We start from the raw sequence: 64,036 nt of genomic DNA on the forward strand, positions 1-64,036 counted from the left end.
TCCGGCAATCTTGATTCCAGCTTGTGATTCTTCCAGTCCAGCGTCTCTCATGATGTACTCTGCATATAAGTTAAATAAACAGGGTGACAATATACAGCCTTGACGTACTCCTTTTCCTATTTGGAACCAGTCTGTTGTTCCATGTCCAGTTCTAACTGTTGCTTCCTGACCTGCATATAGGTTTCTCAAGAGGCAAGTCAGGTGATCTGGTATTCCCATCTCTTTCAGAATTTTCCACAGTTAATTGTGATCCACACAGTCAAAGGCTTTGGCATAGTCAATAAAGCAGAAATAGATGTTTTTCTGGAACTCTCTTGCTTTTTTGATGATCCAGCGGATGTTGGCAATTTGATCTCTGTTTCCTCTGCCTTTTCTAAAACCAGCTTGAACATCAGGAAGTTCACGGTTCACATATTGCTGAAGCCCGACTTGGAGAATTTTGAGCATTACTTTACCAGCGTGTGAGATGAATGCAATTGTGCGGTAGTTTGAGCATTCTTTGGCATTGCCTTTCTTTGGGATTGGAATGAAAACTGACCTTTTCCAGTCCTCTGGCCACTGCTGAGTTTTCCAAATTTGCTGGTATATTGAGTGCAGCACTTTCACAGCATCATCTTTAAGGATTTGAAATAACTCAACTGGAATTCCATCACCTCCACTAGCTTTGTTCGTAGTGATGCTTTCTAAGGCCCACTTGACTTCACATTCCAGGATGTCTGGCTCTAGGTGAGTGATCATACCATCGTGATTATCTGGGTCGTGAAGATCTTTTTTGTACAGTTCTTCCGTGTATTCTTGCCACCTCTTCTTAATATCTTCTGCTTCTATTAGGTCCATACCATTTCTGTCCTTTATCGAGCCCATCTTTGCATGAAATATTCCCTTGGTATCTCTAATTTTCTTGAAGAGATCTCTAGTCTTTCCCATTCTGTTGTTTTCCTCTATTTCTTTGCATTGATCGCTGAGGAAGGCTTTCTTATCTCTTCTTGCTATTCTTTGGAACTCTGCATTCAGATGCTTATATCTTTCCTTTTCTCCTTTGCTTTTCACTTCTCTTCTTTTCACAGCTATTTGTAAGGCCTCACCAGACAGTCATTTTTCTTTTTTGCATTTCTTTTCCATGGGGATGGTCTTGATCCCTGTCTCCTGTTCAGTGTCATGAATCTCAGTCCATAGTTCATCAGGCACTCTGTCTATCAGATCTAGTCCCTTAAATCTATTTATCACTTCCACTGTATAATCATAAGGGATTTGATTTAGGTCATACCTGAATGGTCTACTGGTTTTCCCTACTTTCTTCAATTTCAGTCTGAATTTGGCGATAAGGAGTTCATGATCTGAGCCACAGTCAGCTCCGGGTCTTGTTTTTGTTGACTGTATAGAGCTTCTCCATCTTTGGCTGCAAAGAATATAATCAATCTGATTTCGGTGTTGACCATCTGGTGATGTCCATGTGTAGAGTCTTCTCTTGTGTTGTTGGACGAGGGTTTGCTTACTCATTGTTTTATTCAACAAATATTACTAAACAATTAAAGATCAAGATAGTTCCTTGCTCTTATATTACATTACATTTACTGGGGTGACAGAGTCTGGGGATTGTATAGCAATGAATAAATTAGTGAGAAAACTATCAATTGTGATAACTGCTATCAAGAGAATTAAAGTTGGTGACTTAATTAGTGGGCTTCACTGGTGGCTCAAAAGTTAAAGAATTCACCTGCAATGCAGAAGACCTAGGCTCGATCCCGGAGTCAAGAAGATCCCCTGGAGAACGAAATGGCTACCCACTCCAATATTCTTGCCTGGACAATCCCATGGACAGAGGAGCCTGGCAGGCTACAGTCTCTAGGGTCTCAAAGAGTGGGACATGCAGGACTTAATAAATAGATGTTTCTGGCATTTTATACTGAGCTCTGAATAACAAAGAAGAGGAAGTGATGAGAGCACCCCAGGCACAGAAAACAGCTAATGCAAAGAAGGCCCTGGGGCAGAAACAAGCTTTAGATGACTTGAATGGCTACAGCTGGGCCCTGCAGCTGAAGCAAAGTGTAAGAGGGCAGAGCAGTAGATGAGGTCAAAGACAGAGCAGGAGCTGGGTCTTGTGGGTTTGGTAAACCAGGGTAAGGAGCTGGGATTTGATTCTGTGTGCTGTGGGAAAGACATTGCAGGTCTCAAACAGGAGACACAATCTCGTTACTGTAGCTACACTTTACTCTGACTGCTGTGTGAGAATGGATTTGAATGCATGAGCAGAGGCAGAGAGCCTAGTCACGGGCTGCTGTGTTGGTTCAGCCAAGGCGTGAGGGTGGCCTGGACTAGGCTAGGAGGTGGAGAGGGAGAAAGTAGGTGCCGTCAGGACTGATTTTGGAGTTAGTACCAACAGGACTTGCTAATCGATGGCTGACTCCTGGAATTTCCCTCTTTCCTCCTGTTCCCATCAAATGCTTCCAGCTCTAATTCTGATCCTTTTCTACCAAGGTTCATGTATACTTCCTGCATTTGGGTTCTGTGGGATAACTTGGACCATAAACTAAATCTCCCTTTCCTCAAATCTAGCTCAAGCTGGTTTTCATTCCCTGCAACCTTGACTGAGGCCATCGAGCAATAAGAGGGGCACAGCAGTGGAAATAAGCAAAACTCTGAGAGATAAGGCAGCCTGTCCAATTAGGAACAGCAGAGCGAGGATTCAAACCCAGGTATTCGGAGCCCACAGCCAACACTTCCTTCTCTGTGCCATGTGCCAGACGGACATGGTGCTGCTAGCTGTTCACCAAATACCGCCAGTTGTCCACCAAAACTGAAGCTCCCTTGTTCCGTGGAAACAGAACAGCTGCCTAACTATATTAATTTCCCAGCCTCCCTTGCAGCTCGGAATGGACCTGTGACTTCATCCAGTGGCACGTTAGGAGAAATGATGATGCAAGCAGAAACCATTTATTTATGGCTTTGATTATGCAAGTCACCAAAAGGCTCTGGGGGGCATGGAACAATGACTTGAAAATAACCTGAATCCCAGAATGCGTACATGGAGTCTGAAGCGCCTACCAGGACTGTGCGAGAAAACATATATAAATTTTATTCTTTAAGTCATATTATTGTTCAGTCTCTTGATTACAGCACTCCAGCCTTAGCCTAACTGATCTATATGTTTTTGAATGCCAGTGGCCTCTTCTGTTAAAAAATAATTTAACCCCATAAACAGTACCTCCAGACAATGGGAGATCCTTGAGGGTCCCTACTCCAATCTGTCTGAATTTTTCTTATTTGTGGACTAGATTCAATACCTGGTGTGCTCTCAGGAGTGCCTTTAAAACCCAGTTTGGGTTGGAAAACAAAATCAACAAGACCTCCACACATGAGGTAGAATTTCTTTTTCTTTTTTTTTTTAATGTACTATTGTTTATTTGTAAAAATATTTGAATTAAGTGTTGTATTCCTTGTTCTTTTTAAATGCTTAACAATTGATAACGCAAAGTTTAAAATCATGAAAGTGTTAGTCGCTCAGTCGTGTCCAACTCTTTGGGATCCCATGGGCTGTAGCCCACCAGGCTCCTCTGTCCATGGAGTTCTCCAGGCAAGAGTGCTGGAGTGGGTTGCCGTTCCCTTCTCTAGGGGATCTTCCCAACCCAGGGATTGAACCTGGGTCTCCTACACTGGCAGGCAGATTCTTTACCATCTGAGCCACCAGGGAAGCCCCAAATCATGAAATCTAATATTAATTCAGCTGGAAAAGAAATAGATTTTTAAATTAAGTTTATTCCAGGAGGGCCAGGTTCTGGGAGGGTCAAGAGATCTGGCTTTCACATGTTAATGAATCATTTTACTGAAGATGTTGGTGAGTTAGTCAGGGAGCAAGGTGAAAACCCCAGTTGATCAATGAGAATTTATTTATATCAGTCAAGGAGCTCCTCTCCAAAGGATCCAAATGTGAACACCATCCTAAGAGCCACAGGGATGGCTGTGACTCAGTTACATCCTGGGAAGCACATCTGAATATTTAAAGGAACCCAGCAATCTGGCTGCCCTTCCCCTTGGTTCACAAACTAACAAAGACTTCCAAAACCTACCAGAACAACATCCCATCAGCAGATCTTGCTCAGTGAACATCGAGTGCATGTGGCTGGAGTGATAGCACTACATATTTCTCCACCAGCCTTGGCAGTGCTGCCAAAAGTAGGGCCCAAGCTTGCTCTGTGGAGTTGTGGGCACTGACGTTTCCAGCTTAACCCTGAGCAGGAGAGGTGGAGGAGGATGGTCGGGAAAATGGGACACATTCTTAGTGGGAAATGCACTGTCTGGGGACTTGGACATGGATTCAGATCCTGACTATACCACGTGCTCATTCACTCATTGACTTCTCTGAATCTCAGTTGTTGCTAAAATAAGAATATCTGCACCCTCTCAGAGGGTTGCTATGACAAAAAGCTATGACAAACCTAGACAGTGTATTAAAAGGCAGAGACATCACTTTGCCGACAAAGATCTCCTCAGTCAAGGCTACGGTCTTCCCAGTCGTCATGTGTGGATGTGAGACTTGGACCATAAAGAAGGCTGAGCACCAAAGAACTGATGCTTTTGAACTGTGGTGCTGGAGAAGACTCTTGAGTCCCTTGGACAACAAGAAGATACAACCAGTCAATCCTAAAGCATATCAACCCTGGGTGTGCATTGGAAGGACTGGTGCTGAAGCTGAAGCTCCAATACTTTGGCCACCTGATGTGAAGAACTGACTCGCTGGAAAAGACCCTGATGTTGGGAAAGACTGAAAGTTGGAGAAGGGGACGACAGAGGACGAGATGGTTGGATGGCATCACCGACTCAGTAGACATGGGTTTGAGCAAACTCCAGGAGATAGTGAAGGGCAGGGAAGCTTGATGTGCTGCAGTCCATGGGGTTGCAAAGAGTCAGACACGACTTTGCAACTGAACAAAAGAGAGCACTATGAGGAGGAAGGAAGCATCTATAACATAGAATGTTCTGGCACAGTCAGCATTCAGTAAACAATAGCAAAACCAAACCCGAACTGATCCTGCCTTGAGACAAAGAAATTGGCAAGCCTTGCCCTTCTGGCCATGTCACCATGAGGAGCTGCAGTGCCAGCTGCTCCCCACTTCCCCCATTTCTGAACTGTCAAAAACAGGCTTCTGTGGATGCTGTTGTGGGGTGGGTGGCTATGCTCGCCCACCACATTCCAGCTGTTCTCCTGCAGCTGTGGCTGCCTGAACCCTCCAGCTCTCCTCCTGGCTAAATCAGTCAGAAAAGCCTGCTTTTTCCACCACCTTATTCCATTGTCCCAAGGCATGAAATGACAGTAAAGAGAGGTTTTGTTTTCTTTATATTCCTGAGCTGATGGTTTGCTTACCTAACCAAAGAAAGAAAAAACAACCTTTATTTTGCCTTACTTTGGTCTTGACAGCAGTGGCTGAGATGGTAAAGAATCTGCCTGCAATGTAGGAGACCGGGGTTTGATCCCTGGGTCAGGAAAAGGAAACGGTTGCCCACATCAGTATTCTTTCCTGGAGAATTCCATGGACAGAGGAACCTGGCGGGCTGTAGTCCTTGGGATCGCAGAGTCGGACACGACTGAGTGACTAACACACCATCAGGCAGCAGTGACTGGCCTGTGGGGAGAAAAGCTGCAGAGGAACAATGAACTAACTAGGGCTGCTTTTCTTACAGTGAGCGCAAGCACTGGGTTTTAGTTTAAACTTACGTACCTGCTGTCAAATATGGAAAACTGAGTGATTTTCTCTATGGAATTTTGGGGCTCCCCCCCTCATGCAAAGACAATGGTGATTGGCCCAATCGCCATCTACCCCCTCCCAAGTTTCTCATAACTTCCCAGTCTCTGTAATGAGAACTCACCCCATCTGACACCGACCTTGATACTCCTCTGTCATCCACTTCTGCAAAGCATTTGTGTCTTCTACAGCTCTGTACCTCCCAGTACAGTCTTAGCACCCTGGGTCATGCTCCCGACAATAATGTGTCAAGATTCACAGACTCTTCTGGGTGGTTGCCCAACTCTTATCTATCCAAACCATCTTTCATTGACCTGCCTAAAGTGAAGCTTCACTTTCGTTATTTCTCTACTCAGTAACCTTCGTGGTTTCCTATTAGCCCTTCTGCAGCTGAGCTTCCCTACATGGTGGCCCTAACCTCCTTCTCCATCACATCTCTATTCCAGCCCATAAATTCCAACTAGACTTAACCATTCCTTATTGAACTTCCCACATTTTGCTATCTCCAGGACTTTATTCATGGGGCTCCCCCCAACCTTCCGCCTGGAACACTCTCCCTGCTCCCCTAACATCCAGACTAAAATCAAGTCCACCCATCGGAGACCATCTCCAATGACACCTCTTCCATAAAGACTTGCTCCCAATCCTTCCAACCAGTGATGAACCTACCTTCTAAATCCTATGACACTGTCCACCCCTTACCTTGTAGTGTCAACTCCAGAGAGTCTATAGCGACTTATGAGCAGCAGTCTGGTTGGAAGGGAAGGCCAGAGTCTGGCCTTAAAGCTGCATTTGCACAAACACTCTGTGTCACTATAATTATATGAGGACAGAAGCTGATGAAATGAAAAATGGAGCTGCTGAGGCTCCGCCCCCCGCAAACCCCAGCTACTGAGACTTCACTGCTCCGCCTTCCTTTCTCCTGCTGGACTGCAAGTGTCTTACGGGCAGAGGCTGTGTTCCTCAAGTAAGTGCCTGCTGCAGGGTCCAGCACAGAGCCAGCTGTAGAATAACTGCTTGACACGAAACGCACTGGGTTTATTAGAGCAGGCAATGCCTCTGGGATGCAACCCACCCCGTGCCGCTTCTTCAGGTCTATGCCAAATGAATTAAGTCCTCAGCATCCACTTCCTCCTTGTGTCTCACTGAAGCCAGGTGTGGGACAGCCAGTCCCTCTCTCTTTAAGAGGCTCCTATGACAGCTCCTGACCTGCTTCTCCTTTAAGCTTCACTTTTACTTTTGAACCTGAATTTACCCGGAAAATCATGATGGAGTGGTACTCAATCCAAAGTGACAGTCAAGGTGCCAGCCCTCAGTGGAGAGTCATGCCAGTTCACTTCACACTGCTTTGCCAGCTGGGAAGAAGCCTTAATCAGTTTCATCGGGAATTTACTTTCAGAGGGTGCGCTCTTTCCTACAGGTGCCACCGCTCACCAGAAACAGCTCCGTGCTCCACACCCCAGTAACACAGGGCTCCCTGCACTGGGGGGTGGCGCCTCCACCCAAAGGCACCAGCCTGATCAGCCTCACCCACACGGCACACTTCCCAGCAGACTAAGGCTCACTGTGGAAACCAGAAGCTTGTGCAAGGGACTTGGGTTGAGCATCCAGGGCTGTACCTATCCCTTGAAAACAAGAGAAAAGAAAAAAGTAGCCGAGAAGGGGTGAAAACCACACCCCTCTCATTTTCCTCTATAAATGTAAAGCCAGATTTTAACATCTCCCAGCAACTCTGTACACGGAACAAGAGAGAAACTTACAGATATTAGTCTCAGGCTGCATTAGACCTTCACTCCCCTCTCCACCCCTTTTTTCATAATGGCTTTAATTTTTTTTAAACTCTTGGACCCAGGTTAGCCCATTTCCTGTTCATCTTTTTTAAGGAATTCAGATCCTTTGCAGTAAAGAAAGACAAGCATTCCCTGGAACTTGATATCAGGAGTGTTTTAGATGGTTGGTTGAGAGCATGTACATTTGTTCAGTTGCACCCTAAACACACCCCATGGCCTCATTTAAGTCTGACTGCTCGTGTGTGCATTGTGACTGCCTTTGCCTGGTTCCAACTTAATCAAGCACTTTAATGAGTAACATTCATATTTGTTGTTGCCTCCATAGGAGCCGGTGCTCATCAAGGTAAATAGCAGCTAGCTGTCTCCACGACCTTTGGTTAAGCTGAGGATCGTCTGTCCTCATCTAGACAGTGAAGTGTTTGTCCCCCAAGAAGGGAAAACCCTGCTGGGTCCTTTCCAAAGGTTTCATTTTAAAATGTTTCCACTTACAGATCTTTGTAAAAATGACAAGGGAGTTGGACAAGCAATAAGAAATTGTCTATTTGGGTGATAGTGATTCAGAGATTCTTGTGGCATGCCTGTCAAGTGCTAGGCACTGTAGTAAATGCTGGGGATGCAATGAGGACCCCAGTGGTCCAGACTCCTGCCCTCAGTGTGCTTACAGTCTGATGGGAGGACACACTATGTAAGGGTCATGCTGACCAGTGCATAACTGCGAAGTGAGATCACTATTAGGAAGGGAAACATGTGGTGCTGGAATAGCCATCCCTAAGGAGGAGAGGTTAGAGCTGAGTTGAAAGACAGAGGAAGGAAGAAATCAGTTTTCACCAACTGTTAGGGCTGGATCTCTCCCCCTCCGGCTCCCTCTCCCAACATCTAGCACAACTCCTCTATTTATAGGTGAGGAAACTGAGGCCCAGCAAAGCTAAAACTCTTGCCCAAGGTCAGAGCTAATTATAGAAACCAGCGATCCCAACACCCAATCTCTTCCTGCTAAATCACATGGATTTTATTTATATCCCGGCTATAGACTATCTCAATGCCAATAAAACACAGAACATAGAGTTCAAACCACATCCCTCAGGACCACAAGCATAAACAGCGATCACGTTTTAATGTAGATAATACCTTTTTATTTTGCAAATCCAAAGAGGTCTCATCACATTCAAATCCAAAGACAGCTTGTTTTCTGTTAAAAAAAAACAAAAACAAAAACACCAAGGGCATCACCCCGTCTGAAATGCTCTGGCCAATTTCTCCAGCCGCGCAACGCTAACAGGGGCGTGAGCTGTGTGCTCCGGCTGACTTCAGGGCCCAGCTGCAGTTTCAGATTTTGCGGGCGATGGGGTGGCTCCTTGTGTGTCACTGCAGGGATCCGGATCTTTCTCCGGATTCCGGAAGCCTCTGGGGAATTTATCGCAGCTCAAGTGGCCGTGTTCTCGCCAGTGTGTGCGTGCGCCGCGCGGTGAAACATTTCTTTTGAAAAGCCCGTGAGAATCCACTTGCAATCCGCGCGTGTGCGGGTAAAAGGGCAGAGCAAGGAGGAGAAAGACCCGCAGCGGAGCACACCCCGACCCGAGGTGACCGCTGGGGAGCGGCTGCAAGGTGGAGGGGACGTAATATAGTCGTCTTTATTCTCTAGATATGCCTCAGCTTTGTACGCAACAATGTATTCGTGCATTACACATTTAACATACGTGTGTTGGTTTTCCAACAGAAGAGTCTTAAACATCTCAGTCTGCAACAAAGGTGTGTCTCTGGAGACAGCAGCGGCATTTCTCCTGGAAGCGAAGGTCTATTCCAGAAACCTCAGAGCAACTGCCCCCGACCCCGCCCCGGTCCCTGACCCTTGGACCACCTTGAAAAGGATGATGGAAACGTGCTCTCCCGGGCATCCTAGAGGGAGATTAGGAAACTTGGAGGCGCCTCGAGGGTCGCCGCACTTGTCGCCCGCTCCCCCCTGACCCGGGCGCGGTTTAGGGAAGTCTCCATTTGCAGCGTTGCGCACCCCCAGCCCACCCCTCAACCGGTGCTGATGCGGGAAGGTGCGGCCGCGGAGGACAGGGCAATCTGAGTCCGCACCTCCGCCTCCTCTCCCGCCCCCTCCCCGCCGGCCCCGCCCGCCTCGCCCCCCGCCCGCGCCCTGGGCGCCCGGCCCACCCCCTCCCCTCCGCGCGCAAACGAACCTCGCGACGCCGAGCGCTCGGCGGCGGCGGCGGCGGCGGCGGCGGCGGGCGGGGGCCGGGCGAGGGAGGGGGCTGGCCCGAGCAGCCCGACTCGGCAGTTGTCTCCCGAGCGCCTGCTGCGCCTCCCGAGCCTCTGGGCTGGGGAAGCACTCGCGGTTCGCTCTCGGGCCGGCTCCTCCAAGCGCTCGCAGGCATGCAGCCCGGGAGCAGGCGGCGCGCCCCGGGCCGCTGCTGAAACGGCCGGGGTGGCGGGGACCAGCGCCTGCCGAGCCCCTCCCACCTTGCCCCGGGGCCGAGAGCGGCGCCCCGGCACCCCCTCTTCTCCCGCCGCCCGGCCAGCGCCACCCCCCGCGGGCTGCAGGGGCTCATGCAGCCGCCAAGGTAAGCGCGCGCCGGGAGCCTGACCAACCTGGCTCTGACAGCCCCGAGGCGCCGCCGCCGCCACTTGCCCGGGCCACCGCACCGCTTTGGTTCCCACCTCTCCCCCCGCTCCAACCCTGCGTCTCATCTTGCTTTCATCTTGCCCAGATTTGGAGCTTTGCTGCGACTCGATCGCTTGAGCTCTTGGCAGCAGTAAAGTTTTTGTGGTTTGGTATTTGTTCTTTTTTTTCCCTAAAATGCTCTTCCTCGGCAGCCCGCAGCGCGCGCGGTTGGGCACACCCGGCGACCGTCTGTACCACTGTGCGCGTGCTGGGAGCTCCGTTTCTCCCGCGCTGCCACCTCCTCCTCGGGCGGCCCTTCCGATCGGCCCGCGGGGCCTGAGACCGAGCGGGCCACCCAGCCGTCCCGCCGTGAGCCTTCACTGGCCGGACTCGCCCGGGCCGCGTACCCCTGCCCTGCGCCAGGCTACCTAGTTAGAGCCGCGGCTCGAGTGCCGGCCCCGGGGGCATCGACGCTGCGCTCCGTGTGGGCTCGGGTCCGAGTGGTCCCTTGCCTGGAAGGGCAGGTGCGCAGGAAGATGAGGGGCTTGGGCTGAGTGCTTAAGGAGTAGGATCCCGGGGGGCCCTGGTGTTCCTAAGCGGACAGGTGGACCCGGCGAGCTCCGAGCAGAGAAGGCTCCGCGCGTGGTTCGAGCCGTGGCCCATCCCAGCGGAAGCGCTGGGGCAGGGGAACAGGTGTACCCAGGGGGAGGGCCGATGAAGGGGGCGCCCCCGTGCAATTCTTGATTGCAGCCTGTTAATGTGATTGCGTTAGATTTGCTCGGACGTAGAGTCAATTCCCCCAGATTTAGGTTTTTTTTTTTTCCTGATGGGAGCCTGCGAGCTGCTATTATGTGATGTGGTTTCGGAAGGCGTCGGATTGTATTTATTTTTATAAATCGGGTGTCTTGCGGACGGATTAGGGGACATCGCGCCATCTAGCGGAAATGATGAGCCGCGCGTTTCTTTTAGGCGTCGAAGTTGAATGTTCTCAAAGTGGGAGACTCGGGGCGTCTCTCTGGGCGGCAGGAGCTAACCCAGGGACGAGTTTTCCCCGCTGTATTTATTTACCTTCCGGCTGAGCTGAAGCGCAGCGGCGACAGAGCTCCGCGCGCCCAGCTCACGGGTCAGAATTGCAGGTCGCACTGAGTGTGGCAGGCTTTCACCTGGAGAAGATCCATCACCTTCTCCTTCTGGCTTTAGGGTCCTCTCTCACAAGCACAGGGCTTCCCAGGTGGCTCAGTAGTAAAGAATCCACCTGCCAACGCTGGAGGCGCACGAGACATGAGTTCCATCCCTAGGTGGGCAAGATCCCCTGGAGGAGGAAATGGCAACCCACTTCAGTATTGTTGCCTGGACAATTCCCTGGACAGAGGAGCCTGGCGAGCTAGAGTACGTGGGGTTGCAAAGCGTGGGACATGACTTGGCGACTGAGCACACAGCACAGACATGACCTAGAATGTCACCAGAGTGAGCCTGCGCATGTTCTCTGGACACGTGTCGCAGAAATTGGCAAAACCTGTGCACAGACTGTGATCTTCTCCTGTGCATCACAGACATGAATGATTTGTCAGGGGAGTCTTGAGCCCTAACCCCCTAGAAAAGAAGTGGGCTGTGCTCTGGAGGGCAGCTGAAGGAGAACTGGAAAAGAGTCTGGCACAAATCCATCTAGGAGAGGTATAATATACAAAAATGGCTTTTTTTTTTTTTTTTTGCCCAGAGACTTCCTGCTGTTCCACTACCAGGGCAGGCAACAAGCAGGCCTCCCTTATAAGGGACACGATCGCCAATTAGCAACTGGGGCAGACTTTGTTGGATGGCAAACAGAGCGGACAAAGGCTGTGGGTGGGGCACCCACACAGCCAGGCGGGCTCCACCGTCTGCCGGAGCCTGGTTTTTGCTGCCACCTTCCAGGGCAGATGATATTAGCAATGCGCCGGACTCTCCCTGTTCTGAAGAGTCAGCTGGTTCCTTGTAGAGCGGTGTGGTGCTCTCCTTGTGGGAAGGGTCCTTGCCCCCTCGAGAGCCTCTGAGCTGTGGTGGTGGTGAGGGAGGTCCCCAGCATCCTTTTTTCAATAACCCTGCTCCCACCCTTTCCCTCTCAGGTGACAGACAGGGGCCTATGCTCTGAGCAAACATTCCAAACGAGAGGCGGCTTCTCCGCCCACTCCACACGCTATCGCAAACTGTGTCCCCCTTTGCGGGTGTTTAGTTAATAACTAGATTTAGGACAAAAAGGGTCTTGCCGTAACCTGGCATCTTATTCAAAGAGGGCTTCTGTGATCTTCACTAGGAAACCTCTGTCTGCTTTCTCTCCTTCCAAGCGTCTCTGAGGCCTGATTCAATCCCTCCCCAGTGTGTGTAATAATACACAGCGGAGGATGAGAAGCCCCTAGTTCACATGCCCCTTGACTTGGCTGTTAAACCAGCCCGTGGGGGCCAGATAGAGGAGTCCTTAGGTGAGGAGATACGACACAAAATGATTAGGCACGGAGCGTTCCTAACACAGGGACGGGGCGGCGGGGTCTCAAGTCACTCTCACAGTGATGCTGGCTGCTTCTAGGGAAGCGGTCAGGAAGAGGTACTGGCATTTCCGCCTCTCAAAACTGATGCCTAGCGAGGTGGAGAGGTGGAGCCAAGGTTCTGCAAGTTTAAAGGGCTTTTTTCCCTTCAGCCTTGCTACCAAGCGAATTAAACTCAAGCACTTGCTTTTGCCAAGTGTGGCCCCCAAATTAAGTCATGTCTTAGAGGGGTACTCTCTCCCAAAGTCTGCCGCCCAGGAAGAGAGGCAGGATATACCCAAATGAAACTGAGCTTGAACAGAGTGCAGGCTTATTGCCACCTCTTCCGTGAAACGAAAGGGCACCCCTCCTTAAAGATCACTGTTCTAGAATTTGACTTATAACATCAACTGTAAGTTCACCCAACTTTTAAGTGTCTGCAGTATCCTTGTGGCTCTCCAGGAGAATGGCTTTGCTTTTCAAACAACATTCGTTATTCATTCAACAAACTTAACAGAGACTTAACTTGAAGAGGGGAGATCCAGCCTTTCAGATGACAGGCCTCTCCTTTCCTCCTTTTGACTGAGTGACAGTTTCAGCCTGCCTTCCCTTAGCAACGTTGCTCTGAAGAGCGATGAACAGGACGGTAGAAAAAATTTAAGGACTGCCTTGCCCAAGTGTGCAGACAAAGTCAGTCAGAAGTCAGTTTCCTTGGTGAAAAAATGAACATCTTTTAAAAGGATGACAGTTTCTTAGCCAGATCTGACCCATAAGGACAAAATGCGATATCACATTAGAGCCTAAGGATCAGGAGGCAAGAATGCCCACTGAGGTGTGAAACTTTATAATTCTAAGGGCTGGAGGAAAAAAATTTTGTGATTTGGGCAGAAATTGGTAAAAAAATGACAAATGCAAATATCTTACAGCCCCCTTTGAAAAATTTAAGAATTTGTCTCTGTGGCTTAGAGGGTAAAGAATCTGCCCACAATGTGAGAGACTCAGGTTTGATCCCTGGATTGGCAAGATCCTCTGGAGAAGGGAATGACTGCCCACTCCAGTATTCTTTCCTGGAGAATTCCATGGACAGAGGAGCCTGGGGGGTCTACAGTCCGCAGGGTCACAGAGAGTCGGACATGATTAAATAGCTGACAGTTTCATCAATTCTGCAGCCGTTTTGGAGAAGGAAATGACAACCCATTCCAGTATTCTTGCCTGGATAATCCCATGGACAGAGGAGCCTGGTGGGCTCCAGTCCATGGAGTTGCAAGAGTCGGACATGACTTAGCAACTAAACCACCACCAAAAGATTAAAAGTCACTGCTACTAGACAAACATAAATGCACGCTACATACCTTATAAAATTATTATATCCAGATTTACTACAGTAAAGAATGAAAGTGCTGCAGACACTGTTTATGCAGAAAACTATGATAAAATTGCCAGTTGAGTTTACTTTTCTTTTTTCGATTGTTTTGTTTAAAGCAACACTCCAAGATGAAGAGCTTTCAGGAATCAGGATCCTGGGTTTGTCAGTCTGAAAATCTGGCAGAAACTTGAAAACAAAAGATTCCGTCAACAATCTGGTAAAACAGCCAAGTCTTTTAGATTCTGTGTCCTTCACAGGACACGCAGCGGGATGAGCGTATATGAGTACCAGTGCCCTACAGCTTGTTCACTTCTATCTCACTAGGGCATCTTCTGGGCTTCCCAGGTGGTGCTAGTGGTAAAGAAGCCACCTGTCAATGCAGGAGACAAAAGAGACTGGAGTTCAATCCCTGGGTTGGGACGATCTCCTGGGGGAGGGCATGGTAACCCACTCCTGTATTCTTGCCTGGAGAATCCCATGGACAGAGTAGCCTGGCGGGCCGCAGTCCCTGGAGTTGCAAATAGTGGGACACAACTGAGCGACTGAGCACGCCTGCATGCATAGGAACAAATCCGCTGGGCTGCTGAGGGTTTAGCTAAGCTACCCCGTGGTATCGATGCCTCCGCATCTGTTTTGTTTGGTCAGGAGGCCTGAGGGGAGCTTAAATTGACACCAGCCCCCTCGTGCAAGTGCATGCCCTAAATAACAGCCAGGGGTCATGGTCATGATCCACAGTCTCTCCTTCTCCCCAGGACTCACCGCTTGTGCCCCACTTAGCTGAGACCCCCTTCAGGCTCACCAGAAGCCCACATTTTTGGTTTGAATTGACCAATCTGGCCTTAGGTCAGGAACCCCAGCACCCTCTACCCACGGCCCCTAAAGGCGTGTGGCCCGAGTCCTGTCTCTCTGTTCGCCCTTGGCCGTGACCTCCCTGTGTGGCCCCCTGAAGTACACCAGGTCCGTCCTGCAGGACCTGTGAGTGGCCCACGTCCTTATTTCAGTTTGTCCCATGGTCTACAGGTGAACTGTGGCTTCCCACCCGGCAGCCGGTGCTCCACCGACAGTGGAAACCCTGCGTCAGAGTGGGGATTTGACAGGTCCTCGCACAAAAGCACGTGGGTATGCAAGTTTCATTCACAGAGTTGTAACAGCTACCAGGTTTCCTCAAAACAATGGGTACCTTGAAGAGAGTGAGAATTCATGTTTGTTTGGAAGTTTGGGTACATAACTTTCATTTGTGTGCTGTGCTGTGCTTAGTCACTCAGTCGTGTCCGACCCTTTGCGACCCCATGGACTGTAGCCCACCAGGTTCCTCTGTCCATGGGATTCTCCATGGAAGAGTACTGGAGTGGGTTGCCATGCCCTCCTCCAGGGGATCTTCCCAGTCCAGGGATCAAACCCAGGTCTCCCTTATTGCAGGTGGATTCTTTACCGTCTGATCCACATTTAATTTAATATCCTTTATGGAAAAGAGGTAAAATATAAATAATAAATAGATTTTTAATACAACTGTGTTTTCTCACATGGGCTTCCATTTATGCAAGCACAAAGAAATACAGAGCTTATAGGAGTTCCCAGGTGGTCTTGTGGTTAGGATCTGGTATTTTCACTGCTGTGGTCCAGGTTCAATCCCTGGTCAAGGAACTGAGATCCTGCAACCTTCGTGGTGTGGCCAAAATTTAAAAATGGAAACTGTAGAGCTTGAGGACTGGCTTACCTGTAGACGTGAGGAGGTCCGTGATCGCTTCCCTCACAGGTCCAGACCTGCTAATAACCCCTCACTGCTAGGTTTGGTAGGTCATTTCTGCCACAGAACAAGGAGTTCATGGGAGCTTGTGTCCTTGGGTATCTCAAGGTCATATGGTAAGGAAAAGCTTGACACGACCCTCTTCAGACATGTGGTGAGGTTGTACATTGCTTTGATTTTTCTCTGCTGAGAGCATTTTGATAGAGGAGATTCCTAAACTCCAAGCATCTGGTTTCTTCATGAGCAAATAGATGCTATTGGCAGAGTCTGCTGACTTCAGGGGTGCATTGCTAGGGAACGTATTGCTCCCTACATGTACACACCTGGGCCAAGAGTCAATGAGGGTAAAGCAAACCCAAGCCAAGATGACACCGAAACCGAACCAAGATGGCATCCAAGTCTTCCCGTTCTGGGTCAGTGATCAATTTCTAGATGGAAGCCCATCTGATTTTGAATTTAAGACAGACTCTGAATGGCTTGAGGTCTGAAGGGACTCCAATGAATTGATATTGTAGATAGCATTCCCTAAACATCTTTTTGTGTAATATTTACCTGTCTGTCAGAGGCTGTCAGCTTCCCAGGTGGCTCAAGTGGTAAAGAACCCTCCTGCCAATGCAGGCGATGCAGCCAGGAGATGAGGGTTCAATCCCTGGATCAGGAAAGATCCCCTGGAGGAATAAATGGCAACCCACTCCAGTATTCTTGCCTGGAGAATTCCATGGACAGAGGAGCCTGGCGGGCAACAGTCCAAAGGGTCTCAAAGAATCAGATACGACTTAGCAACGGAGCATAACACACAGAGGCTCTTAAGCCCAGGTAAGTGCTCTATGAAAACTCTATGAAAACTTGACCTAAAAATACCTAAAAGAAAGAAAAAAAAATTCTCTATTTCAACTTCCTAAGTTTTTGTGGGGATACAGTAGGGGAGATGGTTCAGGAAATTTTTTCTTTTCTTAAAATATTTTAATATCTTTGTTTATGGAAAACAGTATATCTCTAAACATATGCACATCTCTAATCATGAGCCATCATTATATATATGGAGCATATTATTTGACTAACAGGAAAAAGTAAACCCTGGTGAGAATGAGAAATAACTATGATTTGGTGGGAAATACACTGGACTTGGCCCCACAAGACCTGGGTTTGAATCTCTCCCTGCCATTTATATTCTCAGTGACCTTGGACAAGTCACTTAATCTCCCTGAGTCTCAGTCTCCTCATTTTGACACAGCTGTGTCCATCACTTTGTTGAAATGACCCTACAGTTACGTGAGAGACTTTGTCTTATAGTGGTTGCTCAACAAAACTTGAGTATAACTGATAATGCACTTAGAACCCACCCAGAGGTCAAGGTTATCTAAAAGTCCTTGGGGACTAATTCAGAAAGATAACATGTACCCCAATATTCATGGCAGCATTACTTACAAATTGCCAAGATGTCAAAGCATCATCTGCAGCAACACAGACAGACTTGGGGGGCGTTGTGCTAAGTGAAGTACATCAGACAGAGAAAGACAAATACTGCATGATACCACTTATATGTGGAAGTTTAAAGATACGACAGACTAGTGAATATAACAAAAGAAGAAGCAGCAGACTCACAGGCATAGAGAACAAACCTGTGGTTGGCAGTGGGGCTGGGGGAGTGGGAGGGACAAAGCATTAGGTGTGAGATGGGCTGTAAGGATGTGTTTGTGCAACATGGGAAATAGAGCCAATATTTTGTAATAATTGTAAATGGAGTGTGACCTTTAAAAATTATATAAAAAGTAATTTTTTAATTTAAAAAACAAAATAAAAGTCCTTGGGGGAATTCTGAGGATTTCTCCCCAATTCCCACAGGTCTAAAGGCTTGTAACCTATAGTAGATACTTTGTTACCATCAAAACAATGGTTCTTGTTGGTAATATAAGAATGCTGCTGCTGCTGCTAAGTCACTTCAGTCATGTCCGACTCTGTGCGACCCCACAAACGGCAACCCACCAGGCTCCCCCGCCCCTGGGATTGTCCAGGCAAGAACTGACATTGGCAATTACTTATCAACACTTACTCTCTTCCTAGCATCTGTTCTAAGTGGTCTATCACTGTGTTAACTCATTTAATCTTCACAATAACCCTATGAGGCAGCCAAAGTATATCCCCACTTTTCAGTTGGGATAACTGAGCTTTAGAGTATCTGTTCAGACTTTGTGCTCTTGGCCAGCGTGCTATACTGACTCTCTAATGTAAAAGTGAAAACATTCCGTCAGCCTCCAACAAATTAAAAAAAGAAAACCATGGTGGTAGAGAAAATGTCACATAAAGCAATAGACTGATTTTTTCCTAGATTGGCACCCTTCTCCGCCACCCATCAGCTGGGGATCTTCTTTATTTCAGCTTTGCATTAGCCATTCTAAACAGTTTTGAATTTGATGAATAACTTGGTTATCTGTTCCTATTGCTAAATGCCTATGGTATTTGTGCTTGGCACCAACTTACTTGTTCATTAATCCAAATACCGTGGCCTTCTGCTGGTTGGGGGAGATGCAGACACGCTGTCGGTTCAAACAGTTGCCATTTGGTGGATAAATGGGTCCAAGCTGGTTCTTCTCCCAAGAACTTACTGGAATGAGAAGAGGAACATACTGGGTGGCCTGTTCTCCCTCGTAGGAACCTGGGGCATCTCAGTATAGGCACCCAAAAGTTGTTTTAAAACAAGAGGCTACTGAGTGTTTTCAAGGTGTGGTTTCAGGTATATGGTCATATCGCTGGGAATGATTGCTGAAGAATTTCATGCTGGCACTAAAACATACAAATGTCACTTTTCAAATAACATTTCCTACTTGCTCATCAACATTTCGCTTGGGGGAACCCAGAAATGGTCCAGATGGGGCCCCAGAGTGGCTCCTCAGAGTCAGGTGTGGGCAAGGCCATTTAGTTACAGAGCTAATACCTGGTCACTGAATCCCTAGAGATACCAGACTGTGAAGCTGGGAGACACCACCCCCCAGGGGAGTGGGGCACCCAGGTCATGATTCTGTAGATTGAGAAGCTGCGGGTCCAGAGATAGGATGGGACAGGGGCCACGCAGCTAGACGTAGAACTGCCCCGAACCCCAGGTCTCGCTCTTTCTCCGTATCCACTTCAGTGTCTAAAAACTCTCAATCTCGGACTTCCCTGGTGGTCCAGTGGTTAAGACTCCGCACTTCCACTTCAGGGGGCGCAGGTTCGATCCCTAGTAAGGAAACTAAGATCCCGCATGCTGCACCGTGCTGCCAAAAAAAGAAAAATAAATAAAAACTCTCAATCTCAACACTGACAAGTAAGCAGTTCTCAAATGCTATCACTCCGTACTGGCCTTTGTAGGCAGGATTGGCAGCGGTAGACCAACTAGTAGGTGTGGGCTGGAGTCACGGACGAGAACTGGAGAGGAAAGTCAGGAAGACTTTCATAAATGAAACTCCAACTATATACTAGTTGACAGTCCCATCTAGGGAGAAAGGGAAGATGTAGCAAAAGAATGAACGAAGCTACTCCAGGAGCTTACTGAGAGTCTCAGTGGTCAAGAAGGAGAGGTACAAACAGGTGAAAGGAGGGGCTTACATTATGGAAATGCGACCCCAAAAACTGTTAGTAGATCATCTGAAGGCCTCCAGCTCAGCCTGAGATGAGACTGGGGCATCTCAAAGGGAATCCTTCCTTCTGTCCTGAGTAAGATGAGCACGTATTAATAGATGAACAAGGGTCAGTAGAGGCAGACAGAAAACCCACCATCTCTGTGCCTGGGAAGGGGCCAGTGAGCTCGTCAGAGGTGGCAGGTGACGGCTGGGAGTCACCCAGACCTGCCCAAACCCCACTCAGCTAGCTGGATGACCTGACGCAGATTACTTACCTTCCACCGTGTGCTGCTGCTGCTAAGTCGCTTTAGTCGTGTCCAACTCTGTGCAACCCCATAGACGGCAGCCCACCAGGCTCCCCCGTCCCTGGGATTCTCCAGGCAAGAACACTGGAATGGGTTGCCATTTCCTTCTCCACCGTGTAAGTTGCAGTAAATGTGGATTTACTAACAGATGAGAGAAGACAGAATACGTGTTTTTGAAAATGGGAATTAAGTCCGGGAGAAAAAGAGGATGTAATTTTGTAAAGGCAGTTGGCATTCCTCACGTGGACTATTTTATTTATTTTCATTTATTTTTAAAGTGGGGTATAGCTGACTCTGCCGACATAGGTCCATATAGTCAAGGCTATGGTCTTCCCGGTGGTCACGTACAGTTGTGAGAGCTGGACTGTAAAGAAGGCTGAGCACCGAAGAACTGATGCCTTCAAACTGTGGTGCTGGAGAAGACTCCTGAAACTCCGTTGGACAGCAAGGAACTCAAACCAGTCAATCTTAAAAGAAATCAACCCTGACTACTCACTGGAAGGAGACTGATGCTTAAGCTGAAGCTCCAGTATTTTGGTCACCTGATGCAAATAGCCAACTCATCACTGATGCAATGGACATGAGCGTGGGCAGACTTTGAGAGATGGTGAGGGACAGGGAGGCCTGGCGTGCTGCAGTCCCTGGGGTCGCAAAGAGTCGGACACAGCGGGGCGACTGAACAGCAACAGCGACATAGCTGGTGCACAGTATTATATGTTAGAGGTATATAATATAGTGATTCACAATTTGTACAAGTTATTCTCCATTATTCTCCATCTGTAGTTATTACAGAATATTGGCTATATCCCCCATGTTGTACAATATACCTGAAGCTTCTTTTATGCTTAATAAGTTGTATCTCTTAATTCCTTACCCCTGTTATGCCCCTCTCCACTCCCCTCTCCCCACAAGTAACCCTTAGTTGGCTCTCTGTAAATCTGAGTCTGCTTCTTTGTTCACATGGACTGTTTTATATTTAAATCTCTCTCTACGGACATATATCCCCTTTAGCTGGGGAACTCAGTTCTTAGTCTCTTCAGCTCCTGCCATGAGTGGAGGGATTTACAGGGCTATTTCACTGAGAGACAGAATGAAATAGGAAGTACCCGCTGGGGAGGGAGCATTTGGGGGCTTGCTAATACTTTTTGGTAAAATGATAGCTAGCTAGCTAGAGAAATCGATTGATTGATTGACTTTATGTGTGCTTATTGCATATAGAAATATCTAGAAAGATACACATGAAACTGTAAATAGTCATGACCTCCAGGGATAGTGAATTTATTTCATTTAACAGGAAATTGATTTTTTTTAATGTATGTATAATACTGTTTCAATTTCTTGAAATAAATTTGATATTAGATGGAAGGAAACAGAAAGTCCAGGAAATTTGCTCTCTCTCTGTTTTCTTTAAAAAAAAAAAATCCTTTTTATATCTCTCCAGCATCATGAATATGCACATACATGTCTACCAGCAGGGGTGTGCTTCTGGAAGGTTCTGGGGCAGACACTCCATGCAGATGTCCCATGCCAACCTGGTCCTCCAAAGAGGACCTCTGAACAGGGGGACTGGAAGAAACACAAGCTGGAATCAAGATTGCCAGGAGAAATATCAATAACCTCAGATATGCAGATGACACCACCCTTATGGCAGAAAGTAAAGAAGAACTAAAAAGCCTCTTGATGAAAGTGAAAGTGGAGAGTGAAAAAGTTGGCTTAAAGCTCAACATTCAGAAAACAAAGATCATGGCATCCGGTCCCATCACTTCATGGGAAATAGATGGGGAAACAGTGGAAACAGTGTCAGACTTTATTTTTTGGGGCTCCAAAATCACTGCTGATGGTGACTGCAGCCATGAAATTAAAAGACACTTACTCCTTGAAAGGAAAGTTATGACCAACCTAGACAGCATATTGAAAAGCAGAGACGTTACTTTGCCAACAAAGGTCCGTCTAGTCAAGGCTGTGGTTTTTCCAGTGGTCATGTATGGATGTGAGAGTTGGACTGTGAAGAAGGTTGAGCGCCGAAGAATTGATGCTTTTGAACTGTGATGTTGGAGAAGACTCTTGAGAGTCCCTTGGACTGCAAGGAGATCCAACCAGTCCATTCTGAAGGAGATCAGCCCTGGGATTTCTTTGGAAGGAATGATGCTAAAGCTGAAACTCCAGTACTTTGGCCACCTCATGCGAAGAGTTGACTCATTGGAAAAGACTCTGATGCTGGGAGGAATTAGGGGCAGGAGAAGGGGATGAGATGGCTGGATGACATCACTGACTCGATGGACATGAGTGTGAGTGAACTCCGGGAGTTGGTGATGGACAGGAAGGACTGGCGTCGTGCTGCGATTCATGGGGTCGAAAAGAATTGGACATGACTGAGTGACTGAACTGAACTAAGCAGGGGTGCCACCCCACGGGGCAGTCCGACGTGCTTTGTTCACAAGGTGGAATTTTGACAGATGGTGTTGCGGTCTTGAGGCCAGTAGTGATGTTGCTGTCACCATAGCTGTCACCATACCTGGTGCTAATGATGTCTTGCTCTGCAGTCAGTGGTCCAGTTCCTTAAAGAAGCTACTGACAGAGACCCCAGTTCTGAAAGACTCCCCAGCCTTGTTAAGTCCCAAGTTGATTTGTGGCAACCGAATGGGAAATAAATATGAGGCTCCTGAGACACCACACAAACACCACTCTCAAGAGTCCTCAAAACTAGAATTCTTCATCTCCACATCTGACTGCCCCCCCAGGGTTCCAGGAGGGGGGTGCCGAACTGTCTGCTGCTCATCTGAGAACCCCCAAAACCTGCTCAGAGCCCAGTACTCAGTGAATGTTTGTTGAATGAATGAAACAGAAAAACTGATTAAAAGAATCTGCCTTGTAGCAGTGGAGGGATCTTACTAACCTGATCATAGACATTAAAAGACACGTGAAGAGTATTAGTTGTTCAGTTGTGTCCAACTCTTTGCGACCCCGTGGACCGTAGCCCACCAGGCTCCTCTGTCCATGGGATTCTCCAGGCAAGAATACTGGAGGGGGTTGCTATTCCCTTCTCCAGGGCATCTTCCCAACCCAGAGACTGAACCAGGGTCTCTTGCATTGTAGGCGGATTCTTCACCCTCTGAGGCATTGGGCAAGCAAAAGACATGTCCAAGAGCAAATAAAATCTGCTAATGTGTTTTAAATCCATTGAGAGGTTTCAAAGTGAAGGTGAAATATTCATTCAGTTTCTAAAGAGAGCCATTGGAATGTCAGGGAAAGGTGTGTTTCAAAAATCCATTAAAATATTGTAAAAAAAAAAAAAATTCTGTGTGTTTTAATTAGTACAAATAAGCATCCCTCGGGGTGAGGGACAGAGCTCAGAACCAAGAAAGCCGTGTGCACACAGAGAGAAAGGAAGCCTGAAGCAAAGGGAAAAAAAAAAAACAACAAGATAAGCCAAAACGGGAACACACTATAAGGCTTTCCAGAATCAACGGTAAAGAGGTTTCCTGATGCCAGAGTAAGGACAGTGAGAACCAGACTTTAGAAGAAGAGAAGCAGGGAGATTCCTGCATCGTCATGGCAACAAACAGGTCAAGGAAAGCCTGGGGCCCTCTACCCCAGGACCATCTGGAGGAAAGGGAGAAGTGGCAATTAAAGATGGCAGTCATATCTCGGTGGCCAAAAAAGGCAACTTTCCTTCCACACTGGCCCTCGCCCAAGGGCCTCCTGCCCACAAAGGAAGCCCACCCATCCAGGAAGGGTCACATTTAATAGTCACTTTGGTGGAACAGATACTAAAAAGGTAGTGTCAGCAGGCACTTTGTAAAGTCTTAATTAACTGGCCAAAGCACAACACACTTTCTGAAAAGAGAATGTGAAATTGGACCAATCAACTATTAGCATTCCTCTAGGAGGTAGAAATAGGCCTGGAGAAACACAGGGAAGAATTATGTTTAGACGTTCAAAATTCCTTCTGACAAAGTTCCACCCCAAAGGTCATTTCCAACAGTAAGTTCCTCCAGAATGCAGGGGGAAATCGCCATGAATCGGAATTGTCCTTAGAGATAGGAAACAAAAAATATGATAAACAGGTACTTTTCTAAACGAAGAATTATAAACAGTGGGGATCCCCAAGGATTGCCAGTGCTCCCAGACTTTGTTTAAATGTCCATAGATCATCTGGAGGAATGAATGGTTCCAGGCCTGCAGATGAAATGGTTCCAGACTCTGTGGAGAGATGGCAAACACATGGTGATTAACTGCAGGACCAGTTTATGAGTTTACAAGAAGATGCATATTAAGCTTTCACAGGGGCAAGCCTCATCCAATGCACTTAGGAAAACATAATCCAAATTACAAAAATAACGGACTGTGTCCAGAAATAACGGACTGTGTCCAGGCTGTTTATAGCTCCCAAGGAATCTTGAGGGTCTTTGCAAAATGTTTGTTTGCTAAAGGCCATGCAGGACCAAGCATTCAGAAATGGTATTGGACACTAAGCCAAAAATAGTGCTCTCCCTGGGCTCTACCCAAACCTGGCAGTTTTATGACCTTCTCCTAGAGAAGATATCTCAGAACTGTAGGAAGGTGAGTAATCACCCAAACAGAAGGCTTTCCCAAGAAGCTGGCCTGCTTTGTTCTTGAAGGATGTCAGCGTGGAAAGATGAAGCCAGAAAGGTGATATGATCAAAAGTCTATAAAACCTTAAAGGTTACGCACAGATTGAGCAGCTCTAGTTCATCAAATCTGAGATGGCCAGACTCAGTGTAGCCCTTGAAGTCTGAAAGAGGAATTTGAGCTGTATGATGCAGGGAACTTAGATCTGGTGTTCTGTGACAACTTAGAGGGGTGGCATGGGGTGGGAGATGGGAGGGAGGTTCAAGACAGAGGGGACCTATGTACACTCATGGCCAATTCATGTTGATGTAGGGCAGAAACCAACACAATATTATAAAATAATTATCCTCCAATTAAAAATAGTTTTTTAAAATAGAGGAATTTGAGAGATAATTACAAAAGAGGATTGGGTCCCACTAAACAACTGAGTTCCTCAAAATGTGGTACAGGGAAAATTTACTCAAATATGAGGAGTGGAGGAGGCTCAAGAAATTTTGCCAGTAAATGAGTTTTTCCAGCCAAAAAAAAAAAAAAAAAGAGTGCCATTTCCCACTCCAGGGGATCTTTCTGACGCAGAGATCTAACCCTCGACTCTTGCATTTCCCGCGCCTCCTGCACTGGCAGGCGGATCCATTACCACTAGCGCCACCTGGGAAGTCCCGTGGATTAAGAGCCATTGACAACACAACAATGGAAATTGTGACAGACTATTTTCTTGGGCTCCAAAATCACTGCAGCCATGAAATTAAAACATGCTTGCTCCTTGGAAGAAAAGCTATGACCAACCTACACAGCATATTAAAAAGCAGAGACATTACTTTGCCAACAAAGGTCCGTCTAGTCAAAACTATGGTTTTTCCAGTAGTCATGTATAGATGTGAGAGTTGGACTATAAAGAAAGCTGAGCACCGAAGAATTGATGCTTTTGAACTGTGGTGTTGGAGAAGACTCTGGAGAGTCCCTTGAACTGCAAGGAGATCCAACCAGACAATCCTAAAGGAAATCAGTCCTAAATATTCATTGGAAGGACTGATGCTGAAGCTGAAACTGCAGTATTTTGGCCACCTGTTGCAAAGAACTGACTCCTTGGAAATGACCATGATTCTGGGAAAGATTGAAGGCAGGAGAAGAAGGGGACAACAGAGGATGAGATGGTTTGATGGCATCACTGACTTGATGGACATGAGTTTGGCAAGCTCCAAAAGTTGGTGAAGGACAGGGAGGCCCGGCATGCTGCAGTCCATGGGGTCACAAAGAGTCGGATACAACTGAGTGACTGAGCTGAACTGACAACACATCCCTGCACTTCTGAGGATGGCAAAAATACTTCCTGGGACCAGAATTGGACCTTAGCTTTCTCCTGGTTGGTCAGGAATCTGCCTAGACATGAGAAGACCCAAAATCAAACCAATTTCAGCAAAACTAGGACTTTGTTGGCTCCCATAGCTGGAACAGGCTCTTAGGTGGCTCCAAGGAGCTAAGACAAAGCTTCAGGGAGAATCACACGCTAAAGAGTGATGTGGGGACGGTTAGCCCTGAAAATCTCCATCAGTTCCTGAAAAGCTCACCAGACACAATTCAAGTTTAATAATAAAGATATATATATGCCAATGCTGCAGATACAGCTTCAACCCACAGCACACATCAACACTTGCCTTCCTGTCAGATTACCATCCCCAGATCCATCCTACAGAGGAATCAGAAATCAGAACTGGGTGCTTCCTCATGGCAACAGTCTCAGGACAGGTGCTGATTGGTCAGCGTGGGTCACATGCCAGTCTCTGCTTTAGTGAAAGCGATCATTGGTTTCTCTGTCTTTCCTGGACTTTAAGTCCAAGAGGATGAACTGATTGACTCAACCTGGGTCTTATGTGCACCCAAGGTTGATGGAGGGTGATGGAACTTAAAACTTACAAGTCCCTAACATTTGTCACCTGGGAGAGCTCATTAAATATGCGGACACCCAAGGCTCTACCTCCTGAGATTCACATTCAGATGCTCCAAGTGGCGCCTGCATGCTAAGTCGCTTCAGTCGTGTCTGACTCTTTGCCACCCTATGGACTGTAGCCTGACAGGCTGCTCTGTCCATGGGATGCTCCAGGCAAGAACACTGGAGTGGGCTGCCATTCCCTCCTCCAGCGGATCTTCCCAACCCAGGGATCGAACCTGCGTCTCTTAAGTCTCCTGCTTTGGCAGGCGGATTCTTTACCACTAGCACCACCTGGGAAGCCCTGAGTGGCACCTGGGCATCTGTATTATTGTTAAGTCCTCTGAGATGGTCTACCAAAGGAATAAATCCCTCTTCTTCAGGAGGCTTTGGGTGGAGCTCCTGATTTCTAAAGATGTACACCCTAGCAGAGCATGTGCCAGGCTCGTACTCTTTCTGTAGCCTCACCTCTTTCTCCTATAGCCATCATCAAGATCTTCCAGCTCCTCAGACAAGCCACACCTTGGTAAATGGTATCTTTGGTGTTCCTTCTACCTGGAAGCCCTGCCCTGTGCCTCCTCCCTTGCCCACCATCTTCCCCTGGCACACACCCACACTGGGAGAACTTCCCACGCTGCACCCTAGACTGGGCTGGAGGCCCCCGGTGCCTATGGGCCTCCCTGTCAGAGTCTGTTATTCCTTATTGAAAGAGATTGTTAAGTTTATCTGTCTTGCGTTGACTTTAAGCCCAGTGTGGACTTGCTTCATTGGCATGAAAGACACATACAGCATGTCAGGGATGGGGTTTGGTGTGGCTGGCTCTGCAGTTTATTAGCTGGTAATTGGGTGAGTACTTAAGTTCATCCAGCCTCAGTTTTCTCATCTGCAAAATGGGGATAATAATAGAACCTGCCTTAGCGTAAAGTGTCTAGAAATGTGACGCACTTAGCCGGCACCTGACATAATGTGGGAGCACACTGAAGCATAAGCCATTATTATTATCATTCTTTTCTAAATTGTATTTATTTATTTGGCTGTGCTGGGTCTCTGCTGCTGCGTAGCCTCTTCTCTGGTGGTGGCAAGCAGGGGCTGCTCTCTAGTAGCGGTGCACAGGCCTCTCATTGAAGCAGCTTCTCTTGTTGCAGAGCACAGGCTCTAGAGCGTGGGCTCAGTCCTTGTGGCCCGTGGGCTTAAAATTGTTCTGAGGCATGTGGGATCTTCTCAAATCAAGGATCGAACCTGTGTCTCCTGCACTGGCAGGTGGATTATTTACCACTGAGCCACCAGGGAAGCCCCTGTTGCTATCATTCTTACTGAAAATGAATCTTTGAAGACACCTTGCAAGATTTTGGGTCAAGTCTTCCCCGGGTAGTCAGCTGTTCACTTCTGACCTCTGCTTTCTCCCCTCACCTTCCTCTAATATCTATTTCTACCAGCAGTTCAGAAGACAGGAGTTATCTTATTGATTGCTTTGTCCCCCAGGGACTAGCATGCTCTAGTCCTAAATATGTATTTCTTGACCGATGACTCAGGCCCTGGACTTGAGAACACCCTGTTCATACCCCAGAGGCTGGGAAAGCCAGAAATCCCTGTCTCAGGAGGGCTTCAACCTTATGTAGACCTTGCCTTCCAGGAGCCCTCTGCCCATTCATCACACAGCACGACCACCCCCCAAGGTGGAAAGGGAGAGACGGAGGGATGATGGTTCAGTGGAGCTGCCTCCAGAGCCAAGACTGAGGGAAAGGGAGCCGAAGCATGACAAAGTCTCCAGGGAAAATGCAGAGGTGGTCAGAAGGTAACGATAGCTGTTAGTCTTAAGTCAGCTACACGCAGAGTTAAGTGAATTTCTATGGCAAACGGAGTGCTAAGTTCCCAAACCCTACGTTTCAAGAATTTCTTATTTTTGCAGAGAGCCGGGGAGTTGTCAATAATAAGCTGGTTGGTTTGGCCAGTATAGACAGATTCCTCAAGGTCAACACAACCCCATATTGCTCTATTTGTGGCTGGATTTCTCTTCATAGTCTTAGCTGTGTGAAAGCCAAATCTCTACTTTTACGATGTCCAAATTCAGCCTCACACATCTCTCCTTGTGAGAAGGAAGCCCGTTGTATCCCCTGCCCAAATGATGCCCTTATGCTGTAGGAATTGGATCTCCTCCCCAAATGGCGGCCAGGCCCCAGCAGGAATGCTGGGGCGCGCCCACGGCCCAGTGTCCCTCCCGGATTGTACAGGCACACCTCGTATTATTGCACTTCACAGACACTGCTTTCTTACAAAAAAAAAAAATTGAAGGTCTTTGGCCACCCTGCATCCAGTAAGTTTATCAGTGCCATTTTTCCAACAGCATTTGCTTCACAGACTTTGTCTCTGTGTCTCATTTTGGTAATTCGCTCAGTCCTTCAACCTTTTTCTTTACTTATACATTTGTTAGGTGATCAGTGATCGTTGATGTTACTCTTGCAAAAAGATTCCTGACTCACTGAAGGCTCACTCAACGGTTAGCATTTTTTAGCAGCAAAGTATTTTTGTTTGTCTTGGTTTTTTAAAATTTATTTTAATTGGAGATTAATTACTTTACAATATTGTGGTAGTTTTTGCCATACATTCACATGAATCAGCCACAGGAGTACATGTGCCCCCCATCCTGCCCTCCCTCCCACCTCTGTATACCAATGCAAGTGCTTAGTCGCCCAGTCGTGTCTGTGACCCCATGGACTGTAGCCCGCCAGGCTGCCCTGTCCATGGGACTCTCCAGGCAAGAATACTGGGGTGGGTTACCATGCCCTCCTCCAGGGGATCTTCCCACCCCAGGGATTGAACCTGCGTCTTTTATATTTCCTGCATTGGCAGGCGGGTTCTTTACCACCAGTGCCACCTGGCATACATATTGTCTTTTTGACATAATACGATAGCATACTTAAGAGAGTACTGCTGCTGCTGCTGCTAAGTTGCTTCAGTCTTGTCCGACTCTGTGCGACCCCATAGACAGCAGCCCACCAGGCTCTGCCATCCCTGGGATTCTCCAGGCAAGAACCCTGGAGTGGGTTTCGCCATTTCCTTCTCCAGTTAACAGAGTACAGTACAGTGTAAACAACTTTGATATGCATTGGGAAGCAGAAGAAAAAATCACATGACTTGCTCAGTTGCTTTGTACGTTTGTATTCAGTCGTGGTCTTGGGGTGACAACGTTATCAGCCTGCCCCTTACAGATGAAGACCCTGAAGTGTAGAGGCTCAAAGTCCTGCAGCCAAAGGCCCCCACTCTTGGGCAAGGACAGTGCCTGCAGGGCCTGCTCACAGGCCTCCTTCTCAGCCTCCCTGCAGGGTTCCCGAGTCCCATTCTCTGACCTGGAGACACTGCAGCTGTGTGGGGGTGGGGCTGCTGGGAATGCTAATGGACCCTTTCTCTCTCATTAAAAAGCTTTAGAACTAACTTGTGAAAGGCAGGATCTAGGGGAGGGTGTTAATTGGTGGACCTCAAAGGTGCCTCTGTGCAGCCTGGTTCTGGGCCGGCCTCACTGTGTTGAGGCCATCCTGCGATTCTAGAGAATAAATTGTGGGTCTGGCTCCCAGTCCGGCCAGGCCTGAGAGGAATGCAATCTGAGACCTGGATTTTGAGGTGGTGGCCTTTCCCTAGACGAACCTCTAGTATTTTGCCAACCGGGGCTTAAAATAAATCCCTTCTTTTTTTTTTTTTTTTTTTGAGGGGGGAGTGGGTAATGATAATTAGAGCCTGTTGGACTGAGACCTAAATTTCTGAAGGAAGTATGGTGGTGCTCCAGATCGTAAGGGCCAGCAGTGGCCATCATGGCATTTTGCCCTGAGGGGACAACGGCTGGCTTTTGCCCCGTGGCCTGGCTGCTTGAGCTGTTACGTCCTCTTTCCTACCTGTTTTGTGGAAGCCAGGTTCAGCACTTTGACTGCTTCCGGTTGCATACAGATCTAGGGTCCTCTTCCCATCGCCCAGAGCTTTCTCCGCTGCATCTTCACTCCCTTGGAGGCCGGCAGCGTCCCAAAGGCAGACACGCAGCCCTGCGGCCTTCGCGGCCGGCAGCGAGTGACCGACTGCCTCAGTGCTTAAGAGAAACATCGGAGTGGGATAAAAACTCAGAAGTCTTTTTCAAAGAACCAGATGAGTAGGCTTGGAAGTGAGGTGAGGGGGTCGCTCAAAGAGTTTGACTAAACACACTTGCACCGGCCTATTTGTGTTCCATCCAAAAGACCTTTCTCAGGGGACCTTGCCAGTCTCTTTTAAATAGCCCAACAGCCGCAAGACAGCTGCGAGGTCTCGGGAATCTTGAGGAGGAGACATTTTACTCCTGGAAAAATAAGTGACCAAGTTAAAGGAAGTCACCACCCTGATGCCCTCCCAGGAGCGGCCTTGGTGGCCTTGCCCTGGCAGTGCCCGGCGTCTGGGCCCTGTGCACGGACCGCAGCATCCACGCCTCGGGGTGGGCGTGGGGGCGGGGGTCGCTACCCTGCCGCCTCCGTTGGGCAGGGGCCCCAGCTCGGGGGCCACGAGATGGGGGGGTGGGGAGATCCGGAGGGCCACCCACCCGCCCCACCCCGGACACATCAGAGGTGGATTTTTCAGCCTCCTGCACCCGGGACACGTCGGAGTGAGAGAAGAGCCCGGGTGTCAGTGGCGACTTTGGGACTGCAGTCTAGTTGTAAAAGGGTCCTGGGTTGTTTTTTTTTCAAGCTCAGTTTCTACTTAGGCTGGCCACTTTTAGGGAAGAAGTGGGGGGCGGGGGTGCCGCGCGGCCATCCTTGCACTCTGCGGGGCTTGGCCGTCTCGGGGGGGTTGGGGCCTTTCCCGGGTGTACAGCCGCGGGGTTCGGGGCGCCGCGGCGCGCCCACAGTCCCCGGCTTCCCCGGGTCCCCGAGGCCAGCGCCGCCGCGCGGTCCCCGCCCAGCTCCTCTCCGCCCGCCCCCCGCGGGCCGCGCTGAAACCCGAGCTCGAGGGGGCGGGCCGCGCGGCGGCGGGGGCCGCGGGGCCGCGCCGACATTGGCGGGGAGCCGGGCGATGGCTGGCGAGGGAGGGGCGCGCGGGGCGGGGGGGCGCGCCGGGCGCCCGCGGCCGAGGTGGACCGAGCCTCCCGGCTCGCAGCTCCCGCCGGCGGAGCGAGGCCGCCCTTTCTCGGCAGCGTGATTTATCTGCTTCTTCTTTTTCTCCTGAACTCTTCTTCCAGGGAGAGGCTAGTGGTAACAGGCCGAGCTGGATGGATGGGTATGGGGAGAGGGGCAGGACGACCAGCCCTGGGATTCTGGCCGACTCTCGCCTTCCTCCTCTGCAGCTTCCCCGCAGGTAAGGCACTGCTCCAGCCCGGGAACGGCCGGCTGGGCGCGCGGGGCCCGCTCCCCAGGTCTCCTCGCGGCGCCGGGCCACAGGTCTGCGGGCGAGTCGGAGCTCAGGTTCGCCGGGCGCCCTCGGGCCCCCGCCTCGCGTTTCCACGCGTCTTTGTTTCTCCCGCGTCCAGCCGAAGGCGCGATGGATGCGCGTGGGCACCTGGGGTTGGGGGAACCCTCTCAGGTTGTAATGAGAAAGAGCCAGGCGGGGAGATCACAGGCGCCGGGGACGTCTCCCAACTTCCCAGAAAAGGGGGTACCCGGGACGTTCCCCTTAGGGGCCCCGGAGAAGGGGGAGAAAGGGAGGCACGGACTCGGATCCGGGGGGCACTTTCTCTAGCTTCTCGTCCCGCAGTTTGCAGACCTGTCCGGTGCCCAGGGGTGGAGCCGGGGGCGCCTCTGAGGTCCCCGCCGAGCCCGGACCGCCCCCTCCCGCGGGACCCCGTCCCGCCCCCACGGGCTTGCCCACGCGGGGAAGCCCACGGGCTGGGCACCGCCGGCCCCTTGTTCCTGTGTGATAACATCCCGCGTCGGCCCCTGTTTGTTTTTATTGTGTCAGAAAGGGAGAGAATTTCAGAATTAAAGCTGAAAAAGCCCATCTGTTTCCAATGAATCCCCCATAGTTTTTCACAATGTTTTTGGCAGATCGCTGCTTTCAAATTCCTCCGAGCCGGGACCTCTTGTTTTTGTTGGGGGAAGGGAGACCAACTCCACAGAGAAGCATTTGTTCCTTCCCAAACGCTCTAGTTTCTTTACTTTTTTTTTTTTTCCTTTCGGGGGGAGGGGGAAGGCACGAAACTTAAATCCCGGGTCTGTTTTCTTTATAATGTTTCATTAAAGTTTATTCCATTTTTGCCATATGCTACTCACAGCCTGGAAACGCCAAGCTTTATATCCATTTTCCCCTTGCTAAAAAAAATACAAATAAACCCAGCGTCACGGACCAAATGGTCCCCGATGCAAGGCGGGATTTCCCGGCCACTTCCATTGTGCTGCGGGGTTCCGAGGTGTCTTTTTGCAAAGAGCTTGCCTTCGCTCGGCAGCCGGAACGAATCCGCAGCCCCCGCGCACTCCCGAGCTTTGCAAGAAAGGACTTGAGTTAGACCGGGGATTGGGTTGTTTTGTTTTCCTCCTCAGCCAACTGGGTTTCAGGAACTGGCAGAACTGGGCAGTCCGGACCCGGCCTGGCTGTAAGTTGGGGCTCCCGGTGGGAGGACCGTGCCGCAGCGGTAAGGGAGAAAGGATCCGTTTACCTTCCCGCCCCAGCCCTGCTTCGGGGCGGGGGACCTCCTCCCCGGAACCCACCCGGCCCTGCGCGCCCCAAGGGCGTCCCGGGTGAGCCGCAACCTGCTTGTAGCCCAGGATTCCATTGTGGAGGCCCCGGCCAAAGACAGGATGGAGGGTGTCAATGCCTCAAAGAGCCCTTGGACCCATCCGGTGCACCCTCGCCCTGGAATATTACAACCTCCATACGGGGTCAAGCAGCAGGGAGTCCTCCTCCTCTTCCTTTTTTTTTTAAAAGGCAGTTTCCACCCCTCCTGCTTCCCCCCATAGAAGGGTCTGGCTGATTTGGTTCCCTCCCAATAACTAAGAAAATAAAATTTGAAGCGACCCTCCTCTTTCAAAAAGAAAAGAAATCCCTCCTTTTGGAGGAGCAGGAGTTTGCAGTGTGTGTGCATCTCTATTTGGTCCAGATAAAGATCCAGCCCACTGGAGGTTTTATCAGATGGGTTGATAAATGGCTTTTGTCCCTTGGCTGCCATGGGGGATGTGATCTCAGCTTGGAGCTGAAATTGAGAAGGGGGGCTTAGAGGCCCTTAAAACAACACCTTCCCGCTCTTAAAGCGGCAGCACTTGTTAGCTTCTTGGGCTGGAGGGAGAGGAAAGGAAAGGCTGGCAGGAGGTACTCAGAGGTAGGAGGGAGCTGCCAGGGTGGTGGTGAGGGGTGGAGGGGGTTGCTGTTTGATTTCTCCATCTTAGAAAACTTTAAACATCTCCCCCGTAGTCTGAGGAAAGCTGGTGGGTTATATAATGCACAGCCCGAATTCCATCACTTGTTTCCAAGAAGCCCATTTCTTTTTGGCTTCAAGGCTGGTAACTAAAACCTGGCAGATAGAGCAGATAGCTGTTGCACTGTCATGCCAACTGGCTAATGTTTCTTCTAATTTGAGGCCTTGACAGGCGCATTTAGTCAAAATTGCCCACCTTGCTGAAAACTGAGCTTCCAGTATGCCCGCATGGAATACACCGGGGGGCTCTGAGAACGTGTGGGCTCCGGAATCCTGGGTCAAGAAGAGAGGCTCTTAAGAGGTGAAATGGATCATTTCCACCACAAAGGGATGGACTATCATATTCTTGACCTATGGCAGAGGGGCTGCTTGGGGATAAAGTCAGAGAATCTGCAGGTCTGGTGGGGAGTGGGGTGGGCATTTGAGAAAAAAGAAAAGAAAGCGCTGGAGACAGTCAGGGGCCCTGTGTGCCGGCTTCTCCCTCCAAAGACAGGTGGAATCCTCTGGAACAGCCGCATGAAAGCATAGGCTTGTTCAGTGCTAGTGGACTTGAATGGCATCCAGGAGTAAACCCATAGGAGTGCAAATTAAATTGGACATAGTTATGTGGAGAAAGATGCCTTAACCTCTTGCTAGACAGAGAGGGCTTGTGAGAGTGCTAACATGTTCTCAGCATGCATGGCGCATCTCGTGCGGTCCTGACGCGGGGACAGAATTGGGGGCCCTCATCTGAGCAAGGCTGGCGTCCACCTCCAAGGTCTGGTGGAAGGACAAGGGCCCTTCCATGTCCCTCGGCTCGTCAGGGTGTGTGCGGGCACGATGCTGTACTTTCAGCCAATGGACAGGGTGGCCATGTCTAGTTGGGAGGGGGGCGCGTGGCGGGAGGCCAAGAAAGGCTTCTTAGGAGAGTCTTCCACTAATAACATCCACTTCAAAACACAATTAATAGATACTTTTTAAAACTTTGAAACCACCTTGACTTAATAAAACAGATTTCCAAGAGGAACTCATCAAAGTCATATGTTGTAGATATGTTGGCACGCTTCCCGTTGGCTACATATGGATGCTGTACTCCAGCTCCGGTGGTTCTCAAAGTGTGGTCCTTGGACCAGCAGCACCAGCCTCCCCCGGGAACGTGTTAGGAACTGACTGAAGCTGATGCTCTGGGAGTGGAACATGCAGTCTGTACTGTGACAGATGTTCCAGGGGGCTCTGATGCACCTCAACTGTGAGGATCAGTGTTGGAAAAATTATTGCCCTGTGCCTTCCATGTTTCCTCCTGTCTTTCCCTTTCCTTTTAAACTGCAGTTGTTTTAGAAATTAATCCTCATGGGGAAACTAAGGCTTGCAAAGACCCAGGCCCTGTGCAGTATCCAAGGACATCCATGCCATTCTAGAGTTGAGAACATTTATCTGAGAGCTGCCATTCAAAAATGTGCAAGCAAGTCAACCTGCTTATCACATCATTGTCCTCCCAGGAGGACTTTGTGTCCCAGAGGGAGAGACTGAAATGAGTCCCATTGCCAGAGCCAGGTGGCAGTAGAGCCAGCCTGCAGGCTGGTGCATGACACGCCAAGGGATCTGCAGGGCTGAGCCCTGGCTCCCAGGGAGGGTGGGATGTAAAGTCCTGTGGATGGTTGACCCTTTGGCCCTGAGGATGAGCTGGGGCATAAGGAGAGGATCTCTGGTCATCAGGTTTAGGAAGGGAAACTGCTGCAAGCTTGGAGGAATTGCTAGCAGTCACCCCAGTGCCAAAGGAGAACTGGGCAGAGACGATCAACAGGCTCAGATAAGGACGCTCCGTGAGATGGGGCAGTTGGGTCCAGGTCTCTGTGGAGGTGAGGGAATCGCATGGGGACCACTTTCTGTGTTGGAGGTCATACGGTTCCTGCTAACATGTCCTTCTTGGGTGCAATGTGCCCGGCCCTTGTTAGAGGATCCAGGTTTTATGTTTGGTTGAGGGGTTGGGGCGTCATACTGTTTCAATGCCTGGCTGCATTCAGCCTGCCTGAAATTGAGGGCACTGTTTCTTTAGGGCAACTAACTCATTCCAGTGGAGCCAGGAATTTCTAGTCTTAAAGTTGGGAGTCCTGTGTCTTTAGAAGCCCCCTCAGTCCTGGGTACCCCAGGATGGTCAGTCTCCCTGGACTCTCCGTGTCCTGGGACCAGGGTTTGGCCTGTGTCTGTTAATCCTGCCGCCGCAGACAGTTCAGTCCTGGGTGTAAAGGGCCTCTCCTTCTGTCCATTTGCCCGGCGCTGGGCCTCCTTCCTGCGCCCTGTCCTGCCTGTCTCCGCTGGCATCTGCCTCGAGCAGCTGAGCCGCCCCAGGACCTGCCTCTGGGGTGACCCCTGCCCCCGCCCCACTGTCCAAGTTGCTCAGGAGCTCAGGGCTCTGCATGACCCTCTCCCGAGCTCCCAGAAGGGAGAGCCCGCTGACATCCAGTTCCACACTCCTCTCCAGCCTCATTCCCGTGGCCTCTGGCATGCCCCTGGGCTCCAGGTCCCTGCTGGTCTCCGTACCTGCCACCACCCACCCACCTTATGGGTGGGCAGCCGCTAGGTCTTGCTCATGCCATGCCTGGTTTGGAAAGGGAACGCCCACTGGCAAAGCCCAAGGTCAGTGCCACCTGGCGGGGCCCAGCGCCGTCCCTCCGATGACCTGAGGACCGGCCACCTGGGCTGCTAACAGCTGTCTTCCTCGTGTCCTGGTTGCTTCCCGAGTCTTGGGTTTTTAATCTTCTTCTAAATCACTGGATCTGTTTATAAGGGCAGGAACCCCATTTCCTGTTCCTGCGTGCACTTTTCTCTGAGATGCACCCCAAACACGCCTGGCACAATCCCGGAAATTACAGGACCGTTGCGTTTCTTTGTGTTTCTCTTTGTTTTTTTTGCTCCATGGACCGAGATCGCAGATTTGGGGAGGGGGGTTGTCCAGATATCTCAATCATTCTTTCCAAAAGATGTTTTTCTGTTTATAAAGACAGTACTCATTTTTAAACCTAAAGATAGAAGAGGATACATAAGAAAATGGAAATAACCAAAATTCCAACCTCCCACAGGCTGCCATCACTAGTTAACATTCATGAACAGCCTTTGAGACATGGTACTGTTATATTCTAAACAACATGATCATTTGAAGGAAAACAACAATTTTTTAAAAATTTATTATTTTGTATTGGAGTAGAGCCTATTAACAATGTTGTGACGGTTTCAAGTGAACGGCGAAGGGACTCAGCCGTACATATACATGTATCCATTCTCCCCCAAAACCCCCTCCCACCCAGGCTACCACATTACATATACATGTATCCATTCTCCCCCAAAACCCCCTCCCACCCAGGCTACCACATAGCATTGAGCAGAGTTCCATGTGCTGTACGACAGGTCCCTGTGAAAAACAACGTTGAAAATATTTATTTATTTATTTGGCTGCGTCAGCCTTAGTCGTGGCCCTTGAGCTCAGCAGTTGTGGCACACAGGCTTAGTTGCCCCAAGGCATGTGGGAACTTAGTTCCCTGACCAGGGATCGAACCTGCGTCCTCTGCATGGCAAGGCAGAGCCTTAACCACTGGACCACTGGGGAAATCCCCCCAGACAACAATTTTTAAAGCTCTCCCATTTATCCAGTGGCCAGAGCATCCAAGGTATTCTGCTAAATGTTTGAAATGTGTCACCTCATGAGATGGTCACCCCTCCCCCCGAGCATCATCATTCGTACTGTGTCGATGAGGAGACAGAGGGTCAGAGAGGTTCCTAACATCACACAGCTGAGTCAGCGGCAGAGCCAAGAGGAGAACTCAGACCTCTGTGCTTTTCCACACGCCAGATTTTGGATAAACACCCTCATTGAACGTGCTCTGTAGCATTTCAGACTCTGAGCTGTGTAGCATACAAGGCTTTATGATGAGAGGGGAAAAATAAGAAACTTTGGAGATATGATTGGATAGCAGAATGAAGAGTGACCACACTTTCCCACGGCTGTCACGTTCTTGCCTCTTCCCAGAGACCCTCTCCGCTCCCTGTCCATCCCCGACTTAGCATTTCAAAGCAGATGCCACTTTGGCAGAGCTCTCATGGTGCAAATTTTCCCAAGTCAGATTTATGTCTTTGGGGTTTTTGCTTATTTATTCATTTCATGCACCATTTCGCCCGGGCAGTCGGAATACCGAAACGCCTATTAAAGTGATCCCTCTGCGCCCAGGTCCCTGCAGAAAGGAGCTATTATTGCTCCCTGTGCTAAGGAATGTTCCAGGAACACAGGCTCACACACGTGTGTGCACCAGCCGGGCCGGTGTCCTCCCATTGCTCTAGGAAGGTGGAAGAAGGGCCTGCCTGCGGAGGGAGGTGGGGGAGCAAAGCCACTTCACGTGGATTTTGACCCGGGACAGCTGAGCAGAGGAGCGCAGGGCTCCTGGAGGCAGGACCAGAATGGAAAATTGTCATCTCTGAAGTCAGCCTTACCTAGACTTGCTCAAGAGGCGCGGGTTCAATCCCTGGATCAGGAAGATCCCCTGGAGGAGGGCATGGCAACCCACTCCAGTATTCTTGCCTGGAGAATCCCATGGACAGGGGAACCTAGCGGGCTATGGTCCATGGGGTCACAAAGAGTCCGACGTGACTGAGCATAGCAGCAGCTACCTAGACTCAGGAAAAGGGAGTGTGCCTCAAAGCAGGAAGCCCAAACTGCTCACCCGCAAGCTTCATTTATACCTGAAAAGTGACGCTTTTGCCCCCAAACCATCCTCCCTGTGGAACCCAGGCTTGCTCAGCTCTCTGCCCTCCTGGCAGGGTGGTCTTGGCATGGGATCCCGCGCCTGGCTCCTGCCTGCTGTGGGCCCTTCTGACCCAGAGAAGCCCTGCTGACAGGCCCGCCGTGGCCCTCTTGGCTGCAGATCCGGCTGCGTGTGGCTCCAGGGGGAGCTGGGGGGTGGGGAGGGTGTCCAGTTGGGAAAGCTGAGGTGTGCCCTTTTCCTTGGCACTCGGCGTGGTTTCCTGCAGCAACTTGGCGTGTGTGGAAGCTGGGACAGAGAAGCCTGGCTGGGTGTGACGAGGGGGCAGTGCCGCCTGCCCAGCTCGGCAAGTGGCATTCAGCCACCTCTGCCCACACTTAGCAGTGAGTTAGTTAACCCCCAGCTCCCCATGGCTCAGCCAGTAAAGAGTTCACCCGCAATGCAGGAGACACAGGAGCTGGGAAGACACCCCCCCCCGCCGCCCCCGCCACCACCAGAGGAGGAAGTGGCAACCCACTCCAGTATTCTTGCCGGAAAAATCCCAGGGGCAGAGGAGCCTGGCGGGCTGCAGTCCCCGGGGTCGCAGAGTCAGACACGACTGAAGGGACTTAGCACAAGGGTACACATCCCCTCCTGCCTTCCGTCAGCCAGTACAGATGCTCTGAGAGGCTTCCCCCTGCCTTCATCTTTCTCAGGTCAGCCGGTCCCCAGAGGAAGTCCCCAGTGCTCTCAGGGGCCAAGAGGCACGCTGGAGTCCCGGGCAAGGGCAGTTCCTTGGACCGTTCTCAGGCTGAGCTGGGAGGAATACCTTTGAGGAAAGGGGATCATTCTGGCTGCTTGTGGGTTAAGTAAGGCAGGGTCCTCTGCACCTGGTGAAAAGCCAGTCCCTTACCTGGGTGTGTGCCTCTTTGGTGTCTGACGCCAGACACCTGCGTGTTTACGCCAGGACGATGGAGCAACAAGCCTGGCAGCCCCAGGCACCTCTCAAGCTAGGAGACTGCGGAACACTGCCCAGCCAGAGCTTGCCAAATTCTGGCACTGTATCCGTCCCCTGTCCCCTCCCAGCCTCGGTGCCGGAGAACAGGAGAGGGTGGGGAGTGGCCCGCTGCGCCTGCTTGGTGCCACAGTGCGGTGCTTCTGGTGCTCCCAGAGAATGGGAGCAGATCTCCCACCTCCTTGGGGATCCGCATCCCAACTCGTTGCTAAGAGAGGAGCCTCAGCATCACTGCTGCCCCGGGGCAGGGGCGGGGGGGCTCTCACCCCTTCCACTTTCTCCTTGAAGCTGTTCTCCCTCTGCTCTGCCTTCTCCTACCCTAATTAAAGCCACCCTGTCTTAGTTTAGGCCACTCCCTAAAATAGCCTTCTCATCATGCCACGTGCGTACTGAAAATTACTCGGTGGGCTTCCCGCTTTGAGCGGGATCCGACCTGAAATCCTTGGGCTGGCTTATCAGGGTGCAGTCAGGGAAACAGAAGCCACACAGGGTGTTGCCACAGGGGGGAGCTGTTACAGTGGATTGTGTCTAGATGGGCAGGGGAGGAGGGGCAAGGCCACGAGGGACCACGGAGGCAGACACAGCGTTGCAGGAGGGGACTTCCACTCCTGCGACTGAGCGGACTGAAGAGGACCTTGGGGGCCCGGGGCTGTGAGGAGGGCTGCTGCTGCACGGCTGAGCTGGGTACTGGAACAGCAGCAGCTGGAGGGGAAGAAGAGGCAAGGCTGGGTTGTGATGACCGGGTCAACTTGACTAGGCCTCGTGTAGCGCCGCCTTGTGGTGGAATCGGGCAACTGGGAGCTGGGTGAATGGGGACACAGGGTTTGCACCGGAGCCGAGCAAAGCAGTTTGAAGTGAACCACATTCGCTTCATCCCCGGCTTTCACTCAGGGCTTCCGTGTCTGGCTCCAAACTCCCAGCGCACTCTCACCATCCGGAATTTCGCCTTCCGACCCGTGCCAGCTGCTTCGGAGCCCCTTGGACTTATGTACCTCTGCCCCACATCACCTGGCGAATCCCACTGCCCTTCCAGACCCCGTGGAACGGCTGCTTCCCGGTACTATCTGTGCCCCCATCCTTCAATCTCTGTACACGTGAACCTTCTCCCCAGCACCCCGGTGGTTTTTGTAGCCGACTCCACCTGAGCTTGTTCCAGGAATGGCAGGAAGCACCTTGCCTGCACGCAGCGGACTGAGTCCAGAACCTTCAGCTAGTATACGAACCCAGGCAGTTACCCTGCAGACCACAGAGCTGGGCAGACCCAACGTGATGGGCGGGCTTGCCTTCTAAGACGCCTTACTCCTTTAAGAAGAGGCAGGTTTTTTCTCTTTCCTGGCTCACCCCACCCCTCCTACACCGCCAGTGAAACCTGATCTAATCCCTTTGCACGAGGGTAATTTATTGGTCTGTTGGGCTTTTCTCGGTGGCAAATTGCATTGTCTTTATTCTCGGGTTCAGGCGCAGGAGCGGCTCCACATTCCTAAGACTCCTTCCTCGGGGCCGGGCCTTCGCACCCCTCGGCACTCGGCGAAGTGAGTTTTATTGGGCTTTTTTGTTATGCAAACAAGGCGGTAATAATCAGGCTATTATTCTGAAAGATTGGGCTTGATTAACAGTTCAAAGGAGGTCTCCGAAAGCAGCTAATGCCATGGCGGTGCATAAATATCTCCATCCTGCCTGGGTCTGTACAGCTGCTGCTCCCAGATCCCGGCACCCCGCCCCCTGCCCCCCGCCTTTCTGTTCCAAGAGGCTCTGGGTTGCTATTTAAAGGAAGAGAATTAAGTCAGGCAAGCCGTGTGGCTGTGATTTCTCTCGCTGCTGTGTCTCAGACCTCGAGGAAGGTAGTCTGGAGCCCGTGTGTGCATGCTCAGTTGCTTCAGTTGAGCTCGACTTTGCGACCCCATGGACTGTAGCCCTCCAGGCTCCTCTGTCCATGGGATTCTCCACGCAGGAATACTGGAGTGGGTTGCGATGCCCTCCTCCAGGGGATCTTCCCAACCCAGGGATCAAACCCACATCTCCTGCATTGCAGGCAGATTTTTTTTTTTTAACCACCAGGCTGGATCCCACCTCCCCACAAAGTGAAAGATTACAGAGGTGGGGTTCCAGGGGAGGGGGTACAGGTGCTTTGAGTGACGAGTGCGGGAGTCAGAGGGTTCTCAGGGGATCTGTGGGCACGAGGTGGCACCCCAACTCAGCCGTAGATGGTTGACACAGTTCTGTGAGGCCCAAAGAAGGCGGCCCAGGAAAGCCGAGGGGCCATCTCCAGTATCTGCAGGGTTACCATTGAGCCCTTTCCCTGTGGCTCTAGAGAAGAACCAGAGCCCCCACCCATCTCCCTCGAGCCAGCAGACCTGGGGTCCACAGCTGGAGCTGTCAAGAGCAGGAGGGGCTGGCCCGGCCCAGCAGAGCTCCGGCGGCCCTGGAGGCCGGACTGCCGCCGGGCAGGACTGCCGCCGGGCAGGGGGCTTTCCTGCTGCGGGGGCTGGCTGGAGGTGCAAACTGTTGACCTGTGGCTGCTCTCAGGCCCGGGGTTTTAAAATTCCATGCTGCACACTAGGAAGCTGACCTGGAGTTTGCCCACCAAGCAATCCGTAGTTACAGTGATCTCGACGAAGCCAGTTGCACGGAGAAACAGAAGCCCTGAGCCTCACTGCACAAATCGGGAGCGAATGGATCCCCGGGGTCCCCAAGTCCTGCTGTGGCAAGGGGTCCCTCCTCCAGGGCTGAGCGTGGGCTCTTGTCTAACATTTACAAATGAGTTGTCCAAGGAGACACACATGCTGATGAAGCGAGAGACTTTATTGGGAAAGGTGGAGAGCAGGAGGATGAGGGAGCCCAGAACTGCTCTGCCACGTGGCTGGCAGCCCCAGGTTTTCCCGGGATGGGGTTGGTTTCCTGGTTGTCTCTGGCCCCTCATTCTGACTCAGCGTCCTTCCTGGTGGTACATGCATCGAGAAGGATGGATTCCGACAAGGATTCTGGGAGGCTGGTAGGACATACGGACTGGTATCTCCTGTCTCCCTTTGACCTTTCCTGCATTCTTCCAGTTGGTGGTAGCTTCTTAGTTCCTTGTTCCTTACCAGGACCTCCTGTTGTTAAGATAACTCATGCAAGTGGCTACTGTCTTCCCTGGCCAGGGCGGGCAGTTTCGTTCAGTCATTTGGTCCCATAACAGCCCCAGCCTGCGCCCCACCTTTTGAGCCAAGTGTCCAGCATCGTGGGGCACCGGAGGGAATTTCAGGGGTTTCCTAGTGGTGACCTGGGCTGGCCAGTGTCTTTGCAGGCTCTGGATTCTCCTCTGTTTGTTTCTTAGTAGCTAATCCCCGAAGTCCTAAGTCCCAAGAGGCTTGAGTCAAAAACAAAACAGGTGTCCTAGGCTTCTGAGAAGTCTGTGCATGGTCTTAGCCTTTTCCTGGGTGCCTGAGATGGAGCTCCAGGTACCCAAGGTCAGCACGGGCTCCCTGAGAGCCGCCCCCGCCCTAGGACAGACATGGCAGCATCTGAGATGGAAACAGGAGCTCAGGAGAACTTTGAGGCCCTGGCTCTGCACTCTTCGGCTGCCTCCTGGCCGCGTAACAAGGTCTGCAGGAGCCAGGCCGGCCTCACTCAGAAAAGCTCGCCTCCTCCTCCCACTCACAGTAAGATGTTTCAAACTCTCAGACTTGCCTTCCTTCCTTCCTTGAACACTCACATCAGAAAAGGCTAGGGTTTACTGCCTGGAATTCAGGTGGTTTTGACTTTTTTTTAAAGATACAGCACATAAAAATCAGCCGCTTTGGGCTCTCTCTGGCAGGTGACGGCCCATGCAGAACTTTTCCTATTGATGCTGGGCCAGATTACACCAAGTCTCTGACCTGGGAGGTGGCGGTGGGGGGAGCTTCCGCCTGTGATTTACAGAAGTGGACACAGGGCGGCAGGATGGCCCCATGGGGGTCAGGGCCCCCTCGGCTCCCCACCCTTGGGGACTGTCCAGCTCTGGCATCCCTAACGCCCTTCCCTGGGACCCCCAGCCCCAGGAAATGACAGCAGCCGGGCTGGGAAGAGCTGCACGACCTCCTGGAGAGAGGGCAGAGGGGAACGGGTCCCCCACCTCTGGCCCCCGCTCTCATTACGCAGTGGCCTCTTGCATGTCCATTACCATGAGAGCGCCTGGGCTTCCTCTTAGATACCAGGAAGATGTGCAAGGCCCGAGGAGACCCAGGACATCGGGGATGTGTGGCCAAGGCATCACGGTCCTGGCTTGATCCAGGTGGGGCTGGGCCTTTGGGTGTGAGTGGACCCAGGAAGAGCTGCCCAGACTCTGATCTGAGTCAGGGTGGAAGACCAGGTTCCAGGGCCAGCCAGGGCCCTGACCTGAGCAGGAGGCAGTGGAGTGGAGGCTGTGGGTGATCCTTGGGTTCCCGGGGAGGAAGCAGGGAAGGTGCTGGCTTTCTTCCAGGCCCCTTCCAGCCCTGCCGCGTGATCTTTAGCCTCTGACCCCACGGGGATTGTATGTGTCCCCCTCCAAGACTGTTGGCAGGGACTCTGATCTAGGTAGTGCCCACTCGTCCCAGGCACTGCCCATCCACCTCGTCAGTCTCCAGCAGGCTCTGAGGCTGGTGCTGCCCCCACTTCACAGATGTGGAAACAGGCCAAGCCCCTCCCCACAAGTGCTAGGAGGGGACAGAGCGGGACCTCAGGCCAGACCCCTGCCCAGCACCGCGCACGAGCAGCGTCTCCTTCAGATTTCTCCACTTTCGCCCCAGTCCCAGGTGACAGCATCGCAAACGTTCTCCAGAAACTTGAGAGCTTCGAGTTCAGCCCCACCACCACCACCCTACCCAGATGGAGGCGGAGAGCAGGGCCCTGGACCCTGGGCACAGGGAGGGCGGGAGAGCACCCTCTGCTGCCACCTGGGGGGCGGGCGGGGCTGCCATCCCCCCCAATCCCCATCGCTCCCCGTGGCTGAAGGCACCCGGCTGAGCAGGGATGAGCATATGAGAGCTGCCTGCCGTGGCCACTCCGCGTTGGCAACTGGGCTCCCTGCTGGGCTTGCTCCTTGCTGCCCCCCAGCCCAAACCAAGTTCCCAGCGCACACCCCAGACCTGTGCATGTGGCGGTGGAAGGGGTGGGGAGTAACGGCCCCTCTGAGGCTGTGACTGTTGACAAGAAAAGAACCCGCTCTGGCCCCAGAGGGCCTGGCGGAAATGCAGATTTCAGGACCAGGGGGCCAGTGGGGTCAGAGCCCCCTGGTGGGCACAGGGACATCTGAGGAGCGCCCTCTGAGCAGATCCCCGAGCATCTGAGGGACTCCCTTTGTGGGGGCACCTTAAGGGGGATTTCAGTCATGGGTTCCAGACACACCAGAGAGCTCTGAGACACGGCTCTGAGCCTGGTTTTCAAGGCTGTGGAGATAGCAGGACAGCCCCCCACTACTGCACGTTTGGGGGGGATGGAGCCACACATGATGGGAGTGAGGAGTGCCCCCCGACATGTCCCACACCATCTGAGTGCAGGCGGGCCCTGCCCTAGGCACCTTCCTGACCCCAGCCTTCAAGTCCCTGCCCACTGCTGGCTGCACCCTGAGAAACAGACCCTGGGAACCAGAGTGTGGATGCAATGCCACAGAGCATGTGGGCCTCCTGGTGGGTGGGGGCCTCTCAGCACCGCAGGCGCAGTCACCCTGAAGCCCACGGAGGGGGAGTGTGCCCGAGAACCACCCAGCGGCCGCTGGGGGGAATCAGGAAAGCACCAAGTTTATCTGAAGCCTTGGCACTGCTGAGGGCCCAGGCCCTCAGGACCCTTAGGCCCTTCAGGTCTGCGACTGGGCGCGCTCAGTCGGGTCCAACTCTGTATGCCCCCGTGGACTGTAGCTCCCCAGGCTCTTCTGTCCATGGGATTCTCCAGGCAAGAGCACTGGAGTGGGTTCCCATGCCCTCCTCTGGGGCATCTTCCCAAACCAGGGATCGAACCCACGTCGCTTGTGTCTGCTGCACTGGGAGGAGGGTTCTTTACCTAAAGGGCCGAATTCAATTCCTGCTTCTTCCTCACAGTGGAACCTCAGGCAAGAAAGCCAGCCTCCCTGAGCCTGGCTCTGCTCCTCTAGGAGATGGGGTGCTGTAGTGCCTGCCCACAGGGCTGCCTGGGACCTTGAATGACGTGGGACCTGCGGGGCCCAAGCCACCAAGCCTGGGACACAGTCAGTTGACTGGGACTTCTGTCTCTGCCACCCCAGCTGAGCTCTGTAGGAGAGCTGAGGCCAACGCAGGCCTGCGTGTGCTGCAGCAGTCTGGCTGTAAAGGGACAGGCACTGTCTTTCATGTCCTTTGAGCATGGTAAGGGCCAGAGGGGGGCCCAGGGCTGGTGGGCAGCAGACGGAGCCACAGCAGCCACCATGCAACTCGAGGCTCAGTCCTGCCAGAATGGTTTCCTCTGAGATGCCTTTTCCGGAATTCTGAGAAGGCAGCAGGGCAGGGCAGCTCACCTGCTTCAGAATTACTGAGGCTACCGGAGTGAACATCGCGCAGACCAGAGGTGGAGGGTTGGGGGCTGCATCAGCCAGTTCCTCTGACCTGTGTTCTTCCACGTGGCTTGTTCTGCACAACCCCCTCCACACCCAGCCCTCCGCCTTGAGAGTCTCCTTTACCGTCTCCCACGCAGGCCCTGGTAGCATCGGCAGCCCACAGGGAGGTTGGGCCCTTGGGCCTCTTCCACAGGTTGGAGAATCATGAAGATGGCAGGCCCAGAGAATCTTCTCGCCACCTTTTTTTTTTTAACTGATGACTGTCTTGGGTCTTCCTTGTTTGCACTGGCTTCTATAGTTGCGGAGAGCAGGGGCTACTCTCTTGATGGCGGTACACGGGCTTCGCATTGCAGTGGCTCCTCTTATTGCAGAGCACAGGCCTGGAGCACGCAGGCTCAGTAGATGGGGTGCACACTCTTAGTTGCATGTGGAATCTTCCTGGACCAGGGATCAAACCCGTGTCCCTGCGCTGGCAGAAGGATTCTTATCCACTGCACCACCAGGGACATCCCTTCTAGACGCCTTTTAAAGGAGCCCTGGGCCAGGAACATGTCTTTCAGAGAGGGCAGCCACACGGGGGTCTCCCTGGCTGGCAGCTGTTCACGGCCCTTACCACCTATCATTTACCAGGTCCGCTTCTTTTGGTCGGCACGCTTCTTCAACTTAAAATGGGAAATCTGTAGCTCTCCTGTCAAATCTATTTTATTTTTCCCAATACATATTTAAGTAAATATGTAACTTCTCAAGTTGAAAGAAGACTGCTCACCCAGATACCACCTGAAATGGCCTTGTTTACCAGCAGTGTGACAAACACAGGTCACGTTAGAGGAAAAGCCTGGATTTTAGGACGAGGATCTTGTTTCCCAGCTGTGTGACTTAGGCAGGCCACATCTGTTCCAGGAGCATGGTGTCTGCTCCTGCAGAGGTGAGCGAGCGCCTCAAAATAGGTTGTCCAGGTATGGGGCTGGGCGGCAGCCTATACAGTGCTTTTGGAAGCCTGCCCCTGTGGACTTCTGTCCCTGCTTTTAATCCCCGCTTGATTGTATAGGTAAAAAGCCAGTTGTTCAGTGGTTCAGTCATGTCCAACTCTTTGTGACCCCATAGACTGCAGCATGCCAGGCTTCATCTCCTGGAGTTTGTTCAGACTCATGTCCGTCAAGTCAGTGATGCCATCCAACCATCTCATCCTCTGTCGCCCCCTTCTCTTCCTCAGTTCAATCTTTCCTAGGATCAGGGTCTTTTCCAATGAGTCGGGTCTTCACATCAGGTAGCCAGTATAAGACAGTAAATAGACTTTTCCAAGGTTAAGAGCCAGATTGGCGGCCCAGGCAGGTGTGGCTGGAGCCAGAGCCCCCCTTCTCCTCTGCTGACTGGGCTGCCAAGCCAAATGCTGGGCCTCCTAGCTGGTCTGCTGGCCCCATAGCCCCTGGAAGTCAATGTAGAGGCTTCCCTCCTGCTGCCACGTGTAGTCTCCACGAGCTCTACAGAAGAACCCAGGAGGCTGGGTGGGAAAGGGCAGCGTCCGTGTGTGGGGGGTGCAAGATTCAGGTGTGTTAAAGTCACAGTTCTCAGGCATGAGGTGGAGCGGTGGTAAAGACTCCGCCTGCCAATGTCAGAGCTGCAGGTTCAATCCCTGGGTGGGGAAGATCCCCTGGAGGAGGAGACGACAACCCACTCCAGTCTTCTTGCTGGAAAATTCCATGGACGAGGGGCCTGGCGGGCTACCGTCCATGGCATTGCAAAGAGTCAGGTACAGCTTAGTGACAACAATAAAATTGTCACTAAGGTCTCAGAGCTTGTGAGTGACCTTGGGGGAAAAAAGCATGAACTGGAGCACGTCCAAGGTTATCACTCTTAGTTGCTTCCCAGAGCAGGATAATGGTGTGCGGAGCTACAGAACTGAGGGGGAAGCTGCCCTTAGTCTGTGGAGGAAGCTGGGGAACCAGGGCTAGTAGAATAATCACAGTGGCCAACATTCATTGAGTCTCTGCTCTGTGCACCATGCAGGGCTAAGTCCTTTAGCACTTGAGCAACCTTATAGGGTAGATACTGTTATTACCCCACATTCTAGATAGATATAATGAGGCAGGCAGCCTTCCCAAGTGGCTCAGTGGGGAAGATCTCCTGGAGAAGAGAATGGCTACCGATCCAGTATTCTTGCTGAGGAAATCCCATGGACAGAAGAGCCTGGTGGGCTGTAGGGTTCTTGGGGTGGCAAAAAGTCAGACAGGACTGAGCACCCACTGAGGCACAGAGAAGCTAAGTGATTCGTGCAAGGTTACACAGCGGCAGAGATCAGAACACATACTGAATAGTGGGGCTTCATTCCCTGCCAGGTTGCTGTTGGTGTGAATGTGTCAAAGGCACAGGGTGGGCGGAAAGATGGGGGGCTGGGCTGGAATAGGGAAAACAGGGGCATGCTCCCCCAACCCTTTAAGCCTGCGGAGGGCTGGCCACCCAGGGTCGCTAAGGAAGGTAGGCAGGGCCGATCTTGCACTGAACCACCTACCACCTGCGGGACCTGGGAAGAGGCCGCCTTCCTCCCTTGCACGTGCCTGCCGCCCTGGCCTGTTGCGGGGGTTCCGGAGGCCCGGGCTCACCATTTCCAACCTGAAGACAACCCCCTCTTCCCGTCCCTGCAGCCTCCTCCTCGTGCAAAATCCTCAAGTGCAACTCTGAGTTCTGGAGCGCCACGGCGGGCAGCCACGCGCCGGCCGCAGACGACGCCCCCGAGTTCTGCGCGGCACTGCGCACCTACGCCCTGTGCACGCGGCGGACCGCGCGCACCTGCCGGGGGGACCTGGCCTACCACTCGGCGGTCCATGGCATCGAGGACCTCATGAGCCAGCACAACTGCTCCAAGGATGGCCCCACGTCGCAGCCACACCTGCGCACGCTGCCGCCGCCCGGGGACAGCCAGGAGCGCTCGGACAGCCCGGAGATCTGCCACTACGAGAAAAGCTTCCACAACCGCGCGGCTGCTCCCAACTACACGCACTGCGGCCTCTTCGGGGACCCGCACCTCCGGACTTTCACAGACCGTTTCCAGACCTGCAAGGTGCAGGGCGCCTGGCCGCTCATCGACAATAATTACCTGAATGTGCAGGTCACCAACACACCGGTGCTGCCCGGCTCAGCGGCCACTGCCACCAGCAAGGTATGGGGGAAGCTGGGGGGCCGGGGCGTGGTGGGGGGGGGGGGGGGGGCGGGGTGTCACAGCACCAGGTCCTAGGATCAGGAGGGCCCAGATTTTCCCCCACCAGACCCTGACGCCTCCTGCACCCAACATTTTCTTATTGTCAGTCAATGAGCTGAATATTTAGGCAGGAATTTTCTGGTAGCTCAGCTGGTAAAGAATCTGCCTACAATGCAGGAGACCCGAGTTTGATTCCTGGGTGATCCCCTGGAGAAGGGATAAGCTACCCATTCCAGTATTCTTGGCCTTCCCTGGTGGCTCAGACAGTAAAGAATCTGCCTGGAATGCTGGAGACCTTTCCTTCGATCCCTGGGTTGGGAAGATCCCCTGGAGGAGGGCATGGCAACCCACTCCAGTATTCTTGCTTGGAAAATCACATGGACAGAGGAGCCTGGCGAGCTACGGTCCATGGGGTCACAAAGAGTCAGACACAACTGAGCAGCTAAGCACAGCACAGCACAGCACAGCAAACCACCCTGGAGGGCTTCCCTGGTGGCCCAGTGGTCAAGAATCCACCAGCCAATGCAGGAGACATGGGATCGATCCCTGGGTTGGGCAGATACCCTGGAGAAGGAAATGGCTACCCACTCCAGTATTCTTGCCTGGAGAATTTCATGGACAGAGGAGCCTGGCGAGTTACAGTTCATGGAGTCACAAAGAGTCAGAAACAGTTTAGTGGCTAAACAACAAAACACCCTGGAACCACCTTTGCCCTTTGCCTAGAGTGGGATGTTTCTTTAACTGCCAGCCACCATCCACTAGGGGGGTCTTTGAAAGCAACACTCTAGGGTCACAAGCTAGCACATAGGCATAGAGTTGTTGGGGGAGGGGGGTGGGTGGGCAGAGTAGAACAAGATAGCAAAACCTAGCCTGCCTTATGGAGAAGGGAATGGCAACCCATTCCAGTGTTCTTGCCTGGAGAATCCCAGGGACTGGGGAGCCTGGTGGGCTGCATAGTCCAGTCTATGGGGTCGCATAGAGTCGGACACGACTGAAGCGACTTGGCAGCAGCAGCCTGCCTTAAAGGCAGTTTGTGAATGCTTTGTCAGTGGGAGAGTAAACATTTAGGAAATTTAGCTTCTGTTGTTCATGTGCATGCACATTGGGTATAGATGTAAGATGGATTTTTTCCCTGCGGTTAATAATCCGGAAAATTTAGAAACACTCCCAGAGCATTCAGTTTCAAACTTTTGGAGTATTCTTCTCTTGCCTCAAACTGTATTTTGGTAGAAGCCCAGTGTCAAATCCTGATAAAGAGGAGCCTCTATGCAGGTATGTTTCTGCCGTCGTCATCACTGCACTTTCTGTCCAATAGGGGTCAAACCCCACCCCAGACAAGTGGGCCTGACAGCCTCCTGGAGGTGACGGCCCTACCCAGGGATTCCCATTGCGGCTGCACGTTTACAAACTAAGCAGACTTTAGAGGATAGTGGTTCTGGAGCCCCCAAGCCAGTCTGACACCAGATATTTGGGTGGGGATCAGATGTGTTGTTTAAAGCTCCCAGTGATTCTGGGGCATGAAGGGCATTAAAGATGCTGGCTGGAGGACGGGGCTGCAGCGTGCTGCCGGGGGCATCGGGAAGAGGGAACAAGTGAGGATTAGGCATCAGCCCACTGGGCACCCCAGGGGCCACCCAGGCAGCCTCCCCAGACGGGGGACCTCCATTTGACACATCCGGAACTGAGGCTTCAAGAGGGAAAGCGTCCTCCCCACCCAAGTGCGTTCGGCTGGAAACCGCGCTAGGATTTCACCCGGGCCAGGGGACTCCAGAGCCCCGCAGGTTCTCGCTGTCAGGAGAGGCGGTTCCCACCTGGAAGCCCCCGAGGCCGCCAAAAGCCAGTCGTCTTCTGATCCAGGGAGGCTTCAGTGTTTGGGTGGCAAGACCCGAGTGCTGCTCTCAGAGCCCCACCCAGAGGCAGCCCCAATGTGGCCGGGGCCCAGGCCATGGGACATTCCAGTCCCCTCCAGACTCTCCCCCCGTTTGCAGGGAGGGTCTCCCATGATCTCACACTCAGACTTAGCCAGAGGACATGGTCTCAAGTCCAGGAGGCCCAGGGTGATCGGAGCCCAGGCGACACGGACACCTCTGCCTCCCCAGGGCATGGCCCTCAGAGTCCCCAGGGCTTCCGATCTGGCAGTGGGTCTGTTTTGCCAAGAAGAGCACGTTGCAGGGCAGTGTGTGGAGCAGCGCCAGGCTGGCCCACAAGGGTGTTTCTGTTTCTTCTCATCCCTCCACACCCCGGGGTAGGACACCAAGGTGACCTGGCCGCCAGGAAAATTCCTGCCACCTCCCTCTGCGCCGGTGGCCCCCGCCTGCCCACAGAGATCTCTCTCGGGACCAGCTGCTGGGTAGAAAACAAGCAGGCCACGGCCCCCGTGGGTGCTCTTACAAGCCTCTGGACCCGGGGCCATGAAGCCTGGTGGGTGGCCTCACCTCTTCCCCACGCCCAGCCCTCTGCAGACCAAGGGGGGCCCCGAGGCAAGGTCCCGGCTGCGCTCTCTGCGGCCCCTTCCCCTACCCGCCTTTCTCCCAGGAGCCAAGATAAATGAGTGTTGGGAGCCTGAGGCTGTGGCTTCTAAATCCAGCAGCAAACATGCCGTGGAGGGGGACCCCACCTCCCCGTCCCGTCCTGGCAGGGAGCAGAGGGAGGCTCCCGAGGGTGTGAGAGGGCTCTGGGCCTCGGGGGACCTGACCCAGCGTGGCGTGGGGATCACAGGTGATAACAGACCTGGGCGGGGTTGTGCTCAGTGACCAGCAAGGCGGGGCTGCTGGCACCTTAGACTGGGGGGGATGAGGTAGAGAAAGAGGCTTTAGATCACGTATCAGGGAGTCCTACAGGCCAGGGCGAGGTGCCTGGCTGTAGAACGCCTCAATGCCACCCTGGGCTCTCTGTGGACACTCGGTGGGACCTTTAGCTCAGCGGCGGTTCATTCCTTTATTCATTCCTTCTTGCGTTCCATTCATTCATTCATCTGGCCCACACGCTTCAGATGCTCGCTCTGTGGCCGGCTTACTGCTGGGCACCGTGGTCGGCAGAGCTGCCTAAGCAGACTCGGGAGCACCTCCCTTCCTCTTGCAGCGTGGAGCCTCCAGATGGGCCTGGCACTCTGCCGCAGAGCCCCCTAATGAAGGCAGCCCCTTTCTGCCATGACCCAGGGTCACCTCCGTCTTCCTGGTGGGAGAAGCACTTGAGCAGCACCCTCTCTGATCTCCCTGTCAGCCAGAAGGCAGCGCGAGCGCTGCTGGAGGCTGAACGGCCACAGGCTCCCAGTCTGTGGCCAAGCCCCTCCCGGGCCGCAGGGCCAGGTGTGCCCAGGCGAGAGACACCAGTGGCTGCTTTCCAGCGCTCTCGGCCTGCCTCGGCCTGTTCTCCTGTGGGCCTTCAGTCCTCAGGTGTGTTTGTTTCTCCGCCGATTCAGAAAACATCGGCCAGACAGCTCTTTTGTGCCAGCCTCTGTGTTCTGCGACGCCTCGCGCCCAGCAGCCCCTGGGTTAATGGTGGACGGCGAGATCAGCCCTGAGGGTGCTCGAGACGGGGGGCTGGGGCAGCGGGATGCTGAGGGTCTCGGGGTCGGGGCGTCAGGTGGCTCCACCCGGAGCCCTGGGGAAGGCCTCCTGCCTGTCCTGGCCCTGAGCTTACCCCCGAAGCAGGCGGAGTACGGGCTTATCCCCAAGGTAGTGGAGCCCCGGCATCACGATCCCCAATTCCCAGGTGGTGCTAGTGGTAAGGTATCCGCCTGCCCAAGCAGGAGTCATAGGAGACGTGGGTTCGATCCCTGGGTCAGGAAGACCCACTCCAGTGTTCTTGCCTGGAAAATCCCCATGGACAGAGGAGCCTGGAAGGCCACAGCCCGTGGGGTCTCGTGGAGTTGGACACAACTGAAGTGCCCTAGCACGCACGCACTCCCCAGCCACGGTACCTCACCCAGGAGCTGCTCAGCCCTGCTCGGCCCGCCCCTGCCCCGTTCTCGTGGAGAGTCCGGATCTTGAGTTTTCCAGCCCAGGCTGACAGTTCAGCTTCCTATTCCCTTGGGGCCTGCCTCCCGTTCCTGCCCACCCGCCTGCGCTGCTTTTTTCTTTCCTGCCGTGCTGGGGGCACCCCACTTTGAGCCTCAGGGAGGAGAGGAACTCGGGTCTCCGTGCCCCCGCCCCGTGCAGGCTCCCCGGAGCACCCGCATTCCCAGCATCTGTCACCCGCTTGGCCCGTGACATCACGCCCCGCCCCCGCAGTGTGGGCCCGTGAGGACCGGGGTCGTGGACTGCCTCCTCCCGCGTGTGGACACAGCCCCCAGCCCCAGGTCTAGCCCCACAGGTCGCTTGATGACACGGGGCTCCGCCCGCCGCCCGGTGGTGGGGGGGCGCGGGCCCCCAGGGAGCGGGGCGTGCGCTGTGGGAGCGGCAGCCGCGCCCGTGGCCGTGTTGGCAGCCGGCCGCCCCGCTTTCGACAGGCCCCCTTCATGCTGTTACTTGTGGTTGAGTCCCAGGCCCCGGTGCCAAGAGGAGGCGAGCAGCCTGTCAGCCTTCCAGCAGACTGTCTCCGCGAGCGACCGTGGGGAGAGTGAAACCAGCCTTTCCTGTTCCAGGGAGGCCGATGGCAGCGGGAAGGCTGGCCCGCTCCCGCCCGCGGCCTCCGTGTGTCTGTGTGGCCCTGCGCACCGCACCGGGAATGGACCCCCGGGCCCCGCGGCCCACGCCCCCTCCCACCCCCGGGGCAGGACCACCCACTGCCCAGACCACCCTGGCTGCTCCCCTCCACCGCCCCCCGCAGGCAGGCGGCCTCCGCATGGGGTGAAAGCCTTGGATGGAGGTGAGGCAGCCAGAGGTGGGTCCCCGTGCAGGTCTGGGTGGTGGGGGAGTGGCCGCGCCGTGGGCTTGCCCGAGGCGCAGGGCCTGGGCACAGTGGTGGGGCTGCAGCCCTCCTGGACATCCCTAAGTGAACCAGAGGACCGCCTCCCCAGACCAGCTATGACCTCCCGGGGGAGATGAGGAGACGGAACCCCCGGGCCCAGGGAGCTAGGCACGCGGGCCCCCCACCCCCACCGCCTGATGTCGCCCTCTGTGGCTCGGGCAGCGCCTCCAGCCTCAGCTTCCGAGCACCAGCCCCTGCTTGCGTCCTGTGAGGACCACACGGTGCGCCCCCTTCACACGGTGCTTCCAGTTCCCACCCTCCTCGTCATCCGCCGGCCCCGCAGCCCCAGCGCCTCCGCCCCTAGATGGCTAGGGCCCATGAAAAGGCTTGCCTTCCTTTTAGAGCCCGAAGGAGAAAACCAGTGTGAGCCAGCCTGGACTATATTAGTCTTTACAGCCATGCAGTCACAAGAGGCGGTTTTTTAATGTTTCTTTTTTTATATTCATTTATTGGTTTGGCTGCACTGGATCTTTGTCTTTGCACGTGGGATATTTGATCTTTGTTGCCGCATGGGGGATCTCATTCCCTGACCAGGAATCGAATCTGGGCCCCCTCTGCGTTGGGAGTGTGAAGTGATAGCCACTGGGCCACCAGGGAAGTCCCTAATTTTTACCATTTCTGATGGAGGCAGGGATGCAGGAAGGCCCAGGGGCCTGGAGTTCCCCCAAAGTCATACTGTAGTCAGCCTCTCTCAGACATCCTCACATTTCTCAGGAACAGGGTGAGAAGGGCCGGGGTCTTGTCTGTGTTCCCCCCGAGGGCCCTCATCCGCCGCTGGTCACCCCTGGGCTTTACACTACGTGAGGGGACCTGCAGAACAGTGGCAAAACGCAGCCGGGGACGCCTCCGTGGGCTCTCGCTCTTTCTGCCCTGTTGGTTTGCTCAGCCCAGAACCTTCTGTAGCTGCTAGTCTTCCCCCTCCAGTCCTTGGGGCTCTCAGCCCCTGCTCCCAAGGCCCCCAGCTGGGGCCAGCTCCCCTCGGGCTCCAGGCTGTGCCCCTGGCCCCCCCCAGAACTGCAGGCAGACGGGCCCCAGCCTGTGCCCACCACACACCTGCGGTCCTGGCTGCCCCTCCCCGACCCTCCTGCCCTCGCTGCCCCGTTGCCGCCGCTCTGGGTTTTCTCTTTGGTGTCCAGCAGGTCTGGGCCCTTGCTCCGTTGCACGCTCACCCTTAGGCCAGACACTCCTCTGGTGCGTTGCTACATTGCCCTGGGCAGGGAGAGGGGTACAGACCACCATCATGGCCTTCAGCCACCACGCCGCCCCCGGGGCCCAGGCAGAGAATTCCGCCAAGGCCAACCTCATGCAGCGTCAGCAGTGCCCTGCCCTTTGCCGAAGCCCCTTGGGCCTGCAGACATCACGAGGAGGCAGGGTGCCCCAGCTGGTGAGGCTCTTCTTCTCCAGGCTTAGTGGGGGTGACAGGGCAAGGCCTGAGAATGAGGGCCCAGGGGCCCTGCAGAGGTTGGGGGTGGGCTTTTAGCCAGGGACCCACAAGGCCTGGGCACCGTCTTACCCCCATCACCCCTCCTCCCTGCCTGGCTTCAGGCTGCGAGTCCAGGTTCCAGCTGCCCTTGGTCCAGGTGGTGCCATGGCTGTCAAGGCACCCAGAGCCACCAGTGGTAAAACAGCATGCCCCTGGCAACAGGAACAGGCATGGGGGGCTTCCAGCTTCACTCATGTCTCTGCCCCCCACAGTCTTCCTAGTTACATCAGGAAGGAAAGCATAGCCACGCGTCTCACCCTTGATGATGGGGAGACAGGTCACTCCGTGGGCTGCTTGTCTCTTGTCCTTCTCCCAGGCCGCCCACACTATGACTGTTTTGGCCAGAAATGTCCGGCGGCTGCAAACCAAGAGCCCAGTCCCAGCTCTGCCTCCTGCTGGCTGTGTGACCTTGGGGCCAGTCACTTTACTTTCTGAACCGAAACGTCCTCATCTGTAAATCGGGGGTATTGTCCCCTCCCCTGCAGCACCATACGGGCGTGTTAGTAATAAATGCAGCGAGTGAGCCTGTGTTTGTGTTCTTAGGAGGAGAGTTCCTGATGGAGCTTCTTGGCCTTCTGCTGCTTCTGCTTCTCCAGCAGCTCAGCGCAGCCCCTGCCCCGGCTGCAGGCTCAGCAGAAATGGGCCTCCCTGCTCCCCTGGCCAGAGCTGCCCTTTCTGCAGGGAGCACCCGTCTCCCTTCTGCTGACCAGCACCTCCCTCCCCCACCGCTTCCTTCTGCTCGCCAAGGCCGGGCTGGGATACCCCTCGGGCCAGCCCCGCCACCGTGGCCTCTGCTGGCCTCTGCCTCGTGGACCTCGCCTGCTTGTTCTTTCTGTGCACAGCAGTCTCCTTTGTTCTAGCTGCTGTGTTGTTCAGCCCGGGGCTCACCGTCCTTTGGTTGTGGACTGTATCAGTTTCCTGTCACTGCTGTGACAAGTACCACAAACTAAGTGATTCAGACAGAAATTGAGCCCCTTATACTCCTGAAGGCGAAAAGTCTGAAACGAGTCTTTAAAAAGCTCAAGATGGGGACTTCTCGGACTCTGTGCTCATAATGCAGAGGGCACAGGTTCGATCCCTGATCAGGGAACTAGATCCCACATGCCAGAACTGAGAGCTGGCTCAGCCTAAATAAATAAATAAAATAGCCTAAATTAAAGAAAAGAAAAAAAGCTCAATGTGTTGGCCAGGCCAGTCCTTCTGGGGGCTCTGGGGAGAGTCCGTTCATTGCTTCTTCCAGGCCTCTGCTGGTTGCCGGCATCCTTCAACTTGGGGCCAGGTCCCTTGAGTCTCTGCCTCCGTAGAAATACTGCCTTCTCTTCTACGGTCAGATTTCCTGCCTCTGTCTTACAAGGACACGTGTGATTACGCTTAGGGTCCATCAGGATCATTTCTCCATCTCAGTGTCCTTAACCTAATCCCACCTGTAAAATCCCATCTGCCATTGCTGTTGTGGTCCAGTCGCCAACTCTTTGCGAACCCATGGACTGCAGCGCACCAGGCCTTCCTGTCCCTTCCTGTCTCCTGGAGTTTGCCCAAGTTCATGTCTGTTGCATCGGTGATGCCATCCAACCATCTCATCCTCTGTCGCCCCCTTCTCCTGCCTTCAGTCTTCCCCAGCATCAGGATCTTTTCCAGTGTGTCAGCTGTTCCCATCACGTGGCCAAAGTATTGGAATTTTAACAGGTTCCAAGGTTTAGGGCATGGTATCTTAGAGGCTGTTATTCAACCTACCATAGTGGATAAAGACCTTTTATTTTTAATTAGCCCTGCTTGTCGTTTTATGATTCTCCTCTGCATATAGTAAATGAGCTGCTTTTCTATTTAGAAAAGTAGTTTCTAAAGTTCCCTTTATAAATAATAAAAAAATTAAGCAAATTGTCTTAAAGAAAAATATTAAATGCATAATAGCACAGGTCTCACCGAACAGGGACCAAAACAGGGAAGGGACAGTCCAGAGCGTCCTGGGGCCTCCGGCCTTCTGTGTGCTCCGTGCAGAGCGTCATGATGAGTCCAGGGCTGGGCCTCGTCCCCCTGCAGTCACCAGCACCATCTCACGCCTCTCTGTCTCTGTACCTTCTGGCCCACAGCTCACCATCATCTTCAAGAACTTCCAGGAGTGTGTGGACCAGAAGGTGTACCAGGCTGAGATGGACGAGCTGCCGGCCGCCTTCGCAGACGGCTCCAAGAACGGTGGGGAGAAGCACGGGGCCAACAGCCTGAAAATCACCGAGAAGGTGTCGGGCCAGCACGTGGAGATCCAGGCCAAGTACATCGGCACCACCATCGTGGTGCGCCAGGTGGGGCGCTACCTGACGTTCGCCGTGCGCATGCCCGAAGAGGTGGTCAACGCCGTGGAGGACCGCGACAGCCAGGGCCTCTACCTCTGCCTGCGGGGCTGCCCCCTCAACCAGCAGATCGACTTCCAGGCCTTCCGAGCCGGCGCAGCCGAGGGCCCTGGTGCCCCCCAGCCGCCGGCCGCCAGCCCTGCGCCCCCAGCCCCGGACACCTTCCCTTACGAGACGGCCGTGGCCAAGTGCAAAGAGAAGCTGCCCGTGGAGGACCTGTACTACCAGGCCTGCGTCTTCGACCTGCTCACCACGGGGGACGTGAACTTCACACTGGCCGCCTACTACGCCCTGGAGGACGTCAAGATGCTTCACTCCAACAAGGACAAGCTGCACCTGTACGCGAGGACTCGGGAGCCGCCAGGCCGGGCGGGGGCCGCCCCTGGGCCACCCCCGGCCCCCTGGCCCCTCCTCGGCACCCTCCTGCTCCTGGCCTTGCTCCCCGCGCTCCTGGGGGCCGCCTAGGACAGACCGCGGGGCGGCCCCTCACTGCACGGGGTCTGGTGGCTTCCTGCTGGCCCCGTGGGCCCCACGGGGGACAGTTACGTCCCCGCCGCCTTGGGCTGCCTGCTGGCGAGGGCTGGGGGCATAGGATGTCCCCTCTCTGCCCCCCCGGGGGACCGGCTACTGGGGGTGGTGGCGATGGGTGCTGTGACGTGTGTCACCTCCAGCTGTGCAGAGAACAAGCTGCCCCCCCCCGCCCCCGTCTCCGCGCGCCCCACCGTGTGAATGTGCAGATCAGAGCCCCAGCCCCCACGCGAAGCCCCCACCCCACGCCAGAGACCCTGGACGGGGCAGCATGTCAAGCTGCTCCCACCCCTGCGATGCACTGAGAGAGGCCCGGCTGACTGCTGCACACGTGCCCCCCGGGGCCGCCTGCGCCCACGCACGCACACACACTACACACTCGCACACACGGAGGCGGGGGCGGGGGCGGGGGCGGGGGCGGGGGCGGGCCCAGGCTGGACCCCCGAGCAGGGCATCCCTTCCTGCTGGGCCTTTAGGACACGCCCCAGGGCGCTGCTTGGCGTCTGTAGAAAACTGGGGGAATCCTTTGGCCAAAACGTTGCACCCTCCCCATGCCTTCCTGCCCGTGGCCTCCCTGTGAGCCCAGCAGAGACCACCAGGCGCCCCCCAACTGGGCACGGGTTCAGGCCCCCGTGACCAGGCCCCCTGCGCTCTGAGCAATGACCTGCTCTGGCCCCTTACTCCCACCACCTGTCCTTCCGTCCCCCTTCCCGTCTACCGTCCTTAGGAAGTCGAACCTTTGTTTTTAAATTGTCTGGTCCTCCCCAGCAGGTGGTAAGATCCAGTGGGCAGGGAATCTGGGGCTGCAGGCTGTGGACCGGGGACCCAGCGGAGAGGGCTAGCTGGCCTGCCCTCATCCTCTGCTTTCTCCTCGCTTGCCCCCACCCCCAGAGCCCTGCTCCCCACCCTGCCCACCCACACATCTGCCTTCCGGGGCGAGGAGCGGGAAGATATCTCAACGCTTAGCATCGGTGGCAGGGTCCCCTCTGGCTCGGACTTCCTCTTAAGCCCCGCGGCCACACGGAGACTTCCCCACTATACGTCAGCCAGGCTGTCCATCCGAGGACCCCAGACCACTCCCGCCTCCGCTGCTGTTTCAGAGACCCCCAGAGGCCGCCGCGGGCTGGGCTCCGCCCCCAAAGGCGTGGCCGTGCCCCCGAGGGCCCCCTTCCGCAAGCCCTGCACCCCCCATCACTGTCCCCCCGCCGGCCGCCTTCTGCTGACCCCGGAGACCTCTCATACACTGGCCCAGGAGGCTGCGGACTGGTCCCCGCCTCCCACTCCAAGAGGTCCCCTCGGAAGCCCTGCCAAGCCGCGGGCTGGGCGGGCGGTCGACGGGAGTGTGGCCTCGGCCCCTCCCTGCTGGTTTTTAGATGGTCCCTATGTTGGAAGTAAAAAGTGAAGCACTTTATTTTGGTTGTTTGATCACGTTCTGCTTGGAAGTGGGGGCCCCTCACTGTGTCCCGCGTCTGCGACCTGTGTGGAGTGTCACCGCCTGTACATACTGTAAATTATTTATTAATGGCTAAATGCAAGTAAAGTTTGGGGGTTTTTTTGTTTTGTTATTTTCTTTTGGACTGTGTGTCAGAGTTTGTTTTCTGAACGGACGTTGGTTCCTTCGGGGATGGTGGGTGTCGGTGGTGGGTAGCATATGGGTGTGTGTGAGAGAGCTGAGTGCCTGCAGAAGAGGAATCAATTAAACAACCAAAGCCCCCTACTTCTCTGAAATTACTTTCCTTGCTATGAGCTGTCTTTGGGGCTTGAGGGGTCCAGGTTCCCTTGCAAAGCTGGCATCATCCCCAAAACAGATGACTATGTGCTGGAGGAACGTGGAGGGCCGTTGGGCTGAGGTAGGGTGGGCTGGCCTGAGATCCAGGAGGAGTCATCTCAGCTTCTTCCATCAGTGTGAGACCCAGGAGCGGGGACTAGCTGCCTCCGGTCCAGAGGTGCCCCCTCACCTGCAGCCCAGGTAATGGCTGACGGCACTGCCAAGGGCCCATCGGTGAGCAGAGGATCAGAGCCTGCCGGGGCCAGCTTCTCTACTGGCTGTGTGCACATTGCATCCAGGGACATCCCTGGGCTTCGCAGTTGGCTCTCTGGTAGAGAACCTGCCTCCCAGTGCAGGAGACACAGGTTCGATCCCCAGGTCGGACCATCCCCTGGAGGAGGGCATGGCAACCCTCTCCAGTATTCTTACCTGGAGAATCCCACGGACAGAGGAGCCTGGCGGGCTATGGTCCGTGGGGTCGCACAGAGTGACATGACTGAAGCAGCCAAGCACAGCGCAGCACAGGGACTTCCCTGGTGGTCCAGACTTCACCTCCCAGTGTGGGGAGTGCAGGTTTGATCCCTAGTTGGGAGCTAAAATCCCAAAAAACATAAAACATCATAAAAGACATACAGCATCACCAAAAAACATAGAAGCAATATTGTAGCAAAATCAACAAAGATTTTTTAAATGATCCCTATCAGAAAAAAAAATTATTAAAAAACACATAGTCTCATCCCAATTTAAAGCTATCCAGTGAATCAGATGTGTATATGGGCGTGTAAAATGCACGCCCATTTTACAGACTCCAAAAAGAGGCTCAGGGAGATGGACTGGCCCAGAGTTCCTTAGCAAGGGCAGGGCCAACATGTACACCGAGGTGTGTTTTGCCCCCCCAAATCCCTGCCAGTCCGTTATACCAAAGGCCAGGTGGCAGACGAGCTGCACTGTGACGCCAGGCCACGTCCCAGCCTTTCCACTTTGCCAGCTCCGTGACTTTGGACCAGTCACTAACCGCTCTGAGCCTCCATCAACTCCCTTAGAAAGTGGGGGGTGCCCATCCCCTAGGGTTGTTTGACGATTCAGCAAGTACGTTCCTGTGAGGCACCAAGGACAGGGCCTGGCACAGCGCATGCCTGGCGTTGGTGCTGCTGCTGCCCTAAGGCCAGAGGGGGCGAGTGAGATGGTGGGGGACGGGAGGGGAGCGGGCCGCAGAGCCCTGGAAGCGCGGGAGCGAGGTCAACCAAGACAGTGCGCCTGCACACCACCCCAAAGCCGAAGTAGAAGGGGAGCTCTTTCTAAGCCTCGTGCTTATTTAAGCAGGCTCCCAGAGAGAACCAAGGGCCTCCCAGGTGGCGCTAATGGTAAAAAACCCTCCTACCAAAGCAAGAGACTTAAGAGAGGTGGGTTCCATAGGGTCCGTGGGGTCACAAAGTGTCGGACATGACTGAAGCGACTTAGCACACACATTACTGGGCTTGGTGGTGGGGCTTCCCCAGTGGTTCAGCGGTAAAGAATTCACCTGCAGTGCAGAAGCCACAGGAGATGCGGGTTCAACCCCTGGGTTGAGAAGATCCCCTGGAGGAGGGCACGGCAACCCTCTCCAGTATTCTTGCCTGGAGAATCCCATGGACAGAGGAACCTGGCCGGCTACAGTTCACGGGGCCGCAGAGTCAGACAAGACTAAAGCGATTTAGCACACGCACACCAGAGAGAACCAGGAGTCTGGGCTTTGGGAGGAAGAACCAGCTTAGAAGGGACACAAAAAAGCTGGGACATCCCACACACGCCTTACCCAGTTACCCAGCCGCCCAAATTGATAGGCTGCTCACCCTCACTAGAAACTGGAATGAAATGAACACTAATGGTGGGGGGGGGGGGGGGGGGGAGGGAGTACCACCAAGAGCTGTTGGCAGTCAGCCAGCGCAGAAGAACAGATTATTAAGAAGCCGGGGCACACAGGAGAGAGGAAAAAAAAAAAAATCAGGAAAAAAAATCAGGCCATCAGATGAAAAGGCTACGGCGGTCGCCAGATAAGAGGCTTGGTTTGGAACGTGTTCAGGACCTTAAACTCTACCAGCTGGAATTCCTTCCAAGTACCATGCCACTCGCTGCCCTCCTGAACACGGAAATTTGCACTTCATCGTGAATATGGAACACTGAGTCGTGAGTTAAATGATTCCCAAGAAGCGGCTTCCTCTGGCTCCGCAGGCTGGGTTTGGAGCAGAGACACTCCAAGGCCCTGCGCCTGGAGGTAAATGCATTAGCAGACAGAGCTCGGGCCCTCTCCTTGCCCCATCCCCACTCACCGGGAGCTTGGACATCTTGGCAAGGCAGACTTCCTAAGGATGGAAGACAGGAGAGAAAGGGCCGTTAAACACAAAGGAGCATGGGTTGTTCATAACGAAGAGGGCAGATTCTGGGAGGAAAAGCAGTGGAGCCAGGCCAGAGGGGTCTCATCAGAGTCAGGCCAGTGTGCAGGGTTGGGGCGGGCTGGCACAGAGCGGGGGTGGCCCTGGTCCCGGGCGGCCGGCCGGCTTGGCATCTAGATTGGCTCTGCCCGTCGCTGACTGTGTGGTCTCCCTTGCATTTTTTGAACCTTGGATTCCTTATTTGTAAAATGGAATTATGAGTACCTACCTCCCAAGGCCATTACAGAAATCCAATGAGCTAACATTCATAAATCGCCTCGCACACGGGTCCCGGCGCCCTGGCAGAACAGAGAGGCCGCCAGACATGGCCCTCATCCTGCCTTTGCCGTTGCGCGTGTCCCCTGATTGACTGGGTTCCATGATCATGGGTGCTGGGGGATGCGACAGAGACCAAACACTCTACCTTATGTTCTCCTTGGTGAGACGGGTCTCTAACCAGGCAGTTCGTAACCAGTAGCCATGCTGTACTGGGCTTCCCTTATGACTGACAGTAAAGAATCTGCTTGAAATGCAAGAGACCAGGGTTCCATCTCTGGGTCAGGAAGATCCCCTGGAGAAGGCACCGGGTGCCCACTCTAAGAGTCTTGCCTGGAGAATTCCCTGGACAGAAGAGCCTGGCGGGCTACAGTCCATGGGGCCTCAGAGCTGTCTGAGTAATCTAACACTTTCATTTTTTTCTTTTTTTCAGCCATGTCTCACTATATGTTCATCCATCAGTCATGCCTGACTCTTCGCGACCCCATGTACTATAGCTCCCCAGGCTATTTAAAAAAATGGTCTCAGAAGGATGGGCTTAATTAAGAAACTGTATGGGCCAGCAGGTGTGCAAGGCATGATGTGTGGAGGTAGGCATGTCCCCCAGCGTCACTCCAGCCTCACCCAGAGTCGTGCTGGGAAGCCTCATGGATTCTTCTGCATTTGAACTCACTTCTGTCCCCTTCGTCCCTCCCTCCCACAGGAATCAGAGCCCTCCCCAGGCCACCCCCTGTAGCCAAAGCAAAGGAGTCTGGCCAAGCAGATCTGCCTGGGGAAGTACACACCCGAATCGTCTGCTGGAAACAGGCTGGGGCCTGGGTCTCAAGTTCACTCCAGGCTCCTCTTGCACACAAGCCCAGTGTCAGCATCGGCTGTCTCTGGGGCTGGGGCACTTTATGAATGTGGGTGAGCTGGCTCGGGCTAAGGGGGACCCCCTGAAGGCGATTGGAAGTTGGTAGAGAAGCAGTCCGCAGCTCGTCGGAAAGGAAACAGAAACAGAGTTTGGCTGACTGGATCAGGCCCACCCGGCCCAGGGCCAGGCCCTCAGCTCAGGGCAGGGCTTGTGCCTTGGGTTTGGTGGGCCTGGATGGCAGCTGGCATGTGGACATCTGGACAGAGAGTCCCCAGCCCTGTCCCCTCCTGACTGTGTGATAGGTGACCTGGGATGGCTCCCAGCCTCGGCGCCCTCACCTGTAAGGGAAGATGACTGTATGTCCTCTGCAGACAAAATGCCAACCTCTGCACCTGCCCTGAACTCACAATTGCTGTGACCATTTTCACAAGAGCCCTAGAAAGCAGATGCCATCTGGTTTCCAGGTAAATCCCATGCCACCCACCTGCCCCTCCCTTGAGGA

At 53.3% G+C, this 64,036-nt stretch overlaps 1 protein-coding gene across 1 annotated transcript; it reads left to right on the top strand.

Moving 5' to 3' along the window:
- Nucleotides 1-9,851: 9,851 nt before the first annotated feature.
- Nucleotides 9,852-59,796, top strand: RGMA (repulsive guidance molecule BMP co-receptor a). The gene is made up of 4 exons (XM_027520995.1): nt 9,852-10,098; nt 31,366-31,481; nt 48,403-48,917; nt 57,441-59,796. The coding sequence occupies exons 1-4, from the start codon at nt 10,085-10,087 to the stop codon at nt 58,161-58,163; spliced, it is 1,368 nt and encodes a 455-aa protein (XP_027376796.1). The 5' UTR covers nt 9,852-10,084; the 3' UTR covers nt 58,164-59,796.
- Nucleotides 59,797-64,036: the final 4,240 nt, after the last annotated feature.

Source organism: Bos indicus x Bos taurus, chromosome 21, assembly GCF_003369695.1.
Source record: "Bos indicus x Bos taurus breed Angus x Brahman F1 hybrid chromosome 21, Bos_hybrid_MaternalHap_v2.0, whole genome shotgun sequence".
In the NCBI taxonomy this organism is placed as follows: Eukaryota; Metazoa; Chordata; class Mammalia; order Artiodactyla; family Bovidae; genus Bos; species Bos indicus x Bos taurus.

Coding starts and splice junctions, on each gene's coding strand:
- RGMA (XM_027520995.1), top strand. Junction 31,482..48,402: donor CCTCTGCAGCTTCCCCGCAG/GTAAGGCACTGC, acceptor CCGTCCCTGCAG/CCTCCTCCTCGTGCAAAATC. Junction 48,918..57,440: donor CGGCCACTGCCACCAGCAAG/GTATGGGGGAAG, acceptor TCTGGCCCACAG/CTCACCATCATCTTCAAGAA.